Genomic DNA, 72,089 nt, shown 5'->3' on the forward strand with positions numbered 1-72,089 from the left:
ATATAATAAGTATATACGCATAAATATATATGCACATACATACACAGTGTGTGTTTTTGTGTTTGTGCATGAGATAAATGTATGTATATTAGAAAAGTACATGTATGCGTGTATGTATGATAAGATAAACAAGATGACGAATGATGGTGGCAGTGATGGGTGAAGTGAGCGCGCGCAGTCCGATGATGAACGAATGATTGATCGGGCGGGAGCAGCAGTTCGCACATTTGTTTTCATATATTTGTTCAACAACAACAACAACAAAAGCAAATGATCGTACGGCAAAACATTGATATTTTACAATTTTTTTTAAAAACCATAAAAATTTAACATTTCCAACATTTTAACGATTTATTTCAAAAAACCCAGAAGCTCACTAAGACTGGTATGGTCACTAAAAATGGCAGTATTTGTTGCAGTCCATTCAAATTGAATGGTTGCCTCGAAAATACATAATGAATCATGTTAAGGCATATTAAAAAAGTTGTGTTCGATAATTTCAGGAGAGCAGGGCTTTTAAGCTGTGGGAGCTTGTTTCGCTTACACGTATCATCGGCTCCTCCATTCTGTAGTGATTCAGTCCACAAATAAAAATACTGGGATTCAATTATTCAAAAACCCTTGTAGAATTTAGAATGGCTACAAAAAGAAAGAGAGACTGAATGATTCATTGAGTGGGTAATGGGTGCAAGAACAAAATCAATCTCTACATTATTTCACTTGTATTAACTCCGAACATTACTCTTAAATTAGGTATTTAAATTTAACGTGTTATTTGATAAAAATTTTGATGTTCATAATTGTTTGGTTCAGTTGAAATTTGTGGATTCAAAAAAACGTTTTGAATGGAGGAAAGTAGTAAAAAATATCAGTTTGGACAGCGAGTTATATCATTTCTACCAGAGAACACAGGCGCTTCCATTTCATAAATTTGTCTACAGACGGAAGTGCACACCCGCACGTTAATATTGGAAGTGTTGAAAGGCGGCAAAGATTCATATATTAATCAAAATTTTATACAAACATCCATAAACGCATACAAATTTGTTGGAAGCGTAAACTCGAAGACAAACATTCAGACACACACAGACACACACACACACACGAACACACACACACACACACACACACACACATACAAACAACCAAACACAAAAACAAACACCTAGTCAGATACAGACACACGCAGACACAAACAGACACGCGCTTGGATGTTCTGTATTTAGATTACTTTTGTTTGAAATAACCAGTAAGTGATGTCTAAAAAATGAAACCACTGAATGATGTCTCTAGGAGGCAGAGATTAATTGCGTAATTATGCGAGCCACGAGTTCGCTCGATCTAATATATTTTTTGCGTTACGATGTTGTTGCTTTTTGCGTTTCTTTTCTCATCTAATTGTTGTTTATTGCCGTTTTTATATTCTCGTTATTATAAGTTAGCGTTATTTACAGGCAGTTTCAGTATGAAATGAAAATTTATGTTCATGATGCTCGCTGCTGTGCATGGAAATCATGCGTTGTTCCCAGCAATAACTACTTAAATGCTTGCTACTTAACGAATTGAAAACAGTTTCATTTTGTTATACAAACCCAAACAACAAGCACGAACAAATCCACAACTCTCTCAAACACAAACATACACACGCACACACATACACAAACGCACACACACACACAAATACACACACAGAAATACACAAACAGAAATACACACACACAAACACACATACATACAAACACACGTGAAATAGTTTAGTTTCCACAATTTACTTTAACATATAAAAGTGAAGCAAAATATAATATATAAGAAGTATGGAGTGGTCTCATAATTGATAGTTTCTTAAAATAAGCTTATTGTTGTTTTTAACTTTTAAAAACTTGTTAAACTTCCTACTGCTGTTTTTGAAGTGATGCACGTCAAAGCTGAAACTAAAAATATTTGTACAGCGTAAGTCTGCGAAGTCTAATGCTTAGAGGATTATACATGCACGCATGAACAGGAACACTGGTTTAAAATAAAGATCTTTTTTGTTTTATACATTTTATTCAAGCAGAAGAAAATCAGTCACAGTCGGTCGGTCGGTCGGTCGGTCGGACAGTCAGTCAGTCAGTCAGCAACCAACCAACCAACCAACCAACCAACCAACCAACCAACCAACCAACCAACCAACCAACCAACCAACCAACCAACCAACCAACCAACCAACCAACCAACCAACCAACCATCTAACCAACCAACCAACCAACCAATCAATCAACCAACCAACCAACCATCCAACCACCAACCAACTAACTAACCTATTTCCGCGAGGTTCACAAGAAAAAGAAGTATAAATATAAGAATCATCAACACATAATTGACTAGTTAAAGAAAAATTATTAATAATGCGAGGTAGTTCTGATGTATAGTGTATAAATAGAAGAGGGCCAAGGATAGAACCATGAGGTACCCCAAATGTAAGGGTAGAAAAGTAAAAAGTATAATTATTAAGAACAACAGAAGAAAAACGATTACAGAGATAGGAAGAAAACCAAGATAGACAAGAATCGGTAATATTAAAAGAATCATATTGTTGTTGTTGTTGTTGTATAGATGCTTTAAGGCACTTCAGCTCTCAGCCCCCGGTGCTATGATGTGCCATTGTCTCTTTTCATTGGAGTGCGTTGTCAAACACTATCGTAATATCATAAATCTCTGATGAAGTTTATAACAGCGGTGGTGTTTTCAATGGTTTTAAAATTTTCAGAGATCTATTCAGATATAGACTGTTTCAGCTTTATAACTTGAGATTTTTCACATAAGAAGATATGCCGTATTGTTAAGATCTTGTGGCAATTTTGACAAACTGGAGGATCCGTTTTGTTTACTAAATAATTGTGCGTAAAGTTGGTATGTCCTATCATTATTTTATATAATTTGCTGGGTGCAAATCGATTATTGCATATTTTTGTATTTCTTATCTTCGGATACGGGTAAATTTGTCGAAGGAAAGTGTTAGCTACATAGCTTCCATTTGCTTTGCCACAGAGTATGCACATAATCATTTATTAAGAGCTTGAAGTCTAAATAAGGGATGGGTATTGAGCATGTCTGATTTTAATTGACAGTGGGCTTCTAGCGCTAGAGCATCAACTTTTTCATTACCTGATATTCCCATGTGACTTGGAATCTAGAAGACTTTAATATCACATTGATTTTGCGTCATAAAATGAATTTTTGCTTTGATTATTCTAACAAAATCATTTTTTGTTTCTTACTGATCAATGGCTATTGCACATGACAGTAAGTCTGCTATTATGACAAAAATTTTATTTGTCTTAGAATTTAGTACATATAGAGCCAAATTTATTGCATATAATTCTGCGGTGTAAATTGACACCTTGTCTGGTAAGTGTTGTTTAATTGCATGGCCATTTACTAATGCTGCTGATTTTGTTGATTATTAAAAGAATCATCTAGCAGCCTCAAGAGAATAGTATAATTAACAATATCAAAGACAGAGGAAAAGTCAAAAGCAAGAAGAAAATTAAGATTACTATTGTCACCAGAGAGAAGGATATCGTTATATATTTTGAGTAAAAAAGTTTCAGTACTGTGAGCAGGTCTAAAACCAGATTGAGATTGAGATACAGGTAGCAAGGAGTTAGAGTTTAAATAAAATGATAATTGAATATAAACTACTTTTTCTATTATTTTATAGATGTAAGTAATATTAGTAACAGGTCTATAATTAGATAGAGAGGAAGGATCTAAAGATGAGTTTTTAAGAATAAGAATAGCAATGGAATTCTTATAAGAAATTTAGAGGTGGAAAGAGATAAATCAACTAATTTAAGAATGATAAGATAAAATATTGAAAAAAATTCTTTAAGTAAATTAAAAGGAAGTAGATCTAGAAAAGAGTTGTAGATGACATAGAATTAACAATTTTAGTAAGTTCTAGAAGATTTATAAGAGTAAATACAGAAAAAGATTCAGTAGTAAGCATAGCAAAGTTTTGAGGAAATGAATGAGAATTAGATGTTCTTAAAGAACTAATTTTATTTACAAAAAAGTCATGAAAATGTTGAGCAGAAAAAATTCATTCCTCATGAAATTCATTAAAAAACTCATTCGAGTTATAAATTAAAATTGACTTCCTGGGTATCTCAAAATATTTGGTCGTTGCCCACTGCGTCGACATTTTTCATACAGTCCACCAAATGTTACAAATTTAACAAATCTTTAAAACTTTTCTTTCCACAACAAATTATTTAAATTCTCAGATTCTTACAATTTTTGAACTCTATTCACAAACTTCTAAGCCATTTCCCAGAAACAAAATATTTCCAAATCTGCCCGGAATCGGTTGGTCCTGCCAAACATTCCATCAATTCTTCTTACGTTTCCATTGGTAATTTGAACAATTTTTATTCTTCAGTTGAAACATTGAAAGGTAGTTAGTTCACTGATAAACAGTGTTTTTGGTTTTCAATTTTTTTTTAGCGAAGAAGTCTTATCATTTGAAAGGCTTCATTTCAGAGATCACAATCTTAGACAATGAACGTCTTGATGTCATTTTAAAACTTTGCAATTTCGTTCTCCAGATAGATTTAAAGGGTCAATCTTTAATTTTAAACTTGTTTTTTCAAATTTTAAATTGTTGTTCTTTATGACAAAATGGATTTGTATCATTTTGTCCACTGGTAAAAATTTATTTGAAGAAATTCAAAAAATGTTGTGAGCAAATTTTATGTGAATAAAAATATTTTCAAAAACAAAAACATTTTTTTTTAATTTTCATAAAAACAAAACTCTTCACTACGAAATTATTCACTATGGTATAATATTATATAACAAATATTTTCCTCGCCAATGTCAACCAACTCATCGCTCTCAATCTCTTGCGACACATTGCAAAGAAGGGATTGTTTTAAGAGCGGTCTTTGTAGTAAAAGTTGTTCAGCAATGAAATTACTTTCATAATATTTCCTCAAACATGACGTAAATAAAAGCCATAAAATATCAGTTTTTCTCATGAAAACATTGAAATCATGTCATGAAAATAACTTCAGATAATATAATAGCATTGGTAAAACAATAATAATTAATTTTAAGTTAATAAAAGGGCATTGATTAGTATACAACAACAACAACAACAGCAAAATAATCCTCTTGATACGCTCCTAAAAATGTGCACAACTATGCTAACGCACCCACATTACGCAAATTTAAAACAAACATTTCTGCAGCGAATCTAATGACTCCATGAATTACTGTTTCAGAAACTAATCTACTTGTTTATTTTTTATTTTTATTCGTTAATTCATTTCTGTACTTTAAATAAATTTTCTTGACTGACACGAGGTAGATGGCAATTAGCACCAGCAGCACAACTGCGTTCATGCATGGCGTTTAAACATGATACACGAGTAAGATCCACCAACACCATCCTGCCAGCATTTCTTCACAAACATCGTCAGGTTCAAAAAATCAATACAAAACACCAATTATAATAATAATTGATTTGATAATTATAACGCAATGTTTGTTAGCAGCAGTAACAAACGTTTCATAATGAACCAATGAATTTTATTATATTCACACGACAAACCAAACCGTATTGAACCAGAAACTTGAAAATTTTCAAACAACGTCAAGCGAAACAAACGTCAATACGCAGAAATAGTGACCGGATAAAAAACAGAATTATATACTGCATCAATTATCAACAACACTAACAACATGAAAATAACAACAACAACATTGACAAAAACAACCACACGAACAACAACAACATCTGCAATAACAATTGGATTATTTTGATTTTGTTTGTTTGATGGGAACTTCAATTCTGTTTGCTCATTTATATTTGAAAATTTATTTCAAGTTTAGATTTGTTATTTGATTTAAATTACACAAGTGTGGTCCCTTTGTGTTGCACTGTTCAGTATTACAGCTTTTAAAATGACTTTGCAGCAATAAAACTAACAAAACTTTGAATCTCCCTTATATTTAATTCTGAAAGCAACTACATTGAAAACCGGTTTAAGTTTGATAAATGACTTTTTGCTTGTTAGAAAATTTAAAATCTATTATTGTGAAATATTAGACTGGCTCGTGTTCGATTAAATATTTAACCACTATTCGAATTCAACCTCATCTTATTATATTTTTCAAAAGATTAGTTTCGATGAAGATTAATTTGTTAAATACCTTCGAAACAACTTTTCGTAAGTTGTTACATCAAAACTGTTTTGCTGTAATCGTATTTTTGGCTGTCTGGCTAAAAATTTGAAACTACTATCTAACTCTACGAAGCTTCAATTTCTGATTTTTATGCCTACTCAAAAATTTCTACATTTATGTAAAAATACTTTCTCTGAATAAGTATGCAAATGCACTTGTTTCGTTTGTTATTATTTCAACATGAAAGATTATTTCAAATTGCTAATTGGCACTCCATAGTTTTGTAGAGGTTACTAATGAAGACTTTGATGCTCAATGCAAAGAAATGGAGATGTTTGTGGTGTTTTCGCTGATCTGTTGTTCATCATGTTATTTTTGTGTTCTCGATGTGAATGGTGTGTTGTTGGAGGATGTCAAGTTGTAATCTAACGTTCAATGTTGTTGGGGTTCTGCTCAGGATTCATTGTGTAGTATTAATTTTTGTTGTCACGAATCGCTTGTCACACATGCTGCTGCTGGTCTGGCATTGTTGTTGTCGCCCCGATGTCACGTTACGTTACAGTCTTGCTGCTATTTGTATCTAAGCATTGACATTTGAACTTTATTAAATGTTATTAAATGTTTCGCTATAAATTAAATTAAAAATTAGAAGCTCATACAAATGTTCGGTGGTAATACTTCATTACAAATGTTCATGTTTGTTTCCTGCTCAATAGCCAACCTATTCTATAAAACTCATACCGCGTTTATTTTCCGCAATTTTTTAATTTATGCCAGAATGTTTTCAGAGTATTTTTCATCAATTTGCATTATTTTTTTATAATTTTCTTAAATTTTGTTCAATTATCCTAGTTCATACTTTATGAAATATGCAGATCTGTTAACAATTTTAAGATCTTTCTCTACATTTAGTTAGTGAAAATGAAATTTGAAGCATCGTTGTGATGTGATTTGTAAATTTAATGCTAAATTTTTAATCACTTGAAAAAACACTTAGCAACTCATGTTTTAATTTCATTTTCGTTCTAACTCACCACTGATCTAATGAACGCTGAAAAGACATCACAGGATATTTCAACATGTTGGAATACAGAGCTCTCGGCAACTCTTCAATTAAAAATTATTCTCAACGACAGATTCACAGCAGAAGTAAGAACGTGTATTTGAAATATTAACTTGAATGCAGAAGTTTTCGGAAATGTTGGATAGAAGTTAATGTTATATTGTGCTAACCGAGTAGCAAACCTCCTGTCTGCAACAAAATTTTCAAACATTCCGCTCACTAAAAGACTGACAAACAAGTTTCAAACATTAAAAATAATTTTCCAGACCAAAAACCCAAAAAACTGTTCGGATGAGTCACATGTGAATTCGAACTGCTGACGAGGCGTGTCTTTATGACGTGTTGTTTTATTTGCAAACCTTTTTTGATTGTTTGACTGATGTTTAAGTATTTTTTCATATTATTACGCGAACATCAGCTTTCGTCCATTGCATTAATTAAATTCGTATTTTAAATTTTACCCTTCCTGTATTGAAGAAAAACTAAAAACATAAATGTTAATTTTAGATAGAATATTAAAAAATACGTTTGTTTGCCGCTGTGTGGTCCTCAAAATAAATCGCTCGTGAGGTGGAAGACCGCATCGCCTGCGATCTTCCGTTTCAAAATCCACTCTATATGCTCTTCTCAGTAACCATCGCAATCAGTTCGGGCGCACGCACACACACACACACACACCATGCACACGTGCGTGTTTGTAAATCTCTTTGTGTGTGTGTCTGTGTGTGTGTGTGTGCTTGTGCGTGTGTTTGTGCGTGTATGTGTGTTTGAGTGTGTGTATTTGATTTGGTTGTGTGATGGAATTAATTTTTCAATATGAACTGAAAATTTCCATAAGCGCTCGACAGCTTGCGTCGTTCACAGCAGGAACGAAACAATGTTATAATGGTATGATGTGACGCAATAGTAATGAGGTTATATTTTGATATGTGATGATTTGTTGCGGTGATATTGTGCAATAATATGATATGTGATATATGACACATGATATGTGATATATGACATATAATATGTGATATATGATATATTGTAATAATACTGATTATCGATATAATGTAATGATATTATGGAAGTTTTATAGTGAAACGAGCACATAAATATGCCAGCAGCATTCAGATGGTGCAAATCAATTTGCATTCAATCTTTTTAAATTTTTTTGCTGAAATTTTGTTGTAACAGTTTAGTTTATTATCATTTATGTTTTAGAAAATTTTTAAATCATTCTAATATATTTTTATATCCATGCGCTGAAAATGTTTTGCACAAAATATTTATTCTGTTTTTAAGCCAAACGACAGTTGAGTGCACGCAGGCAGTGTTGGAAACATGCAGATGCAAATTGCTGACATTCCAAATTATTCTTAACTGAATAAATTAAATTAACCAAATTTTTTCCAGAAATCCATATAACAGAGCATTTAGACTTGTTTAATTTTTTAACATTTTCTCGCTTAATGTTGTACGGCTCCAATCGATCAATTTTAACTTTAAACTGTTTTAAAAAATTACATAGTTTACAAAATTATTTCAAAATTTTTTTTCTAGTCGAAAATTATTATCAATGTCATCATGTGCAGCTCTCAAATTGTTAATTTGTACGGGCTATAGACATCATGCACTAGTAAAGTAAATAGGTAAGCAAAAGTTATAGAACAAACAGCAATATGAGCAACTTTAGCAAAATTGTATCAACTTTATCTTTTAAAAATTGATAAAATTGATCGTAGAAGTTAAATTTTCCAATGAAGCTTCACCATCACAAAAACGTATTTGGCACATAAATTTTTCTCTCTCTTGCTTTAACTTTAACGTCAGTGATGCGTGCGTTGATTAGTAATTTCTTCATTTTGTTTTTTCTAAAGAAGTTTTATTGTTTGTAGTAGAAATAATTATTAAATTAATAATCAATAGTTTCAGCGCACAGCAGCAGCATGACGCAGTAAGAAAAAAATAGAAACTTCCCTTTGCAGTCAATAAAGATATAAATATGGTCTTTATGCTTGAATGTTGTGTTGATCTGTTGGATGTTGTTGCTCTGTGCTGCCACGTGCACAACATGTTGACATTTTTATAAATTTTAACCTTTCTGTTAGTAATTAGGAAACAAATTGAATTATATTTCTTTAGTTTTTTTCGTTGAATTGTGACTTTAATAAAATTTATTCAGTAAAATTAGGCGTTTGTAACTTTTTTGTCAACGTCTGCCCTGCAAATTTTCACATTGCTCTGGTTTAATAAATTTTTTAAATTTAAAAAATTTGAAAAAATAAACTTAAGGAGTGTTGGCAGGAAGTTGATTAATGCTTCTTATAATTTCAGGACGAACGAAGCCAGGTCTTAACTACCACGGGACTGATTATAGCGGTAAGCAGCAGCTTTCATTTCATTCCAAATTTGTAAATTGTTTTTCCATCGTTGCTCCTATCGTTTGTTGCTACGGTTTGTTGTGTTGAATCTCTTAAGAAGAGTAGCATCGAACAGAATTCGATGCAGCCAATCCAACGCAGATAATGAGGTGGGCGAGAAATCGCGTGACATAAATAACAGCACATCAAATAAGCAGCATTACAAGCAGCTATGTGTCCTAGCTGCCTTAAATTAAGTAACCGTGCTTGCGCTGTTAAATGTGCTCAGAATTGTTAACACAAATGTTTAAGTGTTACAGGTAAATGATCATTTGAATTATAACGTAACTTTAAAATTAATTAAAAGATTTTTAGAAATTTGTTACTTAACACACTGACGGTTAATCGCCATCAAATTGAACGTGAATACTAAGGAGTGGACAGATGAACGACTGACCTGGAAGCCAGAACTCTTTGGCAACGTGGACAACGTGATCATCAAGGCCGACAAAATCTGGTTACCGGAACTTGCCCTCATGAATGGGTTGGTGGGTTCTTTCTTTGTGATTGGGAGTTTTTTTTTCATGCTGGATTCAATGTTTGGCTGGTGTGCTGCATGTTTTATGCTGGTTTAATATGAAAAATTCAAAAACTTACCGGTTTGATTTGTTGGCGTTTTTTTTATGTTAGTGGAATAATTTTGCAAACAAAAGACTAATGATCGAAATTGAAATTATTTTGATATGAGTGCAAATAAAAAAATCAAATAATGTGAAAGTTTGCGCATAATGCACTCAGTAAAATAAAACATGCAGGCCACACAATTGTAAGTCTAGATTATTAAAAATTTGTAAGCAATAATATAATCAATATTTATGTTGATGACATCAAGCAATGCAAGCAAATGTTTGAATCCAGGTGGCGACATGTCAACATAATGGCAGATTGAATCAATTTTTTTTTTGTGATCATGAGCGATTGAATAGAATTTCTGTCTGGATGGTGAGTTTGCAAATGTACAATAGAGTTGTTGGAGCATTTTTCTACCTTTTGATGGCGTTAATCCAATCGTTGAATCCAATTGAACAAAATGAACAAAGTGAAATTTATTTTGAATGGTATCAAACAATTCAATTATGTCTGGTTTGTTTTTTTTAAGACACGTAAATGGATATATGCATAAGTAATAATAATTAAATCAAATAATTTTTATTTAGGAAATTTTTGTTCAATTTTCATTAATATAAAAATATAATAATAAGAAAGGTTAAATTTGAAAATCGCAAACTTCAACAAATTGTTGTGAAACGTGAAAATGAGTTTAAAGAAACAAATCCACGGAAATTTAACTTTCAATGAAACACGTAAGAAGGACACACGCATGACAGCACATGCATTGTCGGTGTGCTCAGAAAATGATATTGAAATATTTTAATTTTATAAAAATTAACTTCACGCGCACATACGGTGCAAGCATAAACCACAGGTAGAAAATTTAATTGAGCTTGTCGGTTCCTTAGTGCAGCATGCATCTATTTTAATCATTTCATCCAAGTGACATCTTACAGCTTTTCATCTCCTCTTGTCTCTGTGACCTGTCTCCTAATTCACTGACGCAACATACAAAATCACGTTATTATGATAGTTTTTCTCAAAATTACCAAAATTTCTAAACATTAAAAAATGGTTGAAGAAAGGTTAAAGGTAAATTGCACTCTTCCTAGGTTCAGAGGAATGAACAACTTCAAAACATCCTATATGAATACATGCTAAGCGACGCATCACACACGGAGATCTTCTGGTCATATTCGAACCCGATCACTGCATACACTGCGAAACAGCAACAAGCGACCGTAACCACTAGGCCATCACTCCGGCAAACTTTTGCTACAATTTTTTTTTATCTTTAAATTGTTTTTGTCTTTAAATATTCTGAAAATAATAATAATAATTTAATAGTTAGAAAAATAATTATGAAATTAATAATTAACAAAAATAGTGATGATCAAATTAAAAATTAACATCCAATTTGAAAAATCTGAAAAATTCCATCTCTGAAAAATTTGATAGTTGCCTAAAAATTGAAAAATCAATTTTTTTTTAGTGAATAAAATTCAACTACTGTTATCTTTTTATGCTCGATAAATTGAAGTTTTAAAATTTTCCATAACTTATCAAACAGTTAGATAATTAATTAATTAACCGATTTAAGAACTGGTCAACCAATCAATTAATAAGTCAATCAATCAACCAAGGAAATTAATAATTCAACCATCCAACCAACCATCGAACCAAACAACAATCAAACAGCCAATCAACCAGCTAACCATTCAACTAATCAATCACCTGCCAGAGCTGATGAGCTGATGCCAGATTTCGATCGCATCCGTGTCCTCCTACACAGTGACGGCAGGATCCACTGGGAGCCAGGTGGCATCTTCAGGACGACCTGTGACATCGACATCGCCTACTTCCCTTTCGATTCTCAAAACTGCCTACTGCTTATAGGTTTCGTAGTGGATGTTTGTCTGGGATGTTGGTTTTGCTAAACTCAACATCGTACTGCAATGATAGTTTTGTTAACTTTCCATATACTTGCTCGTGTGCTTAGAAAATTTAAATGTACCAACAAGAATTTAAAACAGCATTGCTATTTGACTCAATCGATAAGATGTTAGTCAGAAGTTATTTTTTGATCGTTGCTATTATAAACTTACCTACCTTTATCGTTTGCGTTGTTGTGCCATTAAATTTGCCATTTTTGCCATCGTCACTTATCGTTTTTAATCCAAATTATACCATGCTTATTTTTATTACCATCACAGTCATTTCAAACGAAATCATCACAATCACAAACAGTTTTATCACTTTTATGGCCGTCACAACCATCATCATCACCACCATCACCATCACCGACCAGGCTCCTACTCGTACTACAGCACGAAGATGAACATCACGAACGCCTCCTCCAGCATATCGACCCAGGACTTCCGGGCAAACGGGGAGTGGCAGATCCACAGGACCTCCTCCGAGTGGAACATCACCACTCTCAGCAACCACGCCGACGGGTACTCACACGTCGTCTTCACCTTGAACTTGAGGCGGAGGTCAGTCAGCTCATCACCACCATCTCATTACCACTAACTTCCATTCTTCTAGCAATGTTTTGAGATGACAAATCTCAATTAAAATATTGGTGAAAGCAAAAAAAAACTAATGAAAATAGAAAGAATAATAAATCTTAATAACAGATGAAGTGAATAGATTTTCAAAAGGGCAGCATGGTTGGAATAATGGCGTGTGAACCATAACCTTTTTATAAAGAATTTTATATTCTTTGACCACAATTGCAAAAGCATTTCTAACACAAAAACCAAACTTCCAAACAATAGCTACGACCACAATTCAGACATCAACGACAACTACAATAAAAACATCATTGAAAACAACATTTGAAAACATGAATGACATTAACAACAAAAACAACAATAACAACGACAATGACAACAAAAAAAAACAACAAAAATGACCACCGCAACATAAACAACAATGAAAAAGCAAAACAACAACGTAAACACCAGCAACATAAACAACAACATTAAAAACAACATAAACAACAACAAAAACAACTGCAACAGCATAACTAACAAAAATGACAACAAAAACGACCAACAGCATAACTAACAAAAATGACAACAAAAACGACAACAACGTAAACAACAACAAAAACGACAATAGCAACCGACATCAGCCACAACAATGACAAAACCGATGACAAATAGGCGCATAAATAGCACGAATGTTTTTAAGGTAGAAACGAATTGCCAGAGTTAATTAGTCACGAAAAAAGAGGCTTCTTTGTATGCGAGAATATTTTACACGAATTTCTCATTAGCCCTAAAACATCGAGACACCAATCGGTTCGCAACAGGTGTGCAAACCCTTTTGGCCAGGCCAGTGCTTATTCAGCAGGTGTGCAGACACTTTTCGCCGGGCCAGTGCGTAACATGTAACTAAATTTCTCAAATCTAATGAAATTTCAAAACTTGTTGTTCACTCCAAACGATATTTTATCATGAAATATTGTAGATTTATTAATTTTTGTTAAGCGTTTGACCTAATAATTTAAAAAGCGAGAAATTCACTATAAAACCTTCAATTCAAGATATGTAAAGCATATGAACACTCACAATCATTGGTCATCTGTCTAACCTTGCTTTATCTTTTTCTCCATCAAACACATTATAATTTATTAATTTAGTCATTAATTAATTAATTAATTTATTTGTTCATTATCTTCTAAAATCCTGACTTTATTTGTCAGCAATGAGATTGGACTGCAGGCTCAACAATGAATCTATCGCCATTCCATTTCACACACTCCAACACACACAAACAACACGATCAGCATTTCACACTCCAACACACACAAACAACACGATCAACATTTCACATTCACAGCACACACACACATACACACACACACACACACACCTCACGACTGCAGGTTCAAGTTCTACATAATGAACATCGTTCTGCCCTGCGTCATGCTTAGCGTCCTCATCATGATCGGCTTCTGTCTGCCGCCGGACGCCGGTTATTATTACTATCATCATCACCACCACCATCATCATCATCATCATCATCATCACCACTATCATCATCATTATCACTATCATTATTATCATCATCATCATCATCATCATCATCATCATCATCATCACCACTATCATCACCATTATCACTATCTTATCATCATCATCGTCATCATCATCCTCTTTTTTGTTGGGGGCCATCCTTTGCCATTCTTTTCATCATTATTATTAGTATTATAAATTGTTAGCGTTATTATTAATTTATTATTAATAATATTATCATCATCACTGTAATTTTTATTATCATCATTATTTATGGCCGCCTTAACATGATCGGGGTTTCAATGATCTAGAAACTCTGCCTGCTCGTAATTTGTTGAACCAACCTTATTTGAGATCACCAGCGTTGAAAGCATCACCCCCATAACGTCCACAAAACCTACCACCATTGAATCACACGTAGGAAATGAAATGAACATTGACTTGGAGCAATTACGTCATTACATTGAAGTGTGTTTTTACGCTGTGAACGATCACCCGCCGGAGTTTTTCACCATCAATTACAATGCTGCCTGACGTCATTGCTTCTCTTGCATCCAATGGGAGAGATACGATGGGGCGATTCCATTTTAAAATTTCATGTACACCACTTTCAAAAATATGTTAAAGTACAATTAAAATTGCACAACTTCCCCAAAATTTGGAGCCTGCGAGTCATTTATTTCTTTCACAACATGGCTGTTGGTGTTTTCAGAAACACCTCTCAATGCGCCATCGCATAAGCATCTGCTCAAACGTTTAGTTAAAAATTTCAGTTTGTTTTTCATTTGGTCGATGGCTTATCAGTCAGGATTAAAAACTCCGTCGGACCGCTGCTCACAGAAAATTTTACTGAGTTTTTCACAAATGTTTATTATTCGTTTTCGACATACACTTGGATTAAAAAAAATTTAATGTAGACCAGAGGTGTGCAACTTTTTAAATGTTGCCCCGGAAACCACCCAGGCTGTCGACCTTCTATAAACTGAAACATCCGATTTTGGAAGGGCTTACCGTGCACGCACATGTTCACACTTTTTTAAATTTCATTATCGCGGCGAATGCTTGTACATGCGGTAAGCTTTTGACACCTGCCCTTAATATGAAAAAGAAATTGCAAACTGATTTAAGCACCCTCCAAAGAAACCAATAGTGAACTTCATTTGGTAACCCGCCAAATTGGATATATCGTTCTTTTTTTATCTCTTTCTCGGATACTTATTGTATTTCTCTTTCTCCCAAATACACACGTGTACATTTGTACATTTTCTTTCCCTCGTATACATAATTATATGAAAAGAAATACACACACAATCACACACACACACAATCACACACACACAATCACACACACACACACACACACACACACACACACACATATATATATATATATATATATATATATATATATATATATATATATATATATATATATATATATATGTCTATTTCAGTATGTATTGTTCCGAATGGTTTTATTCCGTCTCGTTTCGTTTCGTGTTGTCTCGTCTCGTTTCGTATGACTCTTCAAGTTGTTTATATTTATGTCTTTTGATAGCTTAACGCACGTTTTCTCTCGTTTTAATTTAACTAATTTTGAAAAATATTCTTAAATTTAAGTTTAGTAGTATTAATTTTTGGTTAAAACAGGAAAATATCTAATTTTTAAGTTAATTTCTGTTAATTAACTTTGTAAATTTTGTTGCTTTTACGGAAAACCGGACCGGAGAATTTTGAAAAATGGCTGCACGGACAATACATGCTGATGATTTATTGTGCTTTCTGTTTAACTTCAGAGTAGAAGCTGAAAATTTGAAAGTGTTGGAAAACATAAAACAACTCTACTCAGTCAAAGAATTAATTAATTCAAAAAAATCTTTAATTAGTCATGTTGAAAGCATGCTGGAAAGTGAAAAATTGAAACTTGTTCCTCATGGTAACACCAAGGACGCCGAAATACAGGAAATATTTCAAGTTATCGATTATGTCTATTTGAATAAATTAGAATATAAGTTACCTATTTATGCCGCAGTAAACTTAAAAAAAATCCCATGCTTTGCTGCAGGTTTAAAACAGAATGACGAAAACAGCAAAGATGAAAAAATCCAACAACAGCTACATGAAATAAAAGAACAGTTAAATACAGTCAGCTTAGGAATAAATACACAGAATATGCTTTACTCGGCGGTGACAGCAAAAAATGTCAATCCTAAATTGAATGAGATTCAAAGTCCTCGTTCTCTCCCAAGAAATCCAGCTGTTCGGATACAAATACCCCCAACTGCACAACAACATCAGCAACATCCCTTTTCATCATTAGGACCTCTTACTCATCAGCAACATCAGTCTCCATCAGCAATTCAACAAGAAAATCCTTTTTCAATTGTCTCGAAAAAGAAACGTCAAATTAAAAACATTAGAGGAACCAACAGCACTGGCATGTGTCCCAAATCAGCTGGGGCAATTGTTAAAAAAAAAATTTACTTTGTAAGTAATCTTGCTGACACAGTCAATAATGAAACTTTGAAAACAAATAAATTTAAAGTAATCAGTTGTTTTGAGGCAAAGTCTCATCTGGGAAAAGGCTTCAGAATATGTATTGACATCAATAATTCAGATAGCACTTTCACAGATTCTGCTCTCTGGGATGAAGACACAATCATTCGTGAGTGGGTCTTCAAACCAAATAATAATATTGACAAAAAGAATAAAAATGAAATTAACATTGATGGTAAAAATGAAGTAACTTTAATAAATAAACAAAAACATGATGAATAACACACAAAGCAATAATAATATATCAGATAAACACCTCAGTAACAACGCCTCAAATTATTACACTGCAGAGGAAAGTTCTAAAAATATGTTAGAATTACAAAAGCATATCGTATCGGATTTTATTTCAATACAATATTTAATTGAAATGCTCCTGTTTTGTTTCACAAATTATTGAATCTTGAGATCTTGTTGAAACAATTTTATTTTATCTTCAAAATTATTGTAATATCTGAGAGTTGGTTAAACGATGAAACGGCTGATTTAATTAAATTAAATAATTACAATTTCGTATACAAGAATAGAAGAAATAGACGTGGAGGCGTTGTTGGAATGTTTATAAGGTGTAGGTTATGATGTAAAATATGTTGTAAATGAAAGCAACATATTCGATGATGACAACGTTGACATACTTTGCGTGGAATTTGAATTGCATCAAGCCTCACTACATAACATGATCAAGATAATTGCCATCTATCGACTACCTAGTTATAAATATGAGTCTTTTTTAGAAAAAATTGAATCGATACTAAATAGTCTAAATCCACTTGATAAAATTTTCATTGTCGGAGATTTTAACATTAATCTAATTGATAAAACCTCCAAAGATTTTCAAAATTTACTTTTGTCGCATTACTTCTTACCTTTGATTGATTTACTAACTAGGATAACTAATAACTCAATTTCACTAATAGATAATATATTTTTTAACTTAAATCAACAATGTTATAATGGAATAATAATATCAGACTTTTCAGATCATTATCCAGTTTATACAGTTGTAGAAAATACAAGATTTGTCACTACAGATACTCTGACTTTGAAAAGGAACATAAATAAGAGAAACATTTCCCTAATTAAGGAAGCTCTATCTTCTGAAAAATGGGATTCAATAACGGATGAGAGTAACATTGACACCTGTTGCATGAATTTTTATAATCAATTAAATAGAATTCTTGATATTTACGCCCCATTGCAACCGCTGAAACGGAAAAATAAAAAGGGAGATAATAAATGGTATAATGAATAAAAATCAACAGTTGAATGATATCAATAAAATAAAAGTCAACAATAATATAATCGATAATGCAGGAGAAATGTGTAACTGTTTCAATGAATATTTTATTAAAATTACTGAAAATTTGCTTGAAAATCAAACAGTTAATGAATCTTCAAAAATAAACAACTACATTTGTAAATCCATATACATTAACTCCACTGATGAACTTGAGGTATTAACAGTCGTCAAGAATTTTAGCAATAAAAAAAGCACCTCTGATGACTCATTAAGTAATTATCACTTAAAACAAATCATCTCAGAAATTGTACATCCAATAACACATATATTCAATTTGTCCATCAGTCAAGGAATATTCCCAAAATGCTTCAAAACATCTAAGATAATACCTATTCATAAAAAAGGATCCAAGATGGAAATGAACAATTACAGGCCAATATCCCTTCTCTCACCTATTTTTAAAGTACTGGAAAAAATTATATTTTTCAGAATAACTTCATTCTTGAATATTAATAATTTATTAAATAAAAATCAATATGGATATAGAGCACAACATTCAACTGAACTAGCAGTACTACATTTAGTACAAAACATATTAAACAATCTGAATAAAAAATCCTAACCATAGGTGTTTTCATAGACCTGTCCAAGGCATTTGATGTTATTAATCATGAGATATTAATAAAGAAACTATACTCCTTTGGAATAAGAGGAATAGCACATACATGGTTCATAAGTTATCTGCAAACAAGAAATCAGTATGTGTCGATAAAAAATAAATCTTCAAATAAATTAAATATAACTTCAGGAGTCCCGCAAGGATCAATCTTAGGCCCACTTCTATTTATAATTTTTATGAATGATTTTCATCTGGCTACTGACGCGCATCATCTTCTGTATGCAGATGATACTAACATTTTCTTCCCAACTAGCAATCCATCAAACGATATAGAGATAATTAATAAAAGTTTAGATGATGTTTCAAATTGGTCCATCAATAATAAACTAATTGTAAATTTTTCTAAATGCAACTACATTCCATTCGGTCCAAAAATATTGACTAACACAATACCTAATTTAGATATAAAAATGAATAACCATAGCATCCCGCGTACATCCAGCACAAAATTTCTCGGAGTGATAATCAAGGACAACCTCTCGTGGAATATGCATATAGACTCGTTATCGAAAAAATTAATAAAACCATAGGCGTAAATAATAAAATTAAAGTAAGATTGAATAAACCAATAATTATAGATTTGTATTATTCATTAATCTATCCACATCTAATATACTGCAACATCATCTGGGGAAACAGCCCTGAAGTTCACTTGAAGCAAATTACCAGATGTCAAAATCGTTTCATCAAAATTCTATTAAATCTACATCCATATAGTCATGTCAGCTGTTATTATCTTGAACTGAAAATTTTAAACATAAAAAATTTGTATAATTATCATGTTTCTATCTTTGTGTTCAAGTTCCTACATTATCAATTACCAACATCTTTTAATGACTTCTTCGAATTCGGAAATGCTGTGCAGTCAAAGTTCACTCGACATTCTCCTCTGCTCTATACACCACCTGCAAGAATAACACTGCTTGGTGGAAGTTTAAAACATACCGGTCCCGGAATCTGGGAGAAACTTCCTGTTGATATAAAGACTACAAATTCATTGCATTTGTTTAATAACAAAATAAAGAAATATTTATTGAAAAAAAGTACAATTTTTATTTAATTAGAATCATGTGAATTGTGCATTATGTTAATTTTGTCATGAATTATAAGTTTACTTAAAAATCGTGTTAGAATGAACAATTTGTGAACGGTGGCCTGCGACACAAGAATTTTGTTTTCTTTTAGCTTTCATCATTACCTAATTATTATTAATTTGGATTGATTGAATAAAATTTGATTTGATTTTGATATATATATAGAAACGCCTACATGTACAATTGTGCATAAATATAAAAATTTTTGGCACGATATTCTTCATTCATTATATATACATATAGAGTTTTGTATATGTGTGAGTATGTGTGTGTAAATGTATGCGTGTGTGTGTGTGTGTGTGAACTTTCACGCCGGCTTCTGTTATTTGTGTATGCAGGGCACGTAATGTTGGCAGCATGTGACGGCTGGCGCTTTCTGATGTATACCCCGTTGTTATTGGATGGAAATGTTTTCATCTAATGTCCAATCTACAAACCTATCCGGCCGCCCGTGTGTTCTCTCCTGTTCTGACTGCATGCTTCCATTCATAACATGAAAGCTTTCATCGCCATCCTCATCATCCTCATCGTCGACGTCATCGTAATCTTTATCAAAATAATTTTCAATACCCTTGATGTTGTCATAATAAATTTGTCATAATAAATTTTAATGACATCATCATCGTCGTCATCAACGTTACATTTCCAATGTGTTTTGTTGTTTAACTACTTTATTACATGGTTTAGATGGATGCAAAGTTGTCTACATATTATTACTTCCTTACTCTGTTCCATCTTAAACACTTGTTTTATAAAACTGTACGATCTCACCAACCAAACGACATTTCAGCACATTTGATTTTGAATATTGCGTCATCAGCGCGTGCATAAAATGTATCAGGAATGTTTCACAGACGGCATTCGAACCACATCCCATCCTCACCATCACGTTCAAACAACCGCACACGCACTCTCTGAGCTAACTTGCCAGCCTATATGAAATCGATTTTTTTACTAACATCTATCATTGTTGACTAACTGATCATATTTTTGGTTAAAACTACAAAATGTGTTTTTAATTATTACTTTGTCGGCAAGATTAGTAACTTTTTCATTAATTAAATTTAAAATAATCACGTTATCTCCCATTCATAATCCAATTACAAATAACCGACTATTTTATTATTTTTTTAAACGTTTGGAGCTTTTCTACAGATCCAAATATATGAATGTGCATCAACATACGTTTGTAAATGTTAGAGTTTGTGTGCCTGTCTTGTTCTTTCTTTCTTGCAAACAATTTATGCACAGGCAGACATTTAAATTTGGTTCTGTACGCTTCTTTGAACAAGTTCGCGCATGACACATTCGGAAATCTTGGACATTTGTGGTTTACGAAAGCTGGTAAACGCGTTTGTTTGTATGTAGGTATGCGTACAAGCATGGGTTTTTGTATGTATGCATGTATGTATGTATGCATGTATGTACGTACGTACGTATGCATGCATGCATGTATGTACGTACGTACGCATGCATGCATGTATGTACGATTGTACGTACGTACGTATGTATGCAAGCATGTATGTACGTGCGTATGTATGCAAGCATGTATGTACGTGCGTATGTATGCATACATGTATGTATGCAGCATGCATGTAGGGTTTGATGGTTAAGTTTTAGTCATCTTTGCACTGAAGGATGCACATTATGTATGTAAGTACGTACGTACGTATATATATATGTATGTATTGAAGGCCGTAGCCAGGATTATTTTTTTGGGGTAGCTGTCGGAATACTTTTTTTTATAATTAAAATCAAGGAAAAAACAACAAATCCAATCAAAACAGCTTTTATTTACAAAATAAAAAAACTCAACAAAATTATATAAACAAAAGTAAATTGTATTTTATTAATTTTTTTAAATATATAAAAAATTTAAGCGACGTTCTTTTTGGTTTAAAATTAAATTAATGGTCCACCAAAATCATGTCGTTGTCCACTTAGTTAGATAGATAAATCCCGATGAATAGATAGTAGTGCCAATGAAGTGAGTTGCTCCTCACTAGAGCCATTTCTCAAATAATTTTTAATTCTTTTTAGTGTTGAAAAACTTCTTTCAACTGTTTACGTTGATACTGGTAGAACTGCCATAATTGATAACAGTGCCTAATTTATTAAAATGTTGATATTAAGGTTTTAACGTAAAATACTGAAAAAGTTTACATAAATTAATAAATCATAACATCTTTTTAACTTTAATTTTGTAGGGTTAACAGAATAGTTTCGGTATTTTTTTAAAGAGATAATTTTTACATTGTAAGCATTCAAGTAAACTAACATGCAATCATGGTTATTTGCGTAGGAATTAAAATAAACGTTCATACAATTATATTTGCGCGTGTTTTAACATGTAATTTGACAAGAAGCAATTAAAATAAACTTCCATGCATTTTTTGCAATTATTTTACCATGCAATTTAACGGATAGGCATTAAAATAAACATATAATAAATGATTGTTACAAAAAATTATCAATGTAAATTATTTCGGGGGGGGGGGGAGCTGCATCCTCCCAGCCTCCCCCCTAGCTGCGGTGTTGTATGAATATATATATGTATGTATGTATGTATATTAAAACCAAATCAGCGATGAGTGACACCAAACAGTCAAACATCTGAATAAAATCGGTTAACAATTGATATCTCGTTATTCGCTCACGTCGGCGTTTAATTGAACACTTTCGGTAACACAGACGCGCAAAAACCTTTGCAACAAACAAGAAATATGATTCATGGCGAAAAATAGCTCTCTGCTGTCGCCGTGTTGTTGTCCATCGGGCCAAGAACCTCGATGCTAACAGGTAAAAAATCCATCGAGGGCTGGGCACCTTCATATTTTTTAATCTTCTCATCCGATGCCCTGGTTGCGGCCAAACCACTTTCCTTGCTGGTTAAATGCACGTACCGTTCCGCTAATGTGCCCGGAACGGTTACGTCCCACGCCAGGCATCTACCGGCTCTCCAAGGAATCAACGTGCAGCCATCCGGGCGTTTTCCATCCAGCGCGGAAATTCTCGAGGGCTCTTTAAGAACGGGTATTGAAGTCTTGGAAAAAAGCCGGCAGATGTAATCATTTAACGCGGAATGGCGCAACTGACGACCGCCACCCAAACGACAGACCAGGCCGTGGTGACCGAGTTCTTTAGCTTCCGCACCGCACCTACACAGATATTTATGGTGGACCGTTAAACCTAGACGAAAACCAATGGCCATCCTGACCGTCTCATCATCCTGTCGAGTACCTACCGATGAGTTGGGCCAGGATCTCAACCAACCGCAGATCGCGTCGCTTGACGCGGCCAGCAGGTGAGCCGAAGTTGCATCGTCGGGACTAGAGGACAACAAAAACTGAAAAGTTGTTTCGTATGCCTCTTCCAGCAACTGAGCTTGAAAATGTTTTGCTCGGTTGGGTGATGCTGGTGGGATAACAAGATTCGTGAAAGATCGCCGGAGCAGGGCAGACTGCAGGTTGAGCGTGGCAGCGGCAGATGATTTGTAAACAATAGGTGCCAGCTGGATGTATGTATGTATGTATGTATGTATGTATGTATTATTATTATTATTATTATTATTATTATTATCAAACACTTATAAAGCGCCTATTAAAATAAATATCTCTCACAAGCGTTATCGAAAAAAGAAAAATAATAAACGAACAGTGAAATAATGTACATCCTATCAATAGACGATATGATACAATCAATTACAATCGTTCATCGCAAATAGATAAGTTTTCAAATTCTTTTTGAAATCAACAATGTTCATCTTTGACATTCTCATCGACATTGGCAGACTATTCCAGACGATTGGTCCCGACACTGCAATGTCTCTAGACGATGTCTGCAGCTGCGTAGTTAGTACAATCAACAAATTGACGTTATCTGATCGCATGCGTCTGCCAGTCGAAGACAGCGGCTTCTTTATGAATCTATCAGCCAGGTATTCTTGGAGTTGTCCGTTTATGGCCTTGTACATAATGACGCATATTTTGTAAAAAATTCGTTTCTTCACTGTTAGCCAATGGAGGCTATTTAGAATTGGCGTCACATGATCGTATTTTTTGCCTCTAACAATCACCTTTGCAGCTCTGTGGCACTCCGGATGACTTTGTTTTTACACTAGACAGATGCCCTTTGAAAAATACCTGTTGAGTCCTTCCAGTCAAATAGGAGTCGAACCACTTGATAACAGTTCCAGCAATGCCAAAGTCGTGAATTAATCTGTTCAATAGAGTTTGATGATCGACACAGTCAAACGCTGCACTCATGTCTAAAAATGCGGTAGAGCAATATTCTGTTTGTCGATGGAGGCAAATAATTCGGACAAGACATATAACAATGCCGTCTTTGTAGAATGGTAAAGTTTATATCCAGATTGATGAATCGGGAACAAATTATGTTTATGTAAATGATTTACAAGTTCACCTACTACGACACGTTCTATGATTTTGGAGATGAAACAAATGTTAGATATTGGTCCGTAGTTTCCGAGCTCATTAAAATCTGCGTTTGTTTTTTTCAAGATGGGTATCACAACCGCATGCTGGCAAGAAACAGGAAGTGCTCCAGCACACAAACATAAATTAACTAAACTTGTGAGAAACGAGATGAAGAGGTCTATATGTTTTTTCAAAATGTGAGCAGGAAGGACGTCTAACATGCAAGATTTAGATGGCAGATTAAGAACAATTTTTTTACATCTTCTTCTGAAACCACTGCAAAATTTAAAAACAAAGAGCCACTGTTTAATTTACATCCACCAAAAACTGGTTTGTCAACTACTTTGGTGTCTCGTTTTATTTTGTTGATTTTTTCTTCAAAATGATCAATAAATTGAGAACAAGTGATGTCTACATGTTCCTGAGACGATTCATTATCATAATTTTTGCAAATGATTTTATTAATTACTTTCCACAAATTTTTAGGGTTTCCGTCGTTTTCCTTTACCAATGTTTTCCAATAACAATTTCTTTTTTTAGAGAAACATTTAGTTTTATTTCGCAAAGCAGCAATCCACTCACTCCGACAGGCAGATGATAAATATTTTCTATATTTCCTTTCTTTCTTTCGACAAAGTTTTTTAACTGCTCTGCATTCATCATCAAACCAAGGAGTTATCAAATCGCATCTGTGTTCTATAAAGTGAAAAGGCGCAGTGAAGATGTATGTATGTATGTATGTATGTATGTATGTATGTATGTATGTATGTATGTATGTATGTATGTGTGTGTGTGTGTGTGTGTGTGTGTGTGTGTGTGTGTGTGTGTGTGTGTGTGTGTGTGTGTGTGTGTGTGTGTGTGTGTGTGTATGTATGTATGTATGTATGTATGTATGTATGTATGTATGTATGTATGTATGTATGTGTCCCCCAAACGCGATGGTTTGCCGGTGGTGATCTGGGGGCTGAACTCCCCAGTTCTACAAAATGCCACCAAAGGCTTGTAGCGTGCGCGCTACGACCATCGAAGTCCTACTCCTTCCTGCACGTGGCGGGGGCTGCTACTAACTAACAGGAGAGGGCGAAGGCGAGTTACTGGCGCATAAACCAGGTTCCGGGCGGATGGCGCTCGTAAGGAAATACCATCTAGGAGAAGGAAAACTCTGATTTCAAACCTCTGCAGCCTTGCGACTATACCCACGCTTGGGAAAGGCCTGGGAGTAAACCCAGTTAAAAATCTAGCCAGGATAGTTAGCCACGAGGATAAAACTGCACCGCAGTTTCATCCAAACTTCTGCGTCCACACTGGTCGCTCGGCGTGTCTCAACTCGTTGTGCCTGCTGATACCGACCCCTGTGGAGGAGAGAGTGTAGCATGCCGCACAAACATGCTCCACTTAAATCAACTAGTGTGAAGGTGGTCTTGGTGGTTTGATGCTTGAATGGATGTGCAAACAAAGTCTTGCGGCGATTGGCGAGTGGCGACGAGCACAGGTAGAGGGTACTACTGGCAGTGTCTAGTCACAACACAACACACAGGCGGCCTTGGTGTGATGGTCGTTTGTTGCTGATGGCTACAGCAATTTTCGTATCCTGCCAGGGGGATGCACTGCTTTCTCCAACCGGAGAGGGGACTAAAAAACCTGCCCTAAAAAAAGCTAGCCAATATGTTGCCGACCTTGTCAGCCTACCGCGGCTGACTGGGTATCCTACTATGTGGCCAAAAGAAAAGAAAAATTTCAAATTTGGCTTCATGAAACGTCCGGACAATGTTGGATCTTGGGAAGTGTCATGAACGTCGATCTGCCATTGTTGCTCGTGAACTTGCGCGTTATGACATCGATGTTGCTGCGCTCAGCGAGACAAGAATCTCTGCAGCAACACAGTTTGAGTTTGAGGAGAGAGGTGCTGGTTACACCTTCTTTTGCCAAGGTCATCCTGCAGGTGAGGTGCGTACTGGTGGAGTGGGCTTTGCCATTCGTAGCACACTCCTGAAATCTGTACATCAGGTACCTTATGGTATTTCACCACGCCTAATGAGGATGCAGCTCAACCTGGAGGGTGGTCACACTGCTACCTTGATCAGCTGCTATGCGCCAACGCTTGGAGCAACTTTTGAGGAGAAGAGCTTGTTTTATGAGCAGCTCGGTGACGCTGTTCGTTCAACACCACACAACCATCAGTTGTTTGTCTTGGGTGATTTCAACGCCCGTGTGGGTAAAGACCACATCTTGTGGCCAAAAGTGCTTGGACGAAATGGAGTTGGTAGGGAAAATTCAAATGGAACCATGCTCCTCGAATTTTGTACAGAGCACAATCTTGTGGTGACAAATACAGTCTTCCAACAGGCTGACAGGAAGAAGACTAGCTGGAAACATCCACGTTCAGGACACTGGCATCTCATCGACTACATACTTATCAGACAACGCGATCTTCGTCTCGCTCGTCTAACTAAAGCGGTGCGAGTATCAACAATGTGGTCAGATCATCGCCTCATCAAGATGTCGGTGTTTCTTACTGTTAAACCAGTCAGAAGGCATCACAAAACTGTAAGGAAAGCCAAACTGGATGTGACTCGGCTAACAGAACCGTCAGCTAGAAATTTGTTCCGCGAAGCATTATGTGGTGAGTTTTCAACAAATGAGAGCACAGAATGGTCAAATTTAAAGCAGATTGTGGAGAAAGCTGCGGTTAATGTGCTTTGATATCAGCGTATTAAGCATAGGGACTGGTTTGACGATCAGGATACGGAGGCACGTGGGCTGCTGGACAACATGCACAGCACCCATCTTTCTTGGATAGATGACAGGGGCAACTGCGTCAAGAAAGCATGCTACACGCAAGCACGCAGTTTTGCACAGAGGAGGCTTTGTCAGAAGAAGGAATCTTGGTGGTCTGCCAGAGCTGATGAATTGCAAGTAGCGGCCGGCCGCGGGGACATGAAATCATTTTACAAAAATCTGAAAACTGTGTTTGGTCCCCGCAGCTCCGGTAGTGTCCCGGTACTGTCTAAAGATGGTCAAACACTCATCAAGGATGGCCATGGAATCCTGGCTCGTTGGGCTGAACACTTCAACAGTGTGCTAAATCACGAATCCCGGTTTGATGACTCAGTCTTTGCAGAGTTGCCTGACTGGAGCATTGCAGGTGATCTCAGTGATCCCCCTAGCCTGTCTGAAGTGGAAAAAGCAATCACCCAAATGTCAAATGGAAAAGCTCCGGGTTTGGACGGGCTGCCGGCAGAACTCTTCAAATGTGGTGTCATCGAACTTAAAACCAGGATGGTGACAATGTTCCAAGACATGTGGAGTAGGAAATCGGTTCCTCAAGATTTTAAGGATGCCCTTATCATTCACATATTCAAACGGAAAGGGAATCGTTCATGCTGTGATGATCACAGAGGCATTTCTCTGCTATCGATTCCTGGAAAAATATTGGCCTGCGTGATCGTCAACCGCCTAACCAAGTACGTCAATGATGTTGGTATCCTTCCAGAGGGTCAGTGTGGCTTTCGGGCTGGTCGTGGTACTATGGATATGATTTTTACTGCCAGACAACTTCAAGAAAAATGTCGTGAGCAACAACGCGAACTTTTCTTTGTCTTCATAGATTTAACAAAGGCGTTCGATTCCGTCAACCGTTCAGCGTTATGGAAATTTCTCAAAAAGATCGGTCGTCCTCCGATTTTAGTGCCGATTATTCGCTTCTTCCATGAAGGCATGAGGGCAACCGTAGTTGAAAATGGTGATCGATCCCCGGACTTTGAGGTGACGAATGGTACCAAGCATGGGTGTGTCATGGCTCCCTTGCTGTTCAACATTTACTTTTCCCTAATGTTTCGAGTCGCCTTTCAACATTGTGTAGAGGGCATTCCAATCTGCTATCGCATGGATCGAGACGTTTTCAACATCAGACGTCTACAAGCGAAGTCAAAAACACAAACCACAATAGTCCGCGACCTGCTCTTTGCGGATGACTGCGCTTTGGTTGCACATACACAAAGTGAAGTTCAGGCTCTGTTCAACTGTTTCCACACTACTGCAGAAAGGTTTGGACTCACGGTGAGCAGGAAGAAAACATAGGTTCTGCACCAAAGCTATCCTATTTCGTCGGATTCTAAAGCCATCGTAACTATTGGTGGCTCGCAGTTGAACGCTGTGGATCGATTTTGCTACCTTGGTAGCTACCTCTCCAACACTACTGCAATCGATGATGAAATTACGTTAAGATTGCCAAGGCTGGTGCTGCTTTTGGTGGTTTGAGTGGACGACTCTGGAAGGAACGGGGTGTGTCGCTGGCTACTAAAATATTTGTCTATAAGGATGTGTATGGATGTGAGACATGGATTACTTATAGGCGCCATATACGTAGACTCGATCAGTTTCATATGAGATGTCTACGGGTTATCGCTAACGTTAAATGGGAGGATAGGGTGCCAAATACGACTGTATTGGAAATGTGAGGTATCTTGGGTATCGAGGCATTTTTGTTACAGGCACAGTTTCGTTGGGCGGGACACGTTATCCGCATGCCGGACACAAGAATTCCCAAACAGGTGTTTTTCGGACAGCTGGCTTCTGGAGTTCGCCTTGCAAGCGGTCCAGTTCGCAGATTTAAAGATAATCTGAAAGAAAACCTAAAAAAAGTCGGACTGGATTCTAAAACCTTGGGTGTCGTTGCGCTCTAGCGTTCACAGTGGAAGACACGCTCACAAGCGGCAGTTTCCGTCTTTGAGGAGGCGCGCATTGCAGCTCTAGTTGGAAAAAGAGGACGGCGTAAGCAGGTGGGCCGGGAGGGTAACAGCACAGGGGTGTGGGTTTGCGGATCCTGTGGTCGTCGATGTTCATCAAGAATAGGCTTGTTCTCGCATCAAAGGACTCATCAATGACACAATTCGTCGAACGCGACGATGTATTCCACATGTATGTATGTATGTATGTATGTGTGTGTGTATGTATGTATGTGTGTGTGTAGGTAAGTATGTGTCTATTGCTTAATCGCCCAATATCCTCTCTGACGCTGGCATAACTATAATTTAGTTTAGCTAAATTCGTAGGTCAATGTGTCCAACATCGCTGAAGTAAATAGTTACAGACGAAAGGTATAGCGGCGCGGCGAGCTACAGAAAAAGCTGCATTTGGCATTATCAACATGCTGTCATCATCATTATCATCATCGTCATCATTATCTTTTTTTTCATCAGCATCCTCATCATTATCATCGTCATCATCGTGAAAGTTATTTTTGTTACTATGGCCCCCATCAATCAATCCGTCAACTTTTGTATTATCTGCATTCTATCGACCTTTCAACTTCTGCAGAAATCATCACTTTCTTCATCTTCGCCATTGAAAATAATAATAATTATTATTATAATGATAAAAAAGATGAATAGGTGAATCATTAGCCTATATCTAAAATAAAACGTTATAATGCTATAAAACGAAAAAATGATAGAAAATATCGGGCTGTTCGGAAAGTAATTTCGTTTTTTTTTCGTGACGAAAATGAAAGACGATTTCGTATAATGAATAAATATTTAATTAAGTTATATGTTGGCCATTCTGCTCCATTACCATCTTTCTGATAGTAGCATGATTCCACGATAAAATTTTTGGTCTTCGATGGCAAAAAACTGATTCAGGTGATTTTTGACGTGTTCAATTGAGGTAAAGGTTTTACCGTCCAAAAAATTTTGCAGTGACCGGAACAAACAATAATCCGAAGGGGCCAGGTCTGGAAAATATGGTGGGTGTGGGTTAGGGTTAGTGACCAAACTTGTATGACGTCTCGCATTATCTTAGTGGAAAACTACTTCTGTTGATCAATTCTGGCCTTTTCTGTTGAAGTGCATCATTCAGTTTGTCCAGCTGGTGACAGTAGATTTTTGAATTGATTGTTGTGTTATCCGGTGAAAGCTCAGAAAAGTGACTCCCTTAAAAGCCCACCAAACAGACAGCATCACCTTTTTTGATGGATACTGGCTTTTGAAATGCTTTGAGCCGGCTCATCTTTTCTGCTCTATGATCTTTTGCGTTTGACCCATTTTTCGTCCCTAGTAATAATACGCTTCAAAAATGGATTATTTTCGTGACGTTTGAGAAGTGAAGCACAGACGTCAACGCGACGACACAAATTTCTCTCCGTGAGGACATGGGGGGCCCATATATCGAGCTTCGAAGTTAAGCCCAGGCCTTTCAGGTGGTCATAAACAGTTAAATTCAATAAATTTAACCGAAAATTTTAAAAAAACAAAATTACTTTCTGAATAATATAATACTATCGAACCCATGCAAAACTCACATGGAACCACAAGATAAGTAAAAATAGAACGACAGAACGACATATCATTGTATAAATCGATCCAAACCAATTGCACATTTCAAAACAAAATTAAGGAAAGTAAAAAATATGTTTTTAATAAAGGAAAAATGTAAAATCAATAAACAACGAGCACTTTTAAGCTCATACCAAAATTTAAAAGGAAATCCATCCAACATTCTTCCATTCCACAAACCCACCACTATGATGCTGGGATAATTTTTTTTTAGATTTTTTCGGTTGTTTGAACTTTAAACCGTAACGTCTTGTTTTTCATCCTTATGCTCCACAAAAAGATGGAGACTAGCATCAATAAAGCTGGACATTATTTTGAACACATCGCTCCTGTTTCTGAAATGTTAACGTTGGGAGATCCAAGTGTTTTAACTTGTTCTCAAAGTTCATGCCAGCACATGCTTTCACTACCTTCGTAGCCCTTGTCTGGACCTTCGCCTTATCTTTGACCTTTCTAACAGTCCAAACACTAACTGCATAGCATACTCCATTTGTGACCGGACCAATGTATTTTACAGAGTTGTAAAAAAGAAGCTGTATCCTATTCATCTGGAAAGATTTCGCATTTAATAAACGTGTTAAAGAAGAAATGTAAGAAATTGGATACAGAAAAACAACACCCAAAAAATCAACACCAAAAATATTATTATGCGAAACATCGATCTTTTATAACTTTTGTCATAGATTTATTCTCTGCCATCATCAATCTTTCTTTCCTCACCACCAACTAACTTCTCATCATTAACACTGCTATTCACATTACGTTGTCATACCTCATTATCTCCTTCTTCATCATTAACCCCTACATTATCACCAGCTACGAAATCACCATCATCTTCATCACTATATCATTATTTTAAGCTAAATTATTACCATTATCATATTTCTTTGCACCACTGTAGGGTCAGCTACGTCATCGTTATCATGATCATCCTCGTTATAATTTACGATGTCATCTATCATTCTGACCATCATCTATATCATCATTGTATTCCTATTTATTACTGATCATCCTGCTTTTTATTAAAGTTGATGCCATTCTTGCCACCGGTATGAACATATTATCATAAATCAACTCAAAGTTGGTATCATAAATCAATATAAACATAACATCAGATATCGCTCTAAATATAAATAAGTTTTTTTGGTTTCCATTTGATGAAGATAGCGTCCAGTTCATGTTAAATGATGAATCACACTGTCAGAAATGTTTCACTGCTTGCCTGTCAGTTTGTTCGTCGGCTCCCCTGTCTGTCTGCCAATTTTTTTGCCATCATGCTTGTTGGTCTGCCCTTATAGCCCTTTGTCTATCTGCTTGTTTATTTATCTGTCTGCCTGCCTACCTGTCTACTTGTTTCTTACTGTTTTTTTCTGTCGGCTTTTCCGTCTGTTTTCTATCTATTTACCCGCATGTCCTTTTTCAGTCTGTCTGTCTGCCTAATCATTATTTTATTTGTTTAAACCATATTTGAAAGTTTTATTGGAAATACTTAAAAATTGTTTAAAGTGAAATATTTATAAATAGGATTGTATGAAATGTAATAACTTTGATCTACTAGATAGCAATGATGATGTGTGATAGTGATCTGCAATATGATGGATGAAATTGTGTGTGATGTGGCGTGTGTGATGTGGTGTGTTGTGTCTACGACACGAAGATGTGTAATTTATTAAATAAGCAAATGGATATCGGTGTAAAAAAAATAAAACACGGTGGTGGTGATGTTGACCATCGATCAAATTCATTTGTTTTAGTTTTAGGAACCAATACCAAAAAAACAAATAAATGAAAATGAATAGATTGATGACATAGACTTATAACTTTTGATTCCACTGATATTATTTCTGAAAAAATCTTAATTACTCTCACTTTGAAAAAGCATAGTTGAGAGGCTCATTAGTGTAATGGTTAAGACGCCTAGCATTGGTGTTCATTATTGGTGTTCTAGTAGCCAGTTTCGACTGCAAAAAAGTCGCCTACCACTGCCAGTATATGTGATGCGTTGTTTCACGCGTCATTAGCACTTTCATAAATGTCATCATTATTGCTTATCATCATTTTCGTAAAAACCAACGTTACGGGTTGATGTGCTGTGTGCTTTCTTGTTGCTGTCTCATGAAAAACAGAAAAAGAGAATTGAATGCAAATAAAAAAATAAAAACAACAGTTGATGATATCTGTACCAAAAAAACTAAATTTGATAGCCACGACAAAACTTAACAATAAAAAACGCAATTATAGCGATTCACATTTTTCGACTCTCTTAATGACCAGTTGACCAATTGACCAGCTTTCATTATTTCTTTCCACAGAATTCTTTCTCACCAATTTTGCTGCTATCAAATTCATCGGATTGTTTTTCTTTACAGTGTTAAAATGATCTGCAATGTAACGTTAAATGGGACATTTTTTTTACTCAAGTGCACTATCATTATTACATTGCAAAAAATGTTAAGGTCTGTGTTGTTGACAAAATGTTTTCAAGGTCATTTTCTGTAAGCCACCCATGTTCTCGTCGTTATTATTATTATTATTATTATTATATTATTATTATTATTATTATTATTATCGTTATTATTATATTATTATTATTATCGTTATCAGTGTGTGTTGTCGTCGTAATCATCATCATCATCACCACCACCACTATCATCATTACCATTTTCATCATCATCTTCACCATCATCATCATTATTATCATCATCATTTCTTCATCTTTCTCATCATCCTCCTCATCATAATCGTCGTCATCATCATCTCTTCATCTTCCTCCTCATCATCAATACTGTGAATTCATTTTCTTAGAACGCTATGCATCTAATCCATGTTATCCAGCTTGGCCATAATTGCTCTCACCATCATTGTCATCGTAATGGCATTATCATCATCGTAGTCACAAATACTATCATCATCGTTATCATCATCGTCGTCGTCATCATCATCATTGCCATCATTATCAATATCATCATCATGGTTGTCATGATTGATGGCACTGACCACCAGGTGAAAAGATCTCCCTGGGCATCAGCGTCCTGTTGGCTTTCACAGTTTTCCTCCTGATGATCGCTGACACCATCCCGAGAACATCTCTCGCCATCCCACTCATTGGTTGGTTCGTTGGTGCTCGTCTTCATCCATTATTTTCATTTGATGGTTTTTATTTGTTATTTGTCATCTAACACCAGGGCGTCGGAATCTGATCAAAATCATCCTTACTCCGAGTCCTTGATTGGAAATTTTTCGACTTCGACTCTGACTGCGAATAAATATTTCCGCTCTCCTGACTCCGGGTTCTTATCGCCAAAATTTTTTTTTAACTTTTTATTTAACTTAAAAAATAGAATATAAAAAATGTTTAAAAAATATTTAAAATCAGTCAATATTATAATTTTTCTTAGTAAAACTGCTTAATATTTATGCTCTAAAAGATAATTAAGTGATTTTTCATTTCGATAATTGTGCACTGTTTATTGGTTGGAGTTGTACCAGAAGCGTAACTAATACCTTTGTTTTTTTATTTTAAAGTTTTCGAACAAGCGTTCCTTAACCTGCTATTGAAATATTTAAACTTGAACGGTTAAAAACCTGTTGTTAAATCCGGCCACAGATGTCTTCAATCTTCAGAGACAACATCACTGCAAATGTAATCATGGCTGCTTTTTGACGATGGAGGAACAAAAAGTGTCTTTGTTAACATGAGTCCTGAACGCCGCCTTCCATTGAGTTGGTCGCCGTCGAGAGAGTTTGTACCATGATTTTGACAGAACGACAATAGATTTATTTTTTGGAGCAAAGCAGCTGAAGGCTTTGTAAAGGGATGAATCATGTTGCACCAATTTAATGAGTTTCTCACTGGTTGAATGTTAGAAAAAGTATATTTTAAAACAGACGTTTTTATGCCAAAGCTACGAAAGGATTTTTTACCCGCCCTAGTGTTGATTCTCGACTGCACACAATTTCTTCACATTTGTGGATGTTTGTTAAAGTTCAAATTTTTATTGTTTTCCCTCAATAATTAAAAAAAATAAAAAATGGTAATATTTTTTTAAATAATCGGTTTAAAAATTCATTTTAAAAATGCGGAGAAGAAATTTAAATGATTGCTACTTGTATCTCAATCTGGTTTCAGACTTGCTCTGTCCTTTTTTGACTGTTTCTCCATCACTTAGGTAGTTCAGAGCGGATCTCAAGACCCATCAGTTTGCAATATTCACTGAGGAGCGCTGTTGAACATCGCAGAAATAGCGCTTGATTGATTGATTGATTGACAGTGGCGGATTTAGGAGGGGGGCCGGGTGGCCCACCCTCCGTTATCATCAGTTCAATTCAAGACAGCGTTAAATAATAAAAAAAAATTTTTTGAGATCGACTCTTTTTAACAATAAAAAATTACGCTGATTTATTATATAAATTTGATACAAGTTTATTTCAGAATATAATTCATATTTTAAACTTAAATAATGTTTTGCGGCACAAAATAAAATAATTCATGTTTTCTTAGTTTTTTTTATTGAAAAATATTATAACCTTTACTTATTTAGACTTTTCATAATTTTATGTTATGTTCGCAGTTCACATTTTATTCCATTTAAAATTTAGCGCGTCTTATATTATTTTTTTTGTGTTTCATAAAATCAGTTTTCATTTGAATTTGTTTTAAAATATAAAAAAAATGTCTTTTAAAAAAAATACTATTTTAAACTTTTTTCAACCGACTCCGGCAAAAAAAACAGAAGCAGTGCGATGATCTCAATACAGTTGAGGCCGTTTTAATGGTAATACCTAGATATTTCAATAAGTGCACATGAAATAATTTTGTTTTTTCAACTAAAAAATTAGCAATAAGCTGAATAATAAAAACATTTTTTGGGTTTGGGTTAATGCATACCAGTCATTACCCGACTAGACTTGAATTAATTTTGTAGTATATAACTAATCAGGCCTGGTAGGAAAATTAAAAAATTTAATCTCAACGTTTTTTATTCACAATTGTAGAATCTGATGTCTTGGAAGAAAGCTTTTCATTAAATTTAAACGATGACATGACTGAATGACTGATGTTTCAGACAAAACTGGTAATTCATGTCAGAGTTTTTCAAAAAAAAACAATACCTTTAAATATTAGACAATATGCAACTTCAGAAATCCCATGCATTTCGAATGATTTAAAATATGATCTTTTGAAAAATCCATAGAAACCCGAAAAGAGTTATAAATTTCCATTTGTGTTGGAAGGTAAAAGAAAACGGTTTTTTAAACTCCATTGGTTTCAAGAATTTTCCTAGCTGTCTTATTCTGATTTGAAAAAAGGAGCATTCTGTAGGTTTTGTGTATTTTATGCAAATCTACATCCATCATGTGGCTCAGTCGGAGTATTTGTTATATCACCTTAAAATCGTTATAAATCAGCTTTAGATCAATGTCACTGTCATCAAGCGACATCTTTTCATAGAGAGGCTACAGAAAAATCAGAAATGTTTCTGTGTTTGATTAAAAATAAAACTAATGTTTAAGAGTTATCAAACTCCGCTCTTTCCAGAAAAATAGAGCAAAACAGAAAATTGCTTAACACTATTATTGAAACTATTAAACTTATTATAGAACTATTAAACTTATAAAGAGCGCTATTAAAATACAGTACTGAATGCACAAGATCCGCCACTGAATGTATATATGTATTATACATATACATTCAGGATCGGATCTTGGGGTAAGGCCGGAGAGACCTTCCTCCAGCTGTGAGCAGTAATTTATTAAAAGAACTCAGCTTTTGCATAAAAAACACCATTTTATATCAAAAAAAGGTCGCCCGCCTAATTTTGGCAACGCTACCACAAATCTTGGACCCTGTCCAAATTTGAAAAAAATATAAACTTTTAAACATTTTTTAAATTTTGGCCCCCCCCCCCGTCAAAGGTCAAAGTTGTCTAGATCCGCCACTGTTGATTGACGTTGGAAACGGAGCAAGCCGACTCAGTATAGATTGCCAGCAGCCATAAACATCGAGGAGCATTTTTTATAATTCAGTCATTCTACAACACATACTAGTAGGGCAGGCTGCGTATTTCGTTTTCACGTTTATAACTTATTTACAAATTTGGTTAAAAATTTTATTCTGCCAAGTTTAAGTGATGTTTTGCAATTTTATTGAAAAATTTCTTTGTAATATTTTATATATTTCATCCAAAAAGTTATTTTTCAAATTTGGGTGGTTGCCAATTTGATTCAACATATTTTTGAAACATAATTTGAAAAAACCGACCGAGGAACCCGAACTGATGAAAGTGAATCACGAACATGCGTAGGACGATGCGATTTAAATGACACACAGCATTTGATTGATCGTCTGTCTGTGTGTCTAGCGCTGCACTCGTTTTGAATTTTGTCGAACGTTACAGACAGCCTACGAAGGAAATTGTTTTGAATTAGCCGTTAAAACGGTAAAGAATAATCGGGAATAAGATTTTATTTCATTAACTTTTTTGTTTCATAGAACGTTGCTTATGCTAAAATAAAATCATGTTGTGTAAAAAATTGTTGCTAATGTCTTCTGAAAAAATTTTGACAAAAAATAATTTTGAAAATTAATAATTTTATGTAACAACTCACATTGGTTGAGATTATGCTTAATATTCGGTGCTGTGTACAACATTTTTGCGAAATTTGTTAATTGCCAATTAGGCGAAATCAAACTACAGCATATGCTTTAGTTTACATGCCATGAAACATTGAATGAAAACAGTAATAAAATAAAAAATTTTATTTTTGGACGTAAATACTAATTTAAAAAAATTGATTTAACGCTGTTATATTTATTTTGAAAATTAAAAACACATGTGTTTTTTCATAACATTTACACGATTTTCGTATTTATAACAATCCATTTATTTGCATTTTTATCACAGATTTACTTTGATAAATTTCAAACAACAATACGATTTAATGACGATTGCTGTGATGACGTCAAAGATTGATGATTGCTGTGATCAAATGATTCTTGTGATGACATAAATGAATGATGATTTTTGGGATGACGTCAAATATATTTAATTAATTGAAATAAATATTGCTGATTTATATTTTGCTACATTGGCTACTTTTGTTACCTTCAAAACCATGATTAATTAACAGAATAATTTCTTCTTACTCAGTGACCTACCTCATGGTGACCATGACCTTGGGCACGCTGTCAATCTGCATGACTGTCCTCGTCCTGAATGTGCACCACAGAAGCAAAAAAGAACCGCCGCCCCAGTGGCTCCTCAACATCTTCCTCAACTACATCTCGAAAATCGTTTTCATGCGCTTCCACGTCCTGCCGGTGAGGTGCAGATGCGTGAAGTGTGCAGCGTGCTGCAGTAGTGACGACGATGATGAAGACGACGAGGTTGATGACGAGGGAGGAAATCATTCGAGGAACAGTAGTGAGAAGAAGAAAGGATGCCCCATTTTCAAATCGAGAACCGTTTTCATGAAGAAGGACAAGACGCCTGGTCTCTTGTACTGCCAGCGATATTCATTTGTTAAAAAGTATTTACATTTTAATTTGGCTGATTAATTTCTATAATTTTAATGTATTAAATTCATTTTTAATAAAAACAAAAATAAAATTTATTCTTGAATGAATTCTGATATTATTTAGATTAAAAATTTAATGACATTCACATTATTATTTTGAAAATATAATTAAATAAGGAAATAAAAAATATAAGAACATATCAACTGCCGCTTGCAACAGACCACGTGACGTCACTCCCGACTCGACGACGAACGACGATGTTGGCAGCGGGGATGTCACGTGCTTCCTGCGCTGCTGTCCAGCCACCAGCAACGAGGACACAAAATTTGTTGAAAACAGTATCGAGTCTATGAATTTCAGCAACAAGATGTTGACCAGCCAGGTTGGTCCATCAGCTGTCTATATGTACAACGAGTGCACGAAATTGAACAAAAACGTGCCGGGAAAAAATGAGCAGCACCTTCAAAGACGACCACATCGTAATGAACACACAAACAAACATCAACTTTCAAAACACAGATCAACACGGTGTAATCAACATCAACAACGACAAAAACGTCAACAACCCCAAGAAAAAGATGTGCATCAATCAGACAACTTCATCCAGCCTCAGCAACAACTTCATGTACATCAATCATCGCAGCACTTGCAACAACGTTCTCAACACTTGCAACAGCTGAAACAAAAGAAGCAGCCAGTATGTTCAAGAAGCGTAGAAGAGGAATGGCACGAGATAGCTAGAGTGTTGGACCGGTTGTTCTTCTGGCTGATCTTCATCATGATGTCCGCCTCTACAGCTGTCATCTTATTCTATCCCAAATACGCCAACGAAAACTTAACGGACGGCCTTGATGATTGAAGATTTTCTGTTCAGTGTCATTTTGTTGGAAATTTATTTTTAAATTAATTTGATTTAACTGAGATCGTTAAAACAAGTTAGGATTATGACATTTGTACGGATGTTCAAAAATGTACATATTAATTAATGTTGAATGTTTAGTTTTATCACAAAACAGCTATCATTCAAAGATCGGTTGTTAACTTGCTACTAAAATAAAATAATACAATAAAATCTAATGACTCGTTGAACTGGTACGATATTATTGATGATGTTCAATCCAACCAACTTGTATTTACTTGTACATGATAAGAAAAATTAATCAGTTGTTATATTTCATTGAAGTAAATAAATACAGATAACACTATCAAGCACCTCAATTGTTTACTGAAATCTTATCAGAACTTTATCACCAGAGCAAATAACTTCTATAAACATTCTTTCGACACAGTTACGTAAATATTTGTTCGTGTTATCATTACAATTTAATGCCATAATCTCATGAGCAGTTTAAAATATATTACAATTACTAAGTTAACAATTGTTAACTTAATAATAATAATAATACCAACATTAATTGTTAACAAGTTAAAAATATATATTATTGCCCGCCATAGGCCAGAAGTGCGTTTCGTCTCCCAGTAGCCTGCTGAATAAGATTTAAGATAACACAACTCTGTTATATATATAATGGTAATTATATAATTATTATATAATTATTATAAAAATATATATATATATATATATATATATATATATATATATATATATATATATATATATTGAGTGTGTGCGTGTGTGTGGCGTAATGGTTCAATGGTCAAAGGCGCCTGGTCTTGATGCTGCAGTGACTGGGTTCGAATACAAAGAGATTCTTGCCAATTTTATGCAATGTGTATGATGCGTGGTTTTCACGCGTATTTATTTGCGTTGTGTGTGTTTGTCGTTAAAACCTCTGAAGCAAGCGCAAAAGAAAGAGAGTAACCCTTAACGCACACACACACACATACACACGCAAATACACACACACACACACACACACACACACACATATATATATATATATATATATAAATATTTATTATATTTTAAATCTTAAACTTTATTCGGCGGGCTATGTATATATATTGAGATAATTTAAAAAGCGTATACTAATACTAAATACTAATATATATATATATATATATATATATATATATATATATATATACTAAATTCTAATAGTTATGTATATATATGTATATATATATAGCCATCAGTTGACAATATATATATATATATATATATATATATATATATATATATATATATATATATATCAATAATCTATATCTAAAGGCAGAAAAATTATAAAATTTAAAATTTCACGAGACTTCAAATCTCAATTTCACTTGATCCCCGCGAGAGTAATGCAGTAGGCAAGTTAGGTTCAATTAATAATTCTGATCTGCCGGGCAAAATGACTGAAAGTAAGCAAAGCATTCATCAATTCCGTTTAATGTTCATCAGCATTTAAAAGTTTCTATTTATATCATATTAGATACAAAATAAAATGGTTTATTTTATAGTTTGGTAAAAATATTTCTTCAAATAAATTTTTTTTTTCATCAAAAATAAATTGAGAAAATTATTTATTAAGATGAAAAAAGCCGAGAATTAGAGGGATCTGATGAAGTGGTCGTGGAGACAAAAAATGAAATTCCGCGGACGATCGGCTTGATTGGCGGCATCTCGTTCATCATTGGCACTATCATCGGTTCGCTGCACTTCTTCTCCACTCAACATCACTCAACTTCACTCAATTACAGTTTCAGTTATTCAAAATTTGAAAAATATTTAACAAGGATTCACTTATATATAAAGTTTTATGGTTTCCTAAATTGTTGATGCGCGTACTAACATTAATGATATTATTCAGGATCTGGAATTTTCGTGTCTCCAAGAGGCGTGGCTTTTAACTCTGGGAGCATAGGAATGACGATTATGAACTGGCTGATTTGCGGAGTCATTTCATTATTAGGTTCAGTTCTTCATCTCAATTATAGATAATAACAACTTTTGTTAACGTCTGAAAATGTTTCTTCTAGCTTAACCGAGCAAAAATTGTACAACAATCAATCAAAAAGTGATGTTTTATTATTTTATTGATTCAAATATTTATTTTAAAGGTATGCGGTAGGGACATGTTAAGCCGATGTTTTTTTTCTTGTTTTTGATTTTGTTGCATCTTCATTTATTATAATGAACATTCACTTGATTTTAAAACTTGGCGTCATCCGATAAACCGAAGGTAAAAAGAAGCAATAGGTCGGTTAATACTAAGAGTTTAAGGGTGATACAAAAACAATGTTTGTTATGCTTGCAAAACATTTTAGAAGTTATTTCAAAATAGCTTTAAAATTTTTGTTGTAGCTCAAAAAACAAGCCTAGTGTTTAGAAAAATTCAATGCAGATTTCATTTTAACTGCACGAGACACGCAAACAATTTTCAAACTCATTGGTATGATAAAGCAAATTTAATATTACTTCTTAATGCATAACTTTCTAATAGCATCTTTAAATGTATAGAAACGCAAATGAAAACCAAGTGATTTTTTAACTAAAAACTCTTTAAAAAAACAAAAAACATTTCAATTGTTTTTTCAAAAAATGTTCATCTTGATCATTAGGTGCTCTCTGCTATGCGGAACTCGGGACAATCATAACAAAATCGGGAGCGGACTACGTGTATCTGGAAGAAGCGTACGGTCCTTGGATATCATTCCAGTACTCGTGGATCACAAATTTCATGTTGAAACCTGGAGCTCAAGCCACTTTCTCGCTGACGTTCGCTCAATATGTTATGACGCCATTTTTTGACGACGGATGTGGCGAGGCACCGAACATCATCAAGAGGCTCCTGGCTCTGGCAGTCATATGTTCGTCACGTTCAATTTCTATATAATCAATTATTCCTAAACAGACGACTCGAACTTTTTTAAAATATTGTAAACAGTTACATTGGCAGCCATCAATTCGTACAGTGTCCGGTTAGCAGGAAAAATTCAAATCATATTTACTGGGGCCAAGTTGTTTGCTCTCATAATCATTATAATTGGAGGCATCGTCAGATTGTTCCAAGGTGATGTGATCATTTTTATTCACTGTTTCGATTATTTTTCATACAAATAATGCCAATATTTTTTTAAACATATAATCATAATTTTGTTTATGAAGCCTTTAAAAAAATTCACGAGAGATATATAAAAATAAATGTTGTCGTTATCATTCACGCGTAATCACCTATTTCATTGATTCAATTTTTTTCATTTCAATATTAAAAAAACTTGCACTTATAACTACGCGTAATATAGAATAATGTTTGAAAATGACCTGCATTGCGCAGGCGAAACTCAGTACTTATCAACGGGGTTCAACGGGACTGAGAATAAAATCGGAAAGCTGGCGACGGGCTTCTACAGCGGCATGTGGGCCTACGATGGATGGTCCGTTCACTCATATCTTCACTTTTTACAACATTTGTCATCAGTGAAAATTAAAATTATTTGTAAAAAAAAAACTTGGAAATAAATCTAACTGAGTATGTAGGTAGAAAAAAATCATAAAAAGAGTTTGCGAGCGTAAGACATAATTTTAAATGAAATATTAAGGCGAGTCAACTATGAAATGCAATCATCAAAATGATGAAAACTCATAAATATTCCGACTCAATTTATAACAAACTGTAATTGTCCTATAACCATGATTGCTGAAATCAGGCTGCTCTAGATTGGTTTTGAACCCACTATTTTATTTTTCATTAACAAACTTTACTAATGACGTCACACATGAATTGCTGGTGCAGGAATATCCAGTAGTTTAATTTTGGGCGTTTGATGAAAGTTATTGAATAGAATATACTAACGCGAACACTTCTGAGTCAACATTTAACCTAAGTGCTACATCGAATTCTTAAGTGTAGTTGGATGGCTGTTAGAGTTTAGCAATTTTTCACAAGTTCATACAAGTGTGCATTAGGAATGAAAAAAATGTTAAAATGACAAAAATATTATAAAATAAATTTTACCGATATTTATTATTAATATAAAAGAAATTTTTGTACAATAACTCAGGAATACAGCAAATTTCATGACGGAAGAAATTATAAATCCCTCCAGGTTATAATATATATATATATATATATATATATATATATATATATATATATATATATATATATATATATATATATATATCCAGTATTTTATGAAGTCTACCAAATTTCTAGCGTTCTAATGTTTAATATATGATAATTTTGATCTGCGCCCACCCGAAGAAACGAAACGAGCGAACAAGAACGTGAGCAATGGATGCCCCATCTTTTCCGTGAGTCAATAGCGAAGCACCAACGCTAGAAGTTCGGTAGCTTTCATAAATTACTGCATTAATTACAGTCTTTTACCAGTATATATATATATATATATATATATATATATATGTATATATATATATATATATATATATATATATATATATATATATATATATTGGATTAAGACCGTCAAAAATACATTTATGGATGAAAATCACAGCCTGTTCGGCGTTAGTTAACTTCCAATTTATCTTTTCGATTGATTTTTTTAACGGTTCATCGTAAATCATTTTCAAGTTTCTTTAGTTCAAAACCAAAATTTTTGTTTATTTCATGCATGATAGAACAGAAAAGCTTTTTTCAGTATTCCTTTACCATCTTCGGTGTTCAAATTTTGGTTTTGAACTAAAGAAACTTGGTCACAGTATTATACAGCAAAAATTTATCATAAAACAAACGTATTTAGGTTGAAATTTTTTTAATGTGCAAAATTTTCATGTGCTCATTAAAAAAAAATGTCATTTGGGCCACCAAATTTTTTTGCCTAGGGCCTCCTACTACTTAAGGCCGGCCCTGATACATTTTTAAAGATATTAACATACATTCACGTACGCATATACACTCGAATATTTTAGAACATACATATACATAACATATTTTTACATTTCAACTCATTAAAGTATACACATATATCCAGTTTCAAGTACAAATACAACTTTTCATTTCAAACATTCATACAAACGCCAACATTACGCACATGCTTACGTAACAGAAACCTGCCTTTATCTATTTGCATTGGAGTGCCCATAACAGTCATCATCTACATACTGACCAATATATCGTACTTCACTGTTATGGACGTTGAAGGAATGATCAATTCTCCTGCCGTTGCTCTGGTTTGTATGCAGTTTTATCGCGTTCAATCATGTTTATTGCTTATTTTTTATTATTAAAACTTTTTCACAATACGATTGATGAATGTAAACTAAGTTGAAGGTGTAATTATTTATAAACTGCGACATCGTGTAAAAAGAACAGATTAAATTTAATAAACGACTAAGCAGCAGTGAAATATATGAATGTTTTTGCGATAAACTGATCAGGGTCATAGTCATAAACAAATGAATAATGTTCAAACAAACAACAAAACGCACCGGCAGACATGGGCAGAGGAAGTAATTCCAAGTGTTGCTTGGCTCATCCCAATCTTCGTGGCTCTCTCTTGCTTTGGCACCGGAAATGGATCGCTGTTCTCTGGAGGCCGGTGTGTGAAATTAACTTTTTAAATAATAATAATAATAATTTGTGTTATTGTTTTTCATTCTATGCGGTACTCTTCAAAAAAATATTTGTTCAAATTTTAACAAATCATTAATTTAAAAAGTACATCCATAGAAGAAAAAAATCTAACAAACTTACAAAATTAAAAATAATGTATTAATATAAACAACTTGTAAAAAATCATTGAGAAATGATTGATGGATGCTTTCAGGCTGATGTACGCCGCAGCCCGCAACCATCATTTGCCGGATATTCTTGGGATGGTTCATGTTCACAAGTACACTCCTATACCCGCTGTCGTTGTCATCGTGAGTTCATATAAATGCATTGTATGTTCAAATTAATATTTTGGTTCAGGTCAAAGAACATGTTGTTAAGAATAGTTATGTTTACACAAAATGAAGCTGGCATGCTAAAATTAGGCTTAGAAAGTGATTTTGAGAAGAAAATAAACACCAGACAGAGTTTCAAATTTTATCGAAAAAACTAGAACAAGTCTATAAGTTTGTTTACTTAGACTATCTCATTACTAATGTCAATAAGTTTCTAAAAAGTGGCAAAGGAACAACTTAGCCTGAGGAATGTTTGCCTTTTTTTAAAAAGTTAAAAAAGTGATTTATATGATCTACCAAAACAAAGTTGAATTACAGAAATCGGCATTTTTTTACACTGAAGTATGAAATATGGATGCGATAATGAAAAAGGGAGATTAGCAGCGTTTGAAGTTGAAGGCCACAAAAGAAAATTAATGGGTTTCAGCGGAAACAGACAGGTGAGTAACGTAGTCGTAAGAAGCCGATTTGGAAAAAAACGTTTAAAGTAGAAAAATATGGACTTTTTTGAAATATTTTTTAGAAAACCGGTAGATTAATGATGTGTGTATTACTAGCACATCCAGAGAAGCTAGGTGCAAGGGAATGAAAGATTTTAAATTGTTTGGGAAGCAGCAGAATATCTTGACTAACAAGTCAAGATATTCTGAGGACAAAAAACTTATCCAAAACACCAACGTTAACCACTTAGGTTCTTCTGGCATTCATTTTTGTTTTCATCAGCAACATATCAGCCATGATCGATTTTTTGAGTTTCACACTCTGGATTTTCTATGCTCTCAATTTTTTGGGAGTGATTCTTCTCAAATTTTCACCGAAGTACAAGAACGTTTATAGGCCCATCAATGTAAGTTTGGTTGTTTGATTTTTATAGTTTTGGAAGTAATTTGAAAATAAAATTATTCGTTTTAAAGTGAAAAAAATTGTTTAAAACAAAATAATATTACAAAAAATCCTTTAACGTATTTGCTTCAAGATTAATTATTCTCATAATGTACAGCATTTTTTAATTCCGAGCACACCCAATTGCATTTGCAAATAAAGACTTTTTACTAAACATTAAGACTAGAAAAAATAAAACAAGACATATCAGAAAACTTTATGTTAAAATGCTTACAATTCACAATTTGTAGCAACAGATTTACGGAAGTTTATATTTTCTTCTATTCATTAGATTCCACTAATCTTTCCACTCTTCACCTTCCTGTTTGCCGTCTTCCTGGTCCTGGTGCCTCTCATCACTACTCCACAACTTGGCTACTTCTTCGTCCTCCTCTTCATCATCATCGGGTACATCGTCTTCATCCCGTTCGTATTCTTCAAAATCAAATGTCCGGGAATAGGCAAGTTATCTTCTAAAGATACATTTTCAATGCTTTCGTCTATTCAGTTTTCATTCTCAATTTTCAGTTCTGAGTTACGTTACATTAATTTTCAATCATCATCAAAATATTGGCAAGTTGGCTTGCATGGAAAAATGCAGTTGTTTACTTTTTGAGCTTTATTTATAAACAAAAAAATTTAATATTAAATTAAAGTATTGTTATTTATATTGTATAATTATAAATTATGTATATTAGGAAATTATATATATTATATATATATATTAAATGTAGATCAAATATATTATATAAATTATAGCTATAATTTTTATAAATGTTTTATGATGTTTTATTAATTTTAACAACGCCAGGTAAGATAACCATGTTTTTCCAACTGTTGATGCAAGTCTTCATCCCAGATTTGTCACTTGAATGATGGAACATCCAGTTCATCGAAATTTTTTTGTATTTAACATTTATTTATATTATTTTAGTTCCACTTAGTTATAATTTTATGATTTGTTTTTAAAACTACTCAGTGAGTTTCAACATTATTTTATTGCCTTAAGGTAACACAAGTAAGTCGAAATTTTTTTTAAACTAAGTTTATTACAATATATGTGGTTGCATGTTAAATAAATAACGATATAGTGCTTGTGTAACATAAATTAGAAATAAATTGGTTTTTATTTGAGCAGCTTTATTTTAACAAGTTGTGAAACTTATTTTCCGAATTCATGTTGCAAATTCGAAAAATACAATTAATAAATAAATAAATTTAAATTTTGAATTTTAATAAACTAAACGTTCCCCAAAAATTGTTAGTGAGGAAAATCGAAAAAAACGAACTACAAACATATTAACGCCAAACATTCGGTAGAATTTATAGAATATTGTAAAAATTATGGTCTATTACCGACATATATATATGTATATATATATATATATATAAATTGTATTGTAGAGTTTGTATAGTGCTTCTTAAGAGTTTAATTCAGGAGCGTTCTTTTTATTCCCTTCGCTGCGGTAAGTTGAACCAATAGTTCTTTAGACGTTTTTTGAAGTCACCTCGACTCATGATATTGAATATTTTCAAATTAACTGACAACGCATTCCAAATTTGAGCAGCTGAAACTGAAAATCTTCTTTATCCAAAATTAGAGAATTTAAATTTTGAAATCACCAAGTCACCATGGTTGGATAATCGCAGTCGACCTCTGTATTGTGTTTCTGACACTGGTTGGATTTGTTCTTTCAGGTAAACTGGAGCATGTCTCCGGCTAAACAATCTCTCACGTGTAGAGCCAGTATATATATATATATATATATATATATATATATATATATATATATATATATATATATATATATATATATATATATATATATATATTATTGTGATCTTTTGCTGAATAAAAGATTGTTCTAATTCAATTCAAATTTTATTGAGTTATATCGTTAGCACGGTTGTATTAATTATTATTCGCTTCTTCCTACGAAAGTAATAAGCGGCTAATATCGCAATCGATTCGAAATAGCAAAGATAATAAGAGAAACAATGAGATCATCACCACATAGATTGATGTCAGTTTTTTCATCCCTTCCAGCTAACAAATCAGAATAACTCATCCACCAACTAATTTATCTTTGCCATATCTATAAAATATCAACATTTACAAATATATCTTTTTGGTTATAGTTGAGGTATTACATGATGCATGACATACATAATTGAATATTATAAAGTATGGTTTTATAACTATAAATATATATATATATATATTATTAGAGAATTTATATAGCGCCCTTTAATGCAACTCAAAGGCGCTGCTTTCGTCTGGTGAAATCATCGGAAAAAAAGATACGTCTTCAAGTCTTTGCGAAACTTCAGAATAGTTAAACCAGGTTGACGGAGGCTGTATGGTAGTGAGTTCCAAATTTGTGGACTATATATATATATATATATATACACACATATATGTGTTTGTATGTGTGTGTGTGTGTGTGTGTGTGTGGTGTGTAATATATATAAATATATATATATACTAAATGTATACTACGATTTTTATGAGTGCTTTTGAGGTAATTTAATCAAAAAAGTAATTTCCTCGCATTTTTATATCTAACATTTTTTTTCTGAAATTGACATAAACTCGATGTGAAGTCGTTACATAAGCGAATTCTTTAAAACGTTCTATTTGTGATATTATTAATTTATAATATTTTTTGATTTGCAAAATTTAATTTTATCAATGAGGTTTTTTACATCTTTGTTTGAAAAGTACGAACATCTGGCTGGTGATTCAAAGGTAACATTGTTTTTATTTCTTCGTTTTATGTTATGTTTTGAACGTTTCGACGATGGCTTCCTCTTTTCGGATTGCAAAGTTGAACCTAGCTTGTCTTGTATCGGAAGGTTATTTTGAAGTTTTAGCAAATTTTGTAGCGAGGTTTGTTGCTCCAACTGAACTTGCCGCTGATTCTGCTGTTCATGTAACAGATCACGTAAACAGTCTTTTAAAAATTGATTGTTTTGTTGCTGTTTAAATGGTTGCGTTGTTTCTTCTAAATGACTGATTGGTTGTCGATCGTTTTGTTGTTGTTGGAAAGCTTGTCGATCGTTTTGTTGTTGTTGGAGAGCTTGTTTTTCTTTGTTGTCAACTGAACAAGTTTTAGTATCGGCGGCGTTAGTGAAATTTATGTTATCCTGGCTGACTAAATTGTGGGCAGGTATTGTTTGCTCTTCAATTTGTTTTGGTAATCGTTGCAAAATTGTCTGCTGTTTTTCAGTCAACATAGTTTTTGGATCCACTTGTTCCTGGTGCTCCTGGCTATCATTAACTTCTTCATGAGGCTTCTGCTGCTGATGTTGTGCTTGTTCATGATGCCATGCTACCACACAATTTGCAATATTTCTTAACAGCAGCACTTGGTTAGGATCCATTTTTAATTGTTGTTTTACTTTTTCAAGTATATCCATGATTTGTGAAGGATATGATTTTTGAGAAAGCAGACGTTTTAAAAGTTGCTTAAAAAATTGATGTTGTTCTTGTGGCTTCTGTGATAATAACTGGGAACCAGAAAAACTATGCCATAAATTTTTTAGGCATTCAGGTTTAACTGGATGTGGTTGGTTTTGGGACCCGGGTTGACGTTCAATTTCTTCAGTTTCTTTCAACTGTGTTTTTTCAAACTGAATATCTTCACGCAAAAGTTTTATTGTGCCACGTTTTAAATCTTGTTGACTGGAAGAAATTTTTATTTGTAATTGTTCACCAGTTGCTGCTGAGTTGGAAGAAACATCATTCCCTTTATCTTCTTCTAGTTTTAGTTTTTTCAATATTTTTGGCTGTTGATTGAAAATATCGTTTAAACTTTGAGGCATTTGTTGCGAATTCAGAAAACCTTGTTGAACATGTTGATTAAACTTTATTTCCTCGTTACCTTTTTCTTCTTTTTCTTGGAAAACATTGGAACATAAAGAATTGGTAAATTTCTGTTCCTGTTCTTGTCCACTGATTTTATCTAGAACATCAAATTTTGATGGGCAGGTAGCTGGTAATAGCAAACATGTTGACGATGGCAAAATATTATCAAAAACTGGTTCATTTACACATTTTTTTTGTGTGTGCAATGTTTCTACCATCTGGTTTTGCGTTTTTTTCAAATGTTTTTCTGTTTGTTCTAATGGATTAATATGGTCAAAATATATCTCATGTTTTTCCATTATATCAGCATCAGTATGTTCTATGTGTTCCTTTTGCAGGTGAATGTCTTGATTAAGATGCCCGTGATGCAGTAATGTGAAAGGCTGTGGTTTTACGTTTTGCTGTTTTGAAATGGACTGCGGTTGTAACTTTGAATGTGAATGTTTTAATCCGCGGTGCTGTGGATGAACTTCATGTAAAGATGATGACTTGATTTGAAACGATTTGTTACATGACTGTTCATGCAGGAAACTCGTTTGGTTTGAAACAATTTCTTGGTCTGTTTTTAGCTCTTTATTATTATAAAGTTGCGAATCAAGTTGTTTCCATGGAACGTTTTGAAAATCTAAATGATTGCATTTATTTTCTGATTCAATGTTTTTTTGATAAAAATTATTCTTTATATTGCTAGTAAACGGTAAAAAGTTTGAGTTTTGTTTCGATTCTTGTGATAGCGATGGAAGAACTAATTGTGTTTCAGCACAAAAAGAAGAAAATTTATCGTTTTTATCAATTTGCCCTTCCTGTTCAAACTGTTCGCATGAATAAATTTCTTTTTCCTGGAAAATGTCTTGTTTTTGTTGCAACTGTGGTAGTTGAAAACGTTGTGAAGGTTGTGGCTCCAAATGTTGATGCAATTGTGATTGAAGATGCAGTGGCTGAAAATTTTGAAATTTATATTGTGGTTGCAGAGTTTGAGGTTGTTGTAATTCAAAATTTTTTTGATTGTCTAGTTGATGTTGAAAATGTTCTAACTGACTGTGTTGTTGCTGCTGAGAACAATCTTGATGTTGCCAATATTGTGGTATTTTTTGTTGATGTGATTCATTTTGACATTGTTTCAGCCAAATTTGCTGTTCCTTTTTTTGCATTTCACTAGATTCTTTTTCTTTTTGCTGAGAATTTGTCTGCAACAAACCCAGTTTGATATCTTCAGAAAAATGCAAACCTTTTTTTGAGCAGTTATTTAAATGTAAGGTAAAAGACGATGGATTATTTGATATGTCAACAATTTTCCGGTTTGGTGAAAGGGTGCCAACATCAGTATCATTTCTCACCGACTGACGTTGATATGCTTGAAAATGTTGTTGTTGTGCTTGTGGATGTTGTGTTTGTTGTTGAAGTTGTGCTTCTTGTTGTTCATGCTGTTGAAGTTGACATGGTTGTATGGTGAGTTGGCACTGATTTTGCTGTTCTTTTAGTAAAAATTCGTTGGGTTGAATTTCTTTTTTTGCGTGTGGTTGCGGGCTTGATAATTGTTGATGCCGACAGTTTTTTTGCTTATCACGATTTTTCTTACTGTTAGAATGATTTTTTTGAAAAATATCGGAATCTGCTTTTAATACTTTTTTTGTCTGAATTTTTTTATCAACATCAACTAAATTCAAAGAACAAGTTGAATCTTCTGGATTTTTGTCAAGGGCTGGTGAAGATGATGAGGCCTGTAGTTTGTTTTTATGTGTTGAAATTTGGCGCATATGGGAAGTTTTTTTATTAGATTTATTAGCATTAAAAGACGTTTTTGTTTTTGTTACTTTTGATAGTTTAGGCACAACAGCATCTTTTAATTTGATGCGAGTATTAATAATATTAACATGATTTGATTGATGTTTTCTTAATGTAGATTCAATGTTTGAATTATCCAACGTTTGTTCAGTTTTGTCGCCAGTTGCGCTCTCGTGACATCTGTTTGCTTTGTATTCTCTATGTCTTTTCCACTTTTTGATCTGTGGTAGAAAAGAACGAGCCTCCTCACACTCATTTGACTGGTCAGCAGAGGTTGGGTTTTTAATATTCAAACTTGTTCGTGAGCAAGGAAGTGATGACAGTCTGTCCAATTTTTTCAAAGATTCTTCATTAAGGCTAGAACAAATACGGAGATTATTTTTTTGAGATTTATCACTCAAAATTTCTGGAAGACAGTTATTTGCTTGCATGGTATTTTTTGGATTGGTAGATTGTTGTGTTTGTCTATTGGGTTGAGTTTGAAAACAATTTTGAAAAGAATTTGGTGCATGAGAAAAGTAATTATTTTGTAAACATTGTTCTGAAAAACATTGATTTCTATCTTGATGTAATTGAAAACGATTTTGATGCAATACATAAAAAGGATGCTGAAACCATTTTACATCAACTGGAAAGCAATTTTCGCCATCATTTGCCCGTTGATTGCTTTCCTGATAAGTTGGGAATAATCTTGCACTATTTGACGATTTGGAAATGTCATTACAAGATAAAAAACAATTCGAAATGTTGCTGTTGTTGACAGAATTGAACCCGAACGGTCCATTCAATGCACAGCCACATAAACATTGTTCTGCGCAGTTTACGTTATTTAATAGCCACTCATTATTTTGCAATTCAGTCCAGAGCAACATATGATCAATATTATGTAGTTGGATACATGAGAGCAGTCGGTCGGCTATCTCAAGGCGTGAACTCATATCATATTTAATCCAACTTATAGCAGCGTCAAGAACGTCTTTTTCGCTTCTGACTTGCAAGTCATCACTTTTTAGTATCGGTAATAACCTGCGGGTTGATCAGTTGTAATAAAAAAATTTTTGTAAAACTTTAAAACGTTTTTAAAATAATGCAAATAATTTTAAAGTTGTCTACACTTTCAACAAATAGCCGTAAGTAACATAGATGATATTAATCATATTGTTATCACTCCGAGAATGAAGGAATTATGCGATATATAATTAATTATTGTTATCTTGTTATATTTGTTATCTTCACTATTTGTCATTGATTGTAACCATAGAATCTTTTCATATTATAGAGGATTTAAAAATCTACTGTAGAGGGTATATAAGGGAGCAGGAGTAGTGAAGTCAATAGCGAGGTTTAAAGGGACGTTGTAATTGTGATTTATGTAGTTATTTGGATTAGTTTAATGTTTCTATCACCGTTGGCATTCAAATAAACGTTCAACCAAGTTGTGTTTATTTATCGGAAATACTGATCCTTCAGAATAACGATAATTTGATCTTTGGAAGCTTCAACACTGGTGTTGGAAGCACATAGATTTTTCAAGTTGTAACATTAGTGTTGGCAGTTACTAGCGTTTAAAACATTACAGTAATATAATTAAAAAATAATAAAAATATATACCACAAGTCTAAAATGTATACCTATCAATAGGTAACAAACAGAAATGAGGCGTCTGGCAAACGATGAGAAAATTATCCGCAATGACTTTGAATGCACACTCCTTCAAAACTTTGCAATCAGTATTGAAAGCCACGTTGTAGAAGGAAAAGACGTTGTATAAATCAATGTTATTGATCATAAAGCAAACACAAAGTTCAAATGCAGATTGTATTCCAAGTTGATGAGCGCACTCAGCCAACTGATCAACTGTTTCAGATGATAGATCCAAATTGGACGTGTACACAAACTTCAATAGGCATTTCATCGTCTAAATCAAAATACATTTTTGCAATGATAAAAGTATAATTTTTTTTTAATTACAAAATTATTTTTATACTTGTGAGGAGAATTCAGTAAGACTTAGAGTGCATGTTTCGTCAGGCTGCACACCGGAGAAAAAGTTCATGAGTTTAGGAGAGCATAAGCCTAAAGCTATTTTATGAGCTAAAAATATTAAAATATAACTAAGCTTAAAATTTTATATATGAATTTTACAAAAGTTTAAAATTTTTTCGCATTTAAATTTTTATTTTGTTGAAACCACACAGGTCAGCTATTTTTTTGTTTTTTTTTTATTTTTACAAAACCGTTCCGAATGCATACTTACGATTACTGCAGTTATTTTCTTGACGCCTTCACGCACTGAACTAGAGGTCATCAAAAAATTGGAAAATTTCCCACAAATTTTCCCGCAAATACCCGCGAGAAAACAGCAGGTTGGGAACAAAAGTTGGAGAAAACTCGAGGGGCGGGAATGAAAAGCGCGGGAAAACCGCGGGGCGGATATTTTTCGTGCCGGAAGTACCGCGGGATGGGAAAAATTTTAAAGGGAAAACCGCAGTTGACTTGACTTTGATGGCAAAGTTCCAAAAATGTTGAAAATTAATGAGAAACTTCATAGCTTGAACAGCACCGCAATTGAAAAAGTTAGATTATTATTACTAAGTTAAAGCTAAGTAAGCTCACAGATGCATATGCATTACGCTAAATAATATTCATTGTGATTACACGAAAACACACGTGACCCATTATATTAAGTAAGCAGCTCGAATACAGAATCTGTCTTTATCAACTGTTTACACAGACAAATACGTGATCAGCGAGTTCTATTTTCATTTTGTTTTATTTCGACGACAACCTCGTGTTAGCAGTTTGGTAAATATGGACAAATCGGCAGTCAACAAAAAAGATGTTTCTCCACCGCTGGAAGAACACTGGAAGATAGGCGCTCAAGACTTTTACAGAATCTGTTGATCAGCTTCTTTTGCTCAACAGTCAAGGAGTTGTATAAAATTTACAAACAATTTACTGAAACACTAACTGTTTTAACCAGTTTTTTTGTTTGTTTTTATAATAAAAATTGTACATTGAATGTACTACATAATACTCTGACTAAGGATACTTTATTGTCATTGTTAATAATGATATAATTATTGAGGGAATGAGTGCGGGAAAATGAAGATTTGTGAGAGAATGAGAGCAGGTGAGGGAAGAGATGTGAGGGAATGGGTGCGGGTGAGGGAAGACTTGTGAGGGAATGAGTGTGGGTGAGGGAAGACTTGTGAGGGAACTGAATGCGGGTGAAGTAAAATTCATTTTCAGGAGGGGCAGGTGAGGAAATAGAAATGTGTTTCCGCGTAGACCTCTACACTGAACAAACATTTTAAATGTATATTTACATAAATAATTCAAACAGTTCCTTTAGATCAAGATAAATTGTTTTAACAAAATGATTTTTCATCTACAATTTTCCATCGTAATTTTTTACTTCTACTTCTTATTTCTTCATATGTTTAGTTTAAAGTTTTAAAACATAATTAAAATTTTTCAAAAATTTGGAAAAGCACCAACCTAAGAGAGTACCATCGCTAACAATCAGCATGACGTCACACACAGCTTGGTTTTTGTATAAATCATAAAGAGGCTTATTTTCTGAAAATAATTAATTACTCTCATTAATAGAGAAATGACAATTTATAATTCATATAAAAAACTAAATATAATAAAATGTATTCGAATGGTTACTAACTGCATTAAAAAATAAATCTTGAAAATTAAAAAGTGTACACTTCTTAACTTTTACAATGGGGCAACGTTGAATTATGTAAAGTGTTGAAATGTAACAAGTAATCCGAAGTGACTTAAAAAGTGAAAACAAAATTATCCGAATGGCTACTAACCGATATAGCGAGAATGAAGTTCTGATCGATTTGATCCGCCGTTGGCATGGAATACGTAAGAGTTAGTGTTCGTTTTAGATGAACTGCTCGAATTTTCACATTCTTGCGAAAAGTTAGTGATAATATCAGCATCGGTTATAACGTGGCGTTTGCATGAAACAATTTTGGAAGGCTGATTGGGAATTGATCTTGAAATGCAGCTAATTTCAAATTGTTGCTTCGATTGTTTTTGCGGTTGATACCGTGGTTGTTGGTGTGATGTTGGAGACTGTTGAGGTAGTGAAGAGATAAAGGAAGAAAATCCTTGTTTGAACTTTCTCGCCTTAAAATATTAATCAGGAAATAAACAAAATAAATATCAACCCACATCCTCATTTAAACACGCATACACACATATATTATATATATAAATATATATCAACTATATATTATATTATATATATATATATATATATATATGTGTGTGTGTGTGTGTGTGTGTATATCATATATATATATGATTTATTTTTAAGAATAAGCTTAAGACTAAGGTAAATGTGAATGTGGGAATTTCAAAAACTTACAATTTTTAACTTCATGACATAAATGTTTATTTTTCTCGTTTAGAATTAACATCATGAAAAAGTAAAAAATTATTTTTCATGATTTATAAAATTCTTCAAAATTTTCTGAACAAAAGTTTTGAATATTCTCTGCTTTTTATTTATGTAAAAAAAATATGAATAACAGTTAGTCGTAATAGCGGTATTTCTATTTTAAAGAGTGGCGTTAACAACTCTGTCAAAAATGATGGAGACCTATCATTTATCTAAATTAGTGTCTTGAATACGATGAAATAATTGTGTTTGGTTCATTTTCTCAAGAATGTATGTTGTGATAACATTTCGTACTTATGCTGATGTTTTATTGGTTTAAGATGCTTATAAAGTCATTCACTGAACTGCAAAATTTATTCAACTGTTTTAAAACTTAATTCAACATCTAAGTAACATCGTTTATCTAATGTGTAATGATTTGTATACTAGTAAAATTAAACGACTAATTTTTTAGTAAAAATTTCATAAATATATTTTATTTATATTTACGTTATGTGTGATTTTTGGTGGGGTTAGTACGAGAATGGGTTTGTATGTATATGAATGGCTATGTGCGTGTTTTTATTGTGCTCGTGTGGTTGTACTCGATGGGTTTTTCAACGAACTCACAATCATCCTGCCTTCTTATCGTTATGTTTCACCACATTGTGGAGGAAATAAAATATTGTATTGTATTGTTGGGTTTGGTGTGAGTATGGTTTCGTAAGTATAGAATTGTTTACGTTAGTGTTACGGTGGGTTCTATGAGTATGAATTTGTGTATTAGTATCATTAGATATCAAATTTTCATTAGTACAAATTTCATTGATATATTTTATTTATATTTTCTAATGTGCGAGTTTTTGGCGTGCTTGGTATTGTGCGTGTGAATGTGCGTGTGAGCGTCCTGGTTTTTGTGTGATTGATTAATTTTTTTATTGGAAAAATTATGTTAAAATTATAATGGTTTACTTTTGTTTATAAGAACTCCATTTGGAGCTGGATTGAAATGAATTCGTAAAGATAATATATGAATTTTTTTACTTTCACAAATAGAAAAGATGCGAAAATGTTTCTTTTCTCAGTGCTGCCATGAAATTTAATAAAACTTTCTCTTTTGATGGGCAGCAAAAAAAAGCAACGCTAAAATTTATACAGTACAACCACAAACATTAAACATCAATAATAAATAAAATTCACAATTATCTACAAATATATTTTAAAACATAGATATAAAACAATCTCATTAAATCAAACATCTTTATCGACTGATTTTAAATGCTTTTCGACGTATTTTTTTATTAGCAGTGTTATATAAAATTATAAAGAAAAAGTTGAAAATTTTTGCTGAGAGTGGAAATCCAAAGTCAAGAGTCGGAGATTTTTATCTAAAGTCGGAGAATTTTCAATTAAGGTGTCGGAGTCTGAAAAATAGTTACAACTTCGACACCCTAGTTCCGACAGAAATTGTTTACTTGCATATGGCAAAGGAAAGCTTTTACACCAAAACGGCCCACCATCCATAGTAATCGTAGCATACTTTTTTATTTTATTTATTCAAAACCAAAAAAACTGCACAATAAAAATAGCAATCAATGTTTTTCGGAGACCAAATGAGAAAATAAACTTGTAAAGGCCACCGTGTCACTTCACTAAAGAAAAAAAAAAGAGAAAAGGAAAAATATTATGAACGTCAGAACTATTATGTTAAGTAATAATTAGTTATTATGGGTCCTTTGACAAAATGCAACCAAAACATACGAAATTTAAAGAGTAAATCGAAATAAAAGGGTGGCAACAAAATAAACGAATATCTTGACATATGAAATTAAATGAATATGATAATTAAACTGAACCATATATTTATTATATGATTATATGGTGGGTAAATTGTTAATAAAAACTCAAATAACTTTGTACATAAGCAATTTTCTATTTTTACCGTCTGAACAAGTACACTGATCTTTATAGATTTTTTAAACTAATTACACAATACATGATTTTATTTTTCTAGCGCTCATAAAGAAAATTTTTCAAATTTTCAAAATAATGTGCAGTTTGCATTAAAAAAAAACGGTTATTACGTTTTATTTGAACATGTGTGTTCATTAAGGTGATGCAAAAAAATGAAGCTGTAAATTTTTCAAGGGGTAACATCCAAAAATGTTCCAATATATGAAATAATAAATCAGAAAAATTTTCAGTGATTTTGACACATGCTAAATGGCTGCTACCACATTTTGAATTTTACCGATTTCAATTTATTTTACCTCTTTTGGTAATAACGTAACTGCCTGACTATGCCCACAGTATATTATTTAATTTGTGTGAAATGATGAAGATACACTGCAACTTTTATTTATTTTAGTTAGTTTTAATTTGGCTGTTAATTGTGCCTTAAAAGTGTTCTCGAACCTAGTGTTTCCTCAACTATCTATTGGAATAGCAAGCTAATAGAAGACATTATAGGAGAAAAGTCTGTGGACAGACTTCCTGTACTCGTGTCGTGTGCTTGCGGTTCCTAAATTGCCAGTGGCAACAGGTGAAGCTGCAGCATCTGCAGTTTTTGAATGTGCTGTTTCATGGAAACTTTGTCAAAGAATCAAGACTGTCATTCGACACTACAGCAGTGAACACTGGACAAATTAATAGACCATTTGTCCAACTGGAGCGAAAGATGCAGAAGGAAATGTTGTGGCTGGCCTGTCGTCGCCATATGCTTGAAATTATGTTGGAAACAGTTGTGAAGCATTCATTTGGTCTTTCAACAAGTCCAGACATAACAATCTTCAAGCGTTTTAAAGAACATTGGCCACTCATTGATAAATCAACATTTCAGACTGTTCTAACAGATGACTCTAGTACATCAGCCATTGTTGACATTGCTGAAGAAATTATCGAATTTGCAAAAAAACAGCTTACAACTTTTCAACCTCGTGAAAATTACCGAGAGCTACTTGACTTAGTCATTATTTATCTTGGAATATTCCAGAAAAAAGTACGTCATTTAAACATCCAGCTTGACTTCATCTTGCTTGGTGGACGGCCAAAGCCATATCTGCCTTCAAAATATGGCTATTTCGGGCCCAATTTTGACTCACGGCAAAAGAAAAATGGGGTCTCAGAAACATATGCATTTTTACCACAAGAATTCACACAAGAACCTGGTTTACAGCACTATCAAACATCTCAACTCCTCAAAATGATCTCTGGCTTATCAAAAGCCTACAAAAGCTAATTAATTAGTGTACCTTTATGGTTAAGTGAATAGTGAACTTATTAATATTAAAATACTTATTGTATCATTTATCATAAGCTATAATACACAACAGAAACATATGCATTTTTACCACAAGAATTCACACAAGAACCTGGTTTACAGCACTATCAAACATCTCAACTCCTCAAAATGATCTCTGGCTTATCAAAAGCCTACAAAAGCTAATTAATTAGTGTACCTTTATGGTTAAGTGAATAGTGAAATTATTAATATCAAAATACTTATTGTATCATGTATCATAACACAAAAATTCTTTGTATTGATGTATTGATATATTCATTTATGTACTTTGCAGCTATCCTGATTCCGACAAATTTCTGAAACACCTCTGGTATTTATCAGAAGAAATTGTTGCATTGGCCTTTTTTGATGAAGTACCACTTGACATAAAACAGAAAATGGTGAAATGTTTGAAAACAAATAGTCTGGATTACTCATTAAAAAGAGCAACTATTGATCAATCTATGATAAACTTGATGATTTTGTTTCACATAACACCTATCGTTTTTTCGCCATTACTGGACTTTCATCTGAATTTTTGAACAGTAATCCAGATAGTTGAGAGACCAATGATACCTTCAAAGAAGTAAAAGCTGCACTATCGTCTCAGAGTTGTGAATGATATAGCAGAACGTGGAGTAGCTCTTATGGAAGAATACAATAACCTTCACACAAACGATGAAAAACAGAAAAGTATTTGCTGATAGTTGTGGAGAAGTGTAGACAGAACTATCCAGACAAAAACAAACCAACATTGATGCAGTTAAACCAGGATTTTAACTATTACCTATTTGTACACTTTTTATTGAACGAGTGAAATAGCTATAGATTTGTTTAACTGGTAATAGATATGCTAATTTTTTTCATTTTTTGTTATTCGTTAAAACTGAACATGACGATAGCAATCTCTTAATATTGTTCAAAAAATTTAAAATTTATACTAAATTTTTTTTCATACATTGGAACTTTTTTAAAGGGTGTCCAAATTTTAATTCAATAATTTTTTAACTTATTGTGTTGCATCACCCTAGTGTTCATGTTTGTAAGTTAAAATATTTCAAACATACAAAGCTTGCCACTGACTACGGACCTCATTTGGTTCCTCACTCCAGCACCTCTTGCCCTTACTAAGCAAGCAATTTACAACGTTTTCTTTCAAATCGTTGAACGTTAGTAATTTCTCCTTCATAGATCTTTATTTATTTAATTGCCTTGAATCAAAAACAATCTAGATAATTTTCGTTTTTAAATTCAGGTGTGTTGTTGATCTTACGGATACAAAAGAGTTCTTACCTGAATGTAATTAAAACAATGTTAAAATTTAAATCAATGTAAAGAAAATTATTCAACAAACTTAGCAACCTAATTCAAGAATATGAATGACTAAATCTGTATCTAAGGATTTGTGGAGCGACCCTATTGAATAACTTCAGAAGCGTTAGCTTCGCTGGAAAATGTCAATATATATATATATAACGATGATGAAAGATTGTTAAACTAAATATCTGATATTGATATATATATTGATATATATATATATATATATATTGATATATATATATATCAATATATATCAATATATATATATATATATATATATACAAATACAATATATATATATTGTATATATATATATATATATATATATATATATATATATATATATATATATACATACATACATACATACATATATGTATGTGTGTTGCGGTTGTGTCTAGATGATCAAATATTTTTATACTGTGCCTATTTATTGGTTCCTTGTTTATTCAAAGTGAATATTTAGTTTAACAATTTTTCAACATCGTAAGATATTACACTTTTATGTGTTTTCATTATCGATAAATATAACACTTCACGTGCTTTCATTATCGATGATTCCTCTGTTTTGAAATGTTATGTGTTATGTGGTATTGTTATGTGGACTTTGTCAGGCAGCATGATCCTGGTCACAGTGGGTTGATCATACATTTTCGTGAAGAGTTTATTTGTAGAAAGTTAGATCTACCTGTTTTTGTAACGTTTGAAACTGTCGCCATTAAATTAGTAATTTCTGGATGTGTACAGGTCTGGTTCAGCACAAATAACCGTTTTGTTTTTTGAAGAGTTGGTTTCAGTTCTGGTGTATATAACTATGTAAAATGCAAATATTTTACTGATGGGCAATTTTAATGTGCATATTGAAAGAATAAATGATCTAAACACCATACGTTTATTTGAAATATTTGATGTATTTCAACTAATTAATCATATAAATGAGTCAACGCATTCAGGGAGTAAAACATTGGATCTGGTTGTTAGCTTCGCTGATTTTCCTATTATTAGTACTACAGTATTTTCTCATGAATTTTTCTCTGATCACAGTGTAATAACGATTAAAGCAGTAATTGCTAAACCACGTCGAATAACAAAAAAAAACGATTTGTTAGATCATGGAAAAAGATTGATGAAGATAGATTTGTTGAAGCAGTTTTAAATTTTCCACTGTCTGGTTCTTGTCATAGCAATGACGCTGATGTTGAGTTAAAAAATTTCAATAATGAGTTAAAAAATATTATTGACAGACTGGTGCCTAAAAAAGTGATCTTTGACAGTGGTGAGCGGTTGGCTCCATGGCTTGATGAAGACTGCTTGCGCACCAAACGATGTAATAGAAAGATGGAACGATTGTACAGAAGATGTTCAACGGATATAAATAAAAATGAATAGATTACCTCGCTAAAAATTAAAAACGATCTTTTTTCTAACAGGCGTACAAGGTATTGGAATAATTTAATAAAGTTAAACAAGGGGTCCAGAAATAGATGCATCGTTGAAAAATGTATGCATGCATGCAATGAAAAATCGAAATAAGGCCATATCTGCATGATGAATTCGGATAACAAATTTCATTAAATTTCATGATGAACTTGGATAATTCTATTTTCAACAAATTGAACAATTTCCATTAAATTTCAGGAACATGCCCACTTGTTTTGTGTGTAAGTTAAATAAACTTAATAATAAATTGAAATTCAAAAGAGAGATTGAAAAATTAAATAGAAAATGCTTTGACTTTCCTAAACAACTGTATATCTGATAGCTTTGACCAGTTTCTGGTTCAATTTGTCAACATTTCATATCACATTTTTATCATTGTAATTTTTAACTTATTTATATAAAAAACAAAGTTTTTATTATCATTTTTATCTTAAACAGAATAAGGTTTTTTCGGCAATCTTTTACCATTTAACACACTAGTACAGATTTTGTTTTATGCAAGAGGAGGCCTATTTACAAATATACAACACTTTCTTATTGGTTGAAGCAGGGATATGCAAAGAACCTCAATTTTTTCAACTTTTCTTTATTTTCGGTAATGTCGATTTAATTTTTTTAAATATATACCAAATAAAATTAATTAATTACCACATTGAATAACAATTTAAAAAAAAATTAAAATTTTAACATTTTAAATAAAAGCAATATTCAAAAATTAGTAAATATCACAACTTTTGACTCGAACAATAAAAAATCAACCTCCAAATCCACTTCGGAAGTAAGCTCTTTGTTTGACCGTTAAAAGTGAGCGAAGGCCGTTATATTTATTCTAGTTATGTGGTTTTATGTGTCTGTTTATATAGGTTTTGAGTGACTTTCTTATACTGTGTGTTTTCACTAATTGACTTTCATTTCATTTCAACATAAAAATTTCTCATGCAATGTTGTGTGGAATGAGAAGTTATCTAATGTACAATATTAAAAATTGATTTTTCGTTTTTATTCATTAGAAATAATTGTAAGAATTGTTTAATGAAATTGAAATGTTTAAAGTTTGTGAAAATCACTCGGGAGCACACGGATTTTCGTTTAATAAAAAGCTTAGTTTATTAATTTACAAAAATTACAACATTGACTTCCGTATAATAACCGTTAACTGTTATAACCGTCACAAATATATTCGCTGGAGGGCCAGTGCCGCTACAAACGCATAGTTTGAGAAAGAGCTAGAACCATCTGACAGCGAGATATCTAGGACGTTGATATTTGACTGCGTTGTGTTTTTAATGCATTTGCGATAAACTTTAGTGAATTGCTATTTGGAAAGCGACAGTTTCTGAACGTTAACTTGATAGTTTGTCAACATTAACTTTTATTATTAAAATTAATGGACGTTGATTATTAATTAATTATTGTTTTTGTAAACAAATAAATCGATAATTTAGAAGTTATATTGTCTTTATTTTTCACTGGGACTAAACGAACTCGTCGTTGCCCGGCCAGTTAAAACATTGGTGTTAGAGGTGGGATCTTCTATGGAAAATTTTTTGACTCGTCGACAAATAATTTTGTGAAACAATATGAAAAAAACTAGATTAACATTAATTGGTGCAACTCAAAGAAAAGTAACAAAAACAAATCTTGCTACAAGTGGATACAGAAGAGCATTGATAGCACAGCTAACGGAAACCCTTATCAATGAAAATAAGAATCCACATGAATTCGAGTTTGACGATCAGGATGTCGAATCGAATGCAGTTGTAGACGCTGGGGCAAACACCGAATTGATGGCTCTACTGCAAAAGATATCATCAGAAATAAAACAACAATCTACAAAAATTGAAAAACAGTCAACAACAGTTGAACAGTCAACAAAAATTGAACAACAATCAACAGAAATAAAGCAGACGAGAGAAAAAATTGATGCCAAAATTGAACAACAGAAGGCCGATATTGATGATAAAATAATACAACAGCTGAGAGAACTCAGAAAACAATTCGATGTCAAAGCTGAACAGCAATCGGCAGTAGTCAATACAAAAATAGAAGACGTCAGATCAAAATTTGATCAAAAGGTTATCGAGCTCGATCAGAAGTTGCGAAGTGGATAAATTTAAACAAGAACTGGAAGAAACTAAAAAAATAAATTCCAAACCTTTAAGCCACGTTACAGCAAGACATTGAAAGCGCTAGCATTTGACGGAAAAACTTCTTGAAACATTTATAAAGCTCAGCTTAAAGCAATAGCAAGGAATTATGGCTGGAATGAAAAATAGCCTACAGTCTTACATTTGAGTTAGCAAAGCAAGCTTCAAAAACCGATGTAAAACAGCGCCAACTTTTTGAAAAATGATCATGTCAAAGAATGTTTCTAGAACAGAAGGATCAGTATTATGGTGCGTCAAAATGCTGGAAACGTGGAGAAAAAAAGACATCTACGACGAGATTGTAAACAACGACCTAGAAACGATTAAAGTCGTTATTTGTGCAGCAACATGATACGAACTGTTAGATGGTGATCCCGCGTCACGACCGACTGCCTCAAACAAGTTTGCGGGAAACTAATGAGATCCAATTGCGCGGGGCAAAAATTGGCTGTTAGAATTGACGCCCCCAGTACCGTATTCAAGGTCTTTAGACTGCATCAAAGTCAATACGACCTTTGGTAGGATGGCAGAGTTAGTTCACAAGAATGTTCAATTACGATCGACACGGGAGCAATGAGATCAATTTTAGGATCCTATCTGGTACTCAACCTAAAAAGAAAAGTTTTTCATAAATACATTCTTCGAACGGCTACTGGAAGAACAACACCCGTCTACGGAAAAATTTCTTATACTGTTCAACTAGGCGATTTAGCATTCGAGGGCACATTTTTAATAGCAGATATCACTGATGAATGCATAACAGGCGTTGATTTTTTAACAAAACATGGTGTTAAAATTGATTCAGAAAAACGCGTCTTTAGATGGTAATGGAAACCAGTGATGTGCAATGTATTTGTATAACGATCGATAGTGACACTGAAGTATCTAAATCATCAGAGAACATCGTATAGGCGAAACTAATTTGCCATAATGGGGACCACCAATTCTACCTGGTTGAGCCAACAACGACGATGGAAATTGACAACATTGTTATTGGAAAACATTGTCTCGTAAAAGTAATGACAATGGCTTTGTTCCAGTTCTGTGTTAAATGTGACAGAACATTCCATTACAATTAAAAAAAACTTAGAAATAAGCTTTTGTCAATCCGTAACAAATATCGTAAAGTCTTTGGATGTTCAACATCAGAATAATGGTCGGATAGTCAATAAAGATAACCTTAAAAAGCTTACGGAGGGTCTATTAGGTGAAATCAATTTGCAACAGGAAGATCGTTCAAAAGGCAAAAATTTGATAGTGGATTTTGCAGATGTATTTTCAACCGGAGACGATATTTAAAAGGAAAAACTGGCCTTGTTACCAATTGAATCGATACACAGGACTCGAAGCCATTCAGACAAGTACCACGCAGTCTTCCACTAGCAAAACAAGGAGAGATAAACGAGATGATAACTACAAGGCTAAACCAAGATGTTATCAATCCGTCAACTAGTCCTTGGAAGTCGCCAGTTGTTCTGTTAAAAAAAAACGGCAGCACCCGCTTTTGTGTGGGCTACAGCAGAGGCGTAGCCAGGGTATTTTGCGCCCGGAGACAAACTATAAAATTGGCGCCCCCTCTCCATGCTAAATCACATTTTTTACTACATTAACATTGTAAAAATTACTGTTTACAAAAAACAATTCAAATTTTAATGGAACATTGTATTTAAAGATAAAACATAAATATACAAATTATAACATATGATTCAGTCGCTGTCAAAGATAATTTACATAGTTTACAATAGATTTATTTTTCTAGATTTCATTGTCGCAAACTGATCAATTATATTATTCAAATTTGTCATTTCCAATGAGAAGAGCAAGATCACTGAAATGATCTTGTCCGATTGATGCACGCAGATACGATAAAATAAGTTTCAATTTGCTGAATGATCGCTCACAGCTTGCATTTGAAATTGCTAGTGTCAATAAAATTTGTAGCGAAATTCGCAGATTCGGAAATACGTCATTTCCATAAAACACAATGAAACCAAGAAGATCCAAAAGACTTTATGGTAGAGCTTTAGTTTGGTTACTAAGCAGCATTCTGCAATCACCAATTTTGATGAAAAGTTCGTAGACATTGATGTCCTTGTCGTAGAAATTTGAAGAATTTGTACAATTTAGACGAATTGCATTGTTATCTGTGGCAGATAAAAGAGTCTTAATGTCCTGCAAAAATCTAAATTATTGTTGTGAAAATTTTGTCAGCTTCATTTTGGCGCCCCCTTGTACTTGGTGCCAGAAGACATATGTACCCCCGCCCCCATAGCTACGCGTCTGGACTACAGAAAGCTAAACAAAGTGACAAAAAAAGATAGTTATCCGCTTCCGAGAATAGATGACATCATGGACACGTTGTCCGGTTCACACTGGTACTCTACGCTACACTTGAAAAGCGGTAACAGTATGGACACCGGAAGAGCTGGCAAGCGCACAGTCTGCAGACAAAGACTTAAATTATGTCATTGCATGGAAAAAATCAGGCCAGCGACCTGAATAGCAAGACATATCTGAGTTCGGTTGGTCGTTGAAAAGCTACTGGGATCAGTGGGACTCTTTGCATTTGGAAGATGGGTTGCTTAAACGGAAATGGGAATCAACAGATGGATTAAAACATCGCATGCAGATTGTGGTACCAAAAAATGAAATTGCAGAAATTCTTAAAAAAATGCATAGTGGCTCATCAGGGAAACATCTTGGAGTTAATGAGACGCATGACAGCATACATGAAAAGTTTTAATAGAATAACGCTCGAGAAGATGTGGAAAGTTGGTGTAGAAAATGTAGATAAAAGGTTTCAAAAGTTACGAAGAAAGATGCAAATCTTTAATGTTGGTGTGCCTTTCGAAAGAATTGCATCGACATTGCCGGCCCATTTCCTGAATCAAATGATGGAAACCGTTACATTCTGATTGTAGCAGACTATTTTAGCAAGTGGCCGGAAGTGTATCCGATACCAAATCAGATGGCTTGTACTGTCGCTGAAGAGATCGTAATAAAGTGGATCAGTCGGTATGGTGTTCCCATAGAGTTGCATTCAGACCAAGGTCGAAACTTCGAGTAGCAACTGTTTGGTGAGCTGTGTCAATTACTTGATATAAAGAAAATAAGAACAACTCCTCTCCACTTTCAGTCAGATGGTATGGTGGAACGTTTCAACCAAACACTAATTAAACAATTGGCCAAGGTAGTTGACAAAAACTAAAAAAACTGGGATCGACGAATACCACTGTTCTTTATGGCATATCGAAATGCCATTCACACAACTACTGGGATGACTCCCTCAAAGTGCTTTTACGGAAATACAATAACAACACCAGCTGATATAAAAAATGACGTACCACCTGAGGCCCAACAATCAATTACGGATTATGTGGAAAATTTCCTTCAGCGGTAAAACAGCATCCACCAATATACGCGCCTGAAGTTGAAAAAAATAGTGCAACAACCAAGACCCGATACGATAAAAATGGTAACTCTGCTACATTTAACGTCAACTATTTGGCGTGTCTACAAAGTAATGTCATACTAGAATTAAATTTTGATGAAATCGCTTGAAAAAACACGGGTCTCGGTTTAAAAGAAATTTTGCATTGAATAACACAATTAATTTAAACAAATTTGGCGAAGCCACGCTAGTATAACTAGTAGGATACAATCATTGTCTAGACTAGTAGCACTTGTTCAAAGGTATATTCGTGAACTTTCTAATAAATTCTCTAAGCTATAAAAAGTGTCTAAGAATCTTACACACATTTTAATGGTTGACAAGATATGTATAAAGAATTTGCTTAAACCTCATTACCCTGTATGTTAATAATAATCTTAATCAATGAGTAATGTTTAATAATCTGAGTTGGTAATCGGGTTAGCCCAGTCTGTAGAAGTGCCATGTCTCGCGCTGCTATTACACGGTGGCATGATTCAAATACTGTTTGTCCAAATTTGAAAGACCATCATACGTGAATGGTGCGGTGCTTTAGCGTGCACAAAAAATATGTATGTGCGTCCTTTGGTATGGTTGGTACAGAATTTGTGGCATGACAGGAAAGTTTATTTAATAGTATATAATAACGTAAACAGCTCTGTGTTTGATGATTTGCGTTATAGAAAATAAAAAAATTATTATAGCTCAATCTGATAATCTAGCTAAGGTATATTCATATTGTTTTGTTTACACGACTATTCTTTTATCATATAGTGACATAGGGTAGGATGACATTCTATATCAATTATACCTTCAGCTTTAATTAAACAATTGCCTGAAGACATGTGTATGCAAACACTTGAAATCCTTTCAGACATTTCACTTAACAATTTTAATGTGTGTCCTTATTGACACACAATTCCTTATCATTTTTTTATTCTGGCTATTCAACCTCCTTACTTTAATAATTTAAAACTGCATAATTGCTTTAACAATAATATACAATACAATATATATGTACGGTTACATATAGATATTCGTATACAATATAAATACATTATACATAAAAATGATAATGCATAATCATAATGGTCAATCAATTGGAATTAGTTTGGCATAGAATAGAGTCATATTGAGTTAAAAAACTACATTATTTTTTTGGTCAGTACTTTCTACTTTGGTAGTAAGTAGTTATTTAAAAATAAAAAGAATAATAAAATAAAAAGTCCATAAATTAAAAATTTAATAAACAATAATATTAATAACCATAGTCAACTGGGCCAAATTTTTGAACAAAGTCGTCTACTATTTACAATTTTTTATTAAAACTTTTAAGTCATAAATTTAAAATTTGAAAAAATTGAAAAAAATGAATATTGTATTACTTTTGCAATTTTTCATAGAGTTGATCGAACTTAAATTGTTGTTATTTACGTTGTCATTAGTTATTAAATTTAAAAATGGAACAGATTAAAAATATTAGTTTTTAGCAAAATTTAGTTTGTTTTGCTTGTGTGTTTCGATTTAACGACGTTTCAGCTCAATTTCGGCTAACTTTATCTTTCCATATTTATGTTGTAGTTATTGTATTTTTGCACCTTTTGATATATGTTGCCTTGTTTTAACCAGGACGGTATGGTAGCCTAGTCGTTAAGTTCGCCTGGTGCGTGCAGCGACAGTGTTTTAACTTTTAGTAGAAATTCCCCTCCCTCTCGGTCATCAACTTTTTGTAGAAATCTCCTACCCTGGCATTAGCAAAATTGTTATTTTGAAAATTTGAGAATTCTCCTCTATGGTCGTCAAATATTTTTGTTAAAAATCCTGACCCCTCCGTCAAAGTTGTGCGTCTTATTATATACATATTTTTTGTGATGTATCAACATAAATTTAATTTACCCTGTTTATGTAATGGATTTAAATAAAAATTTGTTACCCAATAGTTGTTGATTAAAATGGCTACCAATAACTAAAATAATCGCATTAACGAGGTGCGGTTAAATGATCATCAGTACATAGAAAAATAATAGCTGCAAATTAATGCATATATGTATTTGTGTTGGTTTCCCTACCTATGTTCGCTTCTGTCCTGTTCAGCCACGTTTTCATATCATTAAATTCATCAGTGCCTACATGCAGAAAGTCACGTCTGCCATTATGAAAAGACGTAAACTGAGTCGAGAAAAAATAAAATTTTTTCAAAAGCGTTTGTCGTACTCTTTCTTTGTTGTTCATGTTCATGTGTTCAGGTTCATTTTAAGGTATTATTATTTATGACAGATAGTTGTTAGTGAGATAACGAATTTCAATTTTCAGCCTTTCCGATATGTTAATTGTGAATTTTATTTACATAAAAATTAAATCAAAAACCTAAAAGATAAATTAAAACTAAATTTATAGGGTACCTTTTTGATAATTGCGAATATTGATTGAAATTCAAGAATTTCATCTAAAATATCACAACGAATAGGAAACCAGACGTAAATTGTAATTAATAATAGCAGTGATTAAAATATTTAAAAAAAAGAATGAAAATAATGACAGCAAAAATAAAAAATAATAATCAAGAAAAATATTCACACAATCGCATCCTTATCGTTAACAGAAAAGTTCACCTTTAAGCAGCATTAAAAATATTAAGTCATTAACAGGTATACGGTTGTTTAAGAAAGTCACAGCATTTTCAGCGTTTTATTAAATTAAATCGAAAATTAAGCAACGCTGAAGATGCGGTGACTTTCCTAAGCAACTGTATGGCGGGTAATGGTTTACCAATAATACCTCTTGCGACTGAATGAGTTCTTAAACCTTGTAACAACGCGATGTTGTTCTTACCTATTGGTCGCGACACCCCAATTTACGTTTTTTGGTTACGATAATTAAGTTGTGTTATCTTAAACCTTATTCGGCGGGATACTCACGAATCTCGTGAGACGAAACGTACGTCTGGCCTATGGCGGGTAATGGTTTACCATTTATATATATATATATATATACATATGTATATATTATATAACAAAATGTTTTTCAATAGCCATTTTATTATCATTATTTTAAAAATTATCATATATTAGAATAAAAATAAATTAATAGATATATTAAATTAAAACTAATAACATTAAAATAATTTAATTGTAACAATAAAGCATTTTTCGGCAATATTGTCAATGTTATTGTTATTTGTCAATTTTACAATGTATATATATATATACATTGTGTATTATGCATACATGCATATATATATATATTGTTACAGTCGTGAGGTCGAGATTGAGACTAATAGTTAGAAATTGTTAAGCTTGCAAATTAATTAAAGAGTTGAAAATTCATTTACAGGCGTGACACTTTTATTCAGCACATTTACAAGCACATCGGTAGCTATATGAAGAGAAGAGGTCCGATGAACAACAGGAAAGAAGAAGACGGAACACAGTAAACGAAGAAGCAGAAAAAAGCAACAAGGGAAAAAGAGAGCGATAAATAAAGTTGAGTGGTAACAGATGAACTAGAAGTGAGATTCGATGCAAAAACAAAAACAAAACAACGAGGCGGATTTGTTTTCACAGAATCCAAGGCCTGTTTTCACTGGGCCTGTCAGTCAGTCGGTCGGCTTTCGCACAACCCTGGCCTGTTTTCATTGTCAGTCAGTCGGTCGGCTTTCGCACAACCCTGGCCTGTTTTCACTGGGCCGTCGAGTCTGGTCGGCTTTCGCACGACCAAGGGCCTGTTTTCACTGGACCTGTCAGTCAGTCGGTAACATTGTCTTCATCACTTTCTGTATCTTCCTGCATAATCATTCTAAGAGATTCAGCTGTTGAATAACTAGCTATGTCAAGTAGTGTTAGATGAAATGCAAGTAAGACAAAATGACTGACATTCAAAAAACGTGCAACTAATAGCCAAATGTTACTAAAATATTATTTCATCAAAATTAACAAAATTTCTTAGCAATAATAACTTTTTTTGTTATTATATTGAAATGTTAAGTAAGGTTTATTGGGGGTGCATTTTGCACCGCCAATAAAAATATTTCGGTAAAAATCAGCGCAAAATTTTTTTTCATAATTTAAGGCATGAAATGATAGAAAAATGGTATCTTAACAATGTCCTAGAGCATGATTGCTGTAGTTTAATTAATAAAAATGTAGTAACCATGGAAATTGCCGATTGCACCCCAAGGACCCATTGAGGGTTAAATAATGGGAAAAGATTTAATACGTGACATGAAATTAATTAGCCTCCGTTAATATTAATGTGTTATGTTTGGTCCATCTAACCTGATAAATTTTGAAATTTTTATTGATGATAACTTGATAAAATTCTTGGGTGTAACACTCTCAAGTAATTTGAATTGGAAGGAACATATTCTGGATATTTCAAAAAAAACTTCTAGGGGGCTTGGTGTTATAAATAAACTAAGATAAACATTTCTACAAAAAATTTTATTAAATTTATATTTTACATTAATTTATCCTTATCTTATTGATTGCTCATCGTTTGGGGTAAAAATACAAAATCACATATAATAATCCTTACTAGGTGTGAAAATTATTTTATTAGAATATTATATAATCTTCCTATGTTTGATCATATAACTTAGTTTTTCAACAAATCTGGTATTTTATCAATTAATTATTTGTACATTTTAAGAATCTTAATAT

At 33.4% G+C, this 72,089-nt stretch overlaps 5 protein-coding genes across 5 annotated transcripts; 4 read left to right on the forward strand and 1 right to left on the reverse strand.

Annotated features, from left to right (window-relative positions):
- Positions 1–10,010: 10,010 nt before the first annotated feature.
- On the forward strand, positions 10,011–38,111 carry HELRODRAFT_74950 (hypothetical protein; the record flags this gene model as incomplete). Its single annotated transcript, XM_009015146.1, has 6 exons — positions 10,011–10,152; positions 11,953–12,087; positions 12,500–12,686; positions 14,087–14,175; positions 33,557–33,661; positions 37,705–38,111. Coding segments are annotated over 6 exons (1,065 nt in total), but the record flags the coding sequence as incomplete, so codon positions are not given.
- A 2,258-nt stretch (positions 38,112–40,369) lies between these two features.
- HELRODRAFT_190743 (hypothetical protein) lies at positions 40,370–46,824 on the forward strand (the record flags this gene model as incomplete). The annotated part of the gene is made up of 13 exons (XM_009015147.1): positions 40,370–40,379; positions 40,550–40,666; positions 40,829–40,930; positions 41,580–41,828; positions 41,906–42,031; positions 42,296–42,395; positions 43,023–43,067; positions 44,034–44,157; positions 44,422–44,525; positions 44,754–44,850; positions 45,566–45,721; positions 46,049–46,217; positions 46,568–46,824. The coding sequence occupies 13 exons, from the start codon at positions 40,370–40,372 to the stop codon at positions 46,630–46,632; spliced, it is 1,464 nt and encodes a 487-aa protein (XP_009013395.1). The 3' UTR covers positions 46,633–46,824.
- A 5,472-nt stretch (positions 46,825–52,296) lies between these two features.
- Positions 52,297–53,324, reverse strand: HELRODRAFT_74871 (hypothetical protein; the record flags this gene model as incomplete). Its single annotated transcript, XM_009015148.1, has 2 exons — positions 52,297–52,435; positions 53,041–53,324. Coding segments are annotated over 2 exons (423 nt in total), but the record flags the coding sequence as incomplete, so codon positions are not given.
- Positions 53,325–58,491: 5,167 nt separating this feature from the next.
- HELRODRAFT_169320 (hypothetical protein) lies at positions 58,492–59,052 on the forward strand (the record flags this gene model as incomplete). The annotated part of the gene is made up of 1 exon (XM_009015149.1): positions 58,492–59,052. One exon carries the CDS (start codon positions 58,492–58,494, stop codon positions 59,050–59,052), a length of 561 nt encoding a protein of 186 aa, XP_009013397.1.
- A 4,382-nt stretch (positions 59,053–63,434) lies between these two features.
- On the forward strand, positions 63,435–63,965 carry HELRODRAFT_169321 (hypothetical protein; the record flags this gene model as incomplete). Its single annotated transcript, XM_009015150.1, has 1 exon — positions 63,435–63,965. The coding sequence occupies one exon, from the start codon at positions 63,435–63,437 to the stop codon at positions 63,963–63,965; it is 531 nt and encodes a 176-aa protein (XP_009013398.1).
- Between the last annotated feature and the right edge of the window lie 8,124 nt (positions 63,966–72,089).

This window comes from Helobdella robusta (assembly GCF_000326865.2).
Source record: "Helobdella robusta unplaced genomic scaffold HELROscaffold_15, whole genome shotgun sequence".
Lineage (NCBI taxonomy): Eukaryota > Metazoa > Annelida > Clitellata > Rhynchobdellida > Glossiphoniidae > Helobdella > Helobdella robusta.